Source organism: Perna viridis, chromosome 14 (assembly GCF_037379345.1).
Source record: "Perna viridis isolate PV_CMFRI_1.1 ecotype Kerala chromosome 14, ASM3737934v1, whole genome shotgun sequence".
NCBI lineage: Eukaryota > Metazoa > Mollusca > Bivalvia > Mytilida > Mytilidae > Perna > Perna viridis.
The window spans coordinates 5,104,508-5,176,596 of record NC_142458.1 but is presented as its reverse complement, the minus strand read 5'-3'; the positions used below and the strand labels follow the sequence as shown (position 1 = coordinate 5,176,596).

General features: G+C 32.2%; 1 protein-coding gene and 1 long non-coding RNA gene across 2 annotated transcripts; one reads left to right on the top strand and one right to left on the bottom strand.

Moving 5' to 3' along the window:
* The first annotated feature begins 35,622 nt into the window (after positions 1–35,622).
* On the top strand, positions 35,623–42,598 carry LOC148597871 (uncharacterized). Its single transcript, XR_015918647.1, has 3 exons — positions 35,623–35,748; positions 40,277–40,437; positions 42,531–42,598. It is a non-coding gene; the product is annotated as an uncharacterized LOC148597871 (long non-coding RNA).
* A 6,817-nt stretch (positions 42,599–49,415) lies between these two features.
* LOC148597870 (uncharacterized) lies at positions 49,416–63,784 on the bottom strand. Its single transcript, XM_088562127.1, has 4 exons — positions 63,503–63,784; positions 51,645–51,787; positions 50,182–50,201; positions 49,416–49,995 (listed from the first exon to the last, which is right to left on the bottom strand). The coding sequence occupies exons 1-4, from the start codon at positions 63,782–63,784 to the stop codon at positions 49,703–49,705; spliced, it is 738 nt and encodes a 245-aa protein (XP_088418253.1). The 3' UTR covers positions 49,416–49,702.
* Between the last annotated feature and the right edge of the window lie 8,305 nt (positions 63,785–72,089).

Below are 72,089 nucleotides of genomic sequence, written 5' to 3'. Positions count from 1 at the left end.
AATGTTTTTAAAATTGTACTCATTAATCAATGATAAGAACATTAAAAGCGAATTTCATCAATAATGGGCGTGATATCTCAAATATTTATCCAACTGACTATATTGCTGTCAAGGGCATTTAATCAAATTTAAGTGTTATTGAAAATGATACTATACATTGCAAACTTTAAAACTCCATTTTTGGCCTAGTTGTGGTCCAAGATTTTGAAACGACATTAGCAAATCCAGTCATTAAATTGACAAAAAATTATGGACTATCCCCTAAAGTACTGAGGCCTCAATCTAATAACAACCCAGAAACATCAAGGTCCAAATACATTGCCTAAATGTAAATACAGTCGATGGCAAACATAATAGTGTTTTGCTAGGGACTACCGTCATTTTTAAGTAGGTAAAACTGGATAAGAATAGCTATAAAAATGTAGCTCTCCGACACCCTCAGTCAAGATTCAGACAGTGACAGAATACACTACACTTACCATAAATAAACTGATTGAAGGTTTATGGAACAAAAAAGTAAATTTGGCAAACGAAGGTTATGTCTGTAATTTTACCTTTTTACTTAAAAAAATTATACACAGAACGATCAGCAGATCAATGAAATTTTAAACTAGACATGATGAAAATGAAAAAATAGGAACATAGAAAAGACAATGTTGGGTATATATTGTGTACTGCAACTGGCATTGCAGCAACATGTGGTTATTGATTTTTGATTGATCCTGTCTGAGTATATTATGACACTGATATCCTGCACGACATCCAAATATTAGATTGAATTTAGTGTCTATCCAGTACTACTTTTTCGTCCGACACAGGTCATAATTCAATAGTGATATTAGGCCATTTTAACCGTTCCAATGTCGTGTGAAGAATAAATATACATTTCAACTAAACATCACATTTTTATTTCATTCAGTGGATATGAAACAAAAATTCATAGATATATGATAATTTTTTATACCTAAGATGGTTGTACATGTGAAATTATTAGATTCAGAATTCGAATGCGTTAACTTACGAACGCAATGCCTGACCTTTATCACTGAGTGAATTTAAATAACATTAAACCATGTATGCATTATATAAGTTCAAAATTGACTACTTGCCTTCAGTCGTGAAAAATATGAAAGGTTGATTAAATGTTTATTCAGGACTAAAACTGCATTTATAAACCCATTGTCCGAAAGAGTAATCCAGGGAAACAAGATTATAGCGGTAATCAAGATCACGCAATCCAGACATGAAAAAAAGACATACGCAACCAAGAACACAAAGTCACTAAAATCATACACACAAAGCAACAAAGGCAAATGAGCAAATCCATTCAAAACTGTGAGCATGGACCAGGTGAACCGGTAGAATAAGCGTCGTCTGCTTTTCTATCTAGAAACATCCGCTGAGTTGCTCATAAAAAGTCAAGTCCAGGGTAGACGAAAGAGGAGAGGACAACTATGACACGTTGAACAAATCAGTTTTCATGGCGCAGATGGATACATCATTACGATCCACGAGTTCATGATGACGACCATAAAACTTCTGTAGTGATGATTTCAATCTTCAATCCGAAGTACAGTTTAAATTATGTAGTAACTTTAATAACTGTGCCTAACAAAATCACTGAAATGATTATTTCATTTTCCGCACAGACAAGAATTATTCTTGGCATAGAATGAGACTACTAAGAAAACCCAAGATAGTTTTTTTTAAGGTAGACGTCGCCTAATTAACATTCTGTATAAAGGACAGAAACCAATTTGTTTGTTTGCTTGTTTGTTTGTTTGTTTTGTTTTGTTTTGTTTTGTTTTGTTTTTGTTTCTGTTTTTGTTTTTGTTTTTTGTTTTTGTTTTTGTTTTTTTTTTTCAACAGATATGAAATGTACGATATCATTAACGTACATTTCATTTAAATCTCAAAACCTTGATTCTTTTCATCAAAATTAAAATTAAATTAAATTTATTCTATTTTAATGTTGCATTAATTTTTTTCGACATTTTAGCTATTCAACTTGTAATATATGCTAGACTTGATTATTTCGAAAGTGTTATCTTTTATCAATAAATAAAATAACAAAGGAACAGCAACCTCAATGGATTGATATGATGTGGTTGTACTCTGTGATAGCGTTTTAGTGCTGCGGACGGCTAAGGATTTTTCGAACTTTATTGGGCGTAGAGGGTATACGGCTACATCATATGTCAATGGAAAAAAATCAATGTACTTTTGGAATATCATTCTTTTCTAACTGAAAAGTGGTAAGGTTTTCCGCTATTTTTCATAAATAAGAGGAGGGGTCAAGAATCAATCGACCCCAATACACTTTGATAAGTGATTTTAGTAAAATCGTTCATTGTAGGTATCGGAAAACACGTAACATGTAAAGATCATATGTATAGAATTTGAAATATGTAAGAAAGAACTGTTTTCGACAAAAGTTTATATTTAATCACAGAGCAAAATTGCCCCTAAAGTTGTTGCATTTTTGTGCATTTTCAATAATTAAGAGATAAAAAGATTACGTAGAATATTACAATGTAATTACATACTGAATAACAAATAAAATAAAACACAACGTTCACGATTCGATCTGCGACATGGGCTTGCAAAATGAGTTTGAAGTTTTCACATATTTATTGTACTAAAATTGTATAACATGAAATCGTTTCCGGACAATTTGTCTAGTTTCCGGATTGTTTTATGAAAAGAGACTCATGTAAAGTATATAGTCTGCCCTACGTTTTGATGAAAAGAATCAAGGTTTTGAGATTTATTTTGTACATCAAAAAAACATATTTTTTGTTGTTGCATTTGTCTTTATATGCTTGGAGTTCAAATAAAACTTTAAAGATTTAACCACGAATCAGGGATTCTCAAACAAAAAAATGCAATCCAAGGTTCATGATAAGGCTGGATTTCGTAATAAATTTGACAATACATAAACTATGAACTTGGAATTTTGCATGGAAGCATGAGCAAACATGTACGTGAATGTTGTCGCAATATGTATATCGTATGATGTTTAACTGTGCGCAAGGTTGATGCTTGTACTGCAATATCCTCTAGAGTGACGGATCCACATTGTGAAAAGGAAGTGTGTGCTAGGAAATTATTTACCGTTTAGCGCATTTGTAGTAAGTGGGTTGTGCGTTGAATTGTGCTTTACTTCTGTTGTCATATTTTGACTTTGTAAATGTTGTTTTGAACATTTATGATGTCATAGTTTCAATTTTCGAGCAGCTTATCATGTTTGTCGGCTTCTTGCAAAGAATGAATAAGTGAGCTACTTTATAGGTCACTCTAATTCATTCTGATTTGTTATAATCTAAATATCAATAAGAATTAAACTGAATATGGGATTACAACTGTAAAAGCATATTCGCTACCCTAGGGTTACGGTCTTGCCCCCTCCCTTCACGCAATTAGAGGGCAGGGGCAGGACCGTAACCCTTGCCTAACGAAGATGCTGTAAAATCTGGGAATACGAAATAAGCCATTTATAACTTGGAACTGCAACACCTGTAATCATTAAAAATCACTCTAAAAAAGTTTGTATAAAAACAATTTTAATTGTTGTCATATAATTATGATAGGTACGTTGCTTGCGGAAAAAAGCAGAACAACATGTTTGATTGACCAATTAAAATTATTCGCTCGCCCCATTCCTATTGCCCTATTCATTTACCAAATTCCCAATGCCACATTCACCAGTGCTCCATTCCCATTGCCCCATCTCCCATTCTCCATTCAACATGCCTCATTGCCCCAGTCCACATTCCCTATTCCCCAACGCCCCATCCCCCATTTGTTTTTTATATATATATATATATATGTTACAGGGCCAATATGAAAAATGCCATACATTAATACTATATTAATGACTTTAAGTGCATAGAATTCTTATATATTGCACACAACACAGGAAAACATTTACTATGTAAAAGATATTTTTGTTGTTTTTCAGACAATGCAAATCTCCCACTTTCTCCAGATTCTGTTACTTGTCACAATAGTGTTGTTTACCGGGAGAACACGATGTGTACGCAAACGTTATAGTAGTGTTTTCGGTGGCAGTTTATTTGGTGGACGCTTGCACATCAGAAAGCTTATACAACCATCGAGGTAAATTTGTTGCATTGATATAATTGTTTTACTGCCACGAATCAAAACTAACCTTTTTCCGGGAGGAAATCTAAGTTTGTTTGTTTTTTTTTTTTTTTTGCAATCTTGATTGTTGGTATTCGAACTTAATTGGTTATTAACAAAAAAAAACACAAAAAACAAAACAAAAACAAAAACAAAACCAAAAAAAAAAACAAAAACAAAAGACAAAATACAAATAAAATTTATTGTTTATGGATTTGGCTGACAAACTTTTTTCTTATTGTATTCAATAATGAACGAAAAGTTTCAACTAATTCTAAGTTTGATGAATATTTTATTATATGATCGTATCTTTAGTGCATTGCTATGTGTAACATGACACCTTTAACAACTATATTATATGTTACTTTAAAAAAAGGATTATCAAATACTTAATATACAGATCGTGATTATCTTTTGTCTATTAATATTTTTTTTATTTTCTATTTATTTGTCTTTCTCTCTTCAGGGGATCAGCTTGTTGAATAGAGAAAGAAAACGTGAAGAAATGCCGATCCATCTGAATAAAGCAGACTTTTTATACTGATTTCAATTTATTGTTGCATAATATCTGAAGAAGAAAGAGGGTTTGGTGTTTTGCAAAACAAATTCCTTTCTTACAACACCCTAAGACGATACATCACACATATATAAGCATAAAAACATACAGTTTCTGTATGGTATAAACTTCCCACTTGTCCCTTACCCCATTGGCCCATCCAACATTCCCCGTTGCCCCATAACCCAATCCCAATTGCCCCTTGGCCTATCCTTAATTACACCATACTCCATTCCCCCATGACCTCATTGCTTATTGCTCCATCCCAATTTACTAACTTCCATTTTCCCCTTCCGGTATCGATTTTTTCCTGCTGTCCAATTTCTTTTCCCCATTCCGAAAAGAAAAAAGATAAAGTAATTGTTTTATTGAAAACATACAATGCTTTAGGATGCAGACTGATTTGTGCAGTATTGATTCTAGAATCTCGACGCCGGGTACGAAAATTACCGAAATCACGATATTTGCATTGTTTACATGTACATGTATTATCGCCACTCAGAGCTGCATGAGAAATAATCATGCAAAATATTCTGATAAAAGTATAGATATATGTATGAATTTTGAATGAATTGATTTCTAATTTCTAAAATGATTCATAAAAATCCATATACTTGTTTTATTATAAGTTTAAAATAAGGAAACACTAATCAGTCAGTCCCTATTCCACTAGATAACATATTTCTGTAATTTTGTTTTTCTGGGGGGGGGAGGATGTCTTACAAATGACATGTTTCTTTAGATTGTAAGGGTACCAACGGTTTTAATTTAAATAAAATTATTGTTTAAAATATCGAAAATGGCAATATTAGAGTTTACGACAAATGACATATTTCTACCAATTGCAACGGAATCGCCATTTTTTTTATTGTTTTAAATGGTTTTCAATCCTGTCGCAACATAACCCTGCTCCAGAAGCTTAAAAATGTCAATAAATAATTAACTGTGATACCTGTAATAATTAGAAAATTCTCTAAAACATGTTTTAAAAAACACTATTCCAGAACCCTAACTTTATGAGTTGTTATATGAAAACTTCATACTCAGGTGATGAAGGGACACCAAAGATGAAAGGAAAGTTGACAATTCTAAATAAAAAGTTATCACGTTTGTCGTAAAGATTGGTAAATATGTTTCCATTACCATCGATCTCTAAGTGTAATTAAATATATAAGGCAAATCACGACAAAGTGGTATGTTTCCTCAAAATCATAATAGATACAGAGGAAAAGGCTGTTCCAATTGCTAAATATATCTGACTGTAAACAGGTGGTAGACTAGCGGCGTTGCAAACTATGTTCATTCATATACCGCTTCAAATGAAAAAAAATATTTAAAGTGCAAGACCGATCAAATATAACACGATTGAAAATGGTGAATATGGCATAGAGACAACAACCCCACCGAGTTGAAAGAAGTCAAGTAAAGGCCACGCAACGTTGATCAACGCATTGGGTTGATTTAAGATTGGGAATAAGAACATATTGTTTTGACAAATATGTCAGCTATGCTGACATTTCTTGCAAACTAATGATTGCGTAAAAGAAAAGTTAACTGGCGAATGGTTAGTCGGTGGAATGTTTTTCATGATTTGTTGTGCCATTTTAACGACATTTCATATTTAAATTGATACAAAATTTATAAGACGCTAAAAATCTTTAACAACATGTGTGGACTAACATTTCTATTTATCCCAGATATCGACCAAATCAGTTTTTTAGAGCTAAATCCTTATTACATTTAGTGTATGGCAATAGTGTGACCTGACCACCCACTTTATTTCTATTGTTCAATGCGTATGTGCTTTAACAAGTGCTATGTCTCCATGCTTAACTGCATATATTTTGCTTTTTTTTGCGTACTTCGAATCGTGTGCGCCAAAGTGTTCTAAATGAGGTTTCTACAAATAGTAACGTAGTCAAAAAGACAACAATCCTACTAGGGTGAAAATTGTCAGGTTTAGGTCACACATGGACTTTCATTGTATGTCCAGGAAACCTTCACACCACCGAACATGCTGCAACAGGCCCCAAAACAACATTTTACACAGGTACACAAAAACTGGTTTGGACATTATTGCGGGAAAATTTATATTCAATTAAAACAGTTCAAATTCAGACCAAAAATAAAAGAGTCATTTAGTTCGAGTGTGGCCCCTTTTATCATTTAAAACTCGATAACTTTAAGAGATATCTGATATCTAATTGAGCAAATGCAGGCAAGGATTTTGATTGGGAATCCAATAATAAAACAAGAGATTCCAAGGAGCCTAAATCGCTCACCTTGTTACATTTTGGATTTCAAAAGAAATAATATTAACAAGGAGTTTTTCAACAATTTTGACTCTAGAATTCTTGAATATGACTTATCATACGGATTATTTCAGCAATTGAAAGATTTTTATTACCCATTATAGTTTTCAAGATATTGACTGAAAACTGTAAAAAAAATGTTCCATTGTTGAAACTTCTGTACTTTATATGGAGATATTTACAAAAATTTAGACAGGTGATGCTGTTTGTACGCATAGTAGAATGGTACATGTTTTATATCTTATACATTATTATCATATTCAGCGATGATCTATCCGATTCATTTTGCCTTCGTGTAAAATTTGGAACTTAACAGGTTAAGTTGGATCCATGTATTCATTCATATTGTCCATATACGTGTCCATTGTATTTTTGCATTTAAAAATATTCCTAATTATCGGAACGTTTTGCTTTGAAGGATTCATTACAGTAAATATCACAATAGCCAGTTATAATTAAGAAGAAATGTACTGTTATTGCTTTTGAATGATATAAACTTCCCACCATGCACCATCCCCATTCCCCTTTCTGATTGTTCAAATCATCATTCCCCACAGAAAAATCCCTATCCCCCATAGGATCTTCATTGCGTATATTTTTACATTATCAAATTAAATTTGAATTTTTGAAATTCTCAACATGTTAGCTGTTACTTTTAAAACTTGATTTGACATTTGTACATATCAATTATTTTTAAAAAACTAATTTCCTCAACCTCCCCACTGGCAATTCAAATCCCCTCATACACCATCCCCATTCACCCATTCGCAATTTTCAACTCCCCATATACTACAGAATGGGGAGCTTTTCCAATTCAAGTATGGTTCCCTTTTCAAAGAGGTATAAAATTAAAATGGGCCATCAGGGTATCGATTTTTAACTCATGTTTCACCGGAGCACATATATTATTCAAAATTATTGGTTGTCTGTGCTCATTCGAAACATTATTGATTTTTTTATGGACGAAAGGTCAGCGACGTCCTTTGTATGTACAATGTAAGACCGTAACTATGAAGGCTAAAATATTCTGACAGAAGTCGAAATTTGTCGATACCGAGGTAGACGACTGCGCAAGTGTGGATTCACTGGTTTGTCTTTTATCTAAATATTAATCAAAAACGTATAATCTATTGGCTGTGTTTAATTTATTTAACTTTCCCAGAACAAAATCTCTCAAATGAGACTTCGCCCATAGCAACAGGCGGCGAGAACCTTCGAAGTCAGTGTTGAACAGAGCTTATGCGGTACACCTTTTAGCGGTTTTGACAAGATCATAAAGGCATAATAAACACATTGGTATTTTTTCTAAATCTTGTTCAACATACAAGTTTATTCAAACAATACAGGAAAAATCATACTGAAAAAGGTGTGTTTCATTATCATATTAAACAAGCATAAAATTCTACAATAAATGGACATTGTTTACATTTACACAGGCAAATGTGCCACACACGAGAATCATATGGTTTGCATCAAATGATTATCATATAAATCGGGCACCATATGATAATCATATGTTTCTGTATACATTGCAAGAAGATAGAACACAATATTTTAAAGAGGAAATATGCCATTTTGTGAATGTGCATATCATTAGTCGTGGGCGGAACTGTTTACCTTATATGGAAAACGACGTTACTGAGAAGCTTGAGATATTATTTCTGTCAGAAGGTCGCACTAGCGAGAAGAAAAGTACGTAACAGAACGTAATGTTACGGCTTTCAATATACCAACGTATTGTGGTGGACATGATTTTATGAATTGAAAATAGTTAATGTATTTATATAAAGATTGTAATGACCTATAGGGAACCCTGATATTAGGTGTCTTGTAATAAGCTGTTTATTAGATGACATGTCAATCATAACATGTAATCCAGTACAGTAAAAGTATGGTATAGATGTATAACTATATTGTGTATAGTTATATATTTCAACCAAAGTAAATTGTCGAATACAAGCTGATACCTCCAACCATATATATATAAATGAATGTTACTCGAAGTGAAATTTATGTAAAAAGTATGTTTGTTTGTTTGTTTGTTGGGGTTTAACGTCCGAGCAGCAATATTTCAGATATATTCAGACGATGAACATGAAATTGATGATAAAATGAACATGAAATGATGATGAATTGAAAAAGGGATGGGACACAAGGACAATAGGGTCGACATATTTTGATTGCCACTGGAAATAGGGAGAGGTGGGTAGGGTCGGGCAATTCAGCCTCCTGTGGCGGAGCCCTATGGTTCCTACTCCGGGAGAATACCACAGTAGGGATCTCTAACGTGCGAGGAACGTGGCATCTTTCCCAACACGGTGCACCACTATGGTTTGCGGTCAAGTTTTCCGTATTATAGCCTGACAACCCCAGCATGTAACACGCCAGGGGTACCCCATTCCACCATCTGGGGCACACATCCTAATTGCTCTGTGGGCAAAGCGCCCTCGACCCCGGTTAGGGTTCTGAACACTATTAAGTCGCCTTTTACGACAAGCTTAGCGCTGCTGCAGGCCTATTCTTTTAACTCCCGGAACAAAGTATGAGGAGGAATGAAGCTTAAAGAGGTAATGTTAAAGAAGACACTTGTACATGTTTATAGACAACAGCACATTTATGTCTAATTCACTGCATGTACGTTCATAAACGTTCAGTTGGTTTAATAGTTACATACATGTATGTAAATGTAAAAGGGAACAGTAGTTACAGTAACTGTACAAACTATACATGTTACTAGTTAAGCATGCTATAAGCGCCCTACAAATGTGAAATATACAAGTCCTTAATACTAAATGAATGTTTCTAATTAACTAAAGATATGGTTCATATGTTCATACATACTCTGAAGATATCAAACTTAGTCTTGTTCTTTGTAATTTCATGTTCCCATATTTTCTGTTGACTCTTTCGCCCAGCCTTTGAAACCCTTTTTATTTGGGACTTCAGTGTGAGTCATGTTCTACGTTGATGACTATATAGTGTTCCATGGGAACTCTCTGTTTTATTGTTTCAATGAAATTTCATATACATCTTGGATTAAATAAATGGTTTGTTCTACATGTATGTGTTGCATGAGCATATACTAGCACACAAGTTTTTTGTTTGCAGTACATGATCATGTACAGTATACCATGTATACATGTAACTCTTAACAGAAATATTTTAACAAATATGTACATAAGAATGTGAATACATATGTAATTTCCGTAGATTAAAATTCAACTATTTAGAAAAGCATATCTTTTGGAGTTACATTTTTTCATGATTCCATGAAGTGGTGAGTAGCTGTTACACCTAGTACCCAACCATTATCATAACGTTGGATTATAAAAATATGTCGTTTTACGACAAAGCTCATCTATAACCACACAGACTGTATAAGCTTTTAGAGAGAAAAATTACATCAATACACCAGCTTAATGATTATCATATATTCACAGTTAGATTTTCCTACATATAATTTGAGGCATGTTAAGGTAACACAACCCTATCATTTTATCAATTTAGATTGAAAATCAGAATTGAATTGATAAAGCAGTCACCAGAATCTGAAGATATGTAAAGCATGTTAGCACATGAAATTATGTATTACACCGCTGCAAGAAAATAGCTCCATATATTAAAAAAAAATATCAAATTAGCATTTTTTACCCATATAAACAAAAAAAAAACCAAAAAAAAACTGTTAATCTGAGTAACACAGGGGCGGATTCAGGCGGGGGCGTGCGCCTCCCCCCTAAAGTTTGCAAAGCATGGATTGTCAAGGGTATATTTACGCGGTTTTAGATTGAAACTTTTAATTTCTCCCTAATTTTACCACAAAAAATATCTATATACGACCCATTCTAAAAGAATATTTCAGAAATTTTAACTCTGCCCACCCCCCCCCCCATTTAAAAACATGGATTCACCCCTGGAATAGCATATTGTTTGATTTAAATTAATAAGATTTCAATTAAAAGCACTTGATGTCTAACCTCTGATCAGTACTAGTTGTTCATTTCTTTTTACATGTCTTTACATGACTACACCAGTCGTTTACTTCCGTTATTCAAGGTGTCTACAAATGTTGGACGAATACAAAGCCTTTTGATGTTTGGCTAGGCAAATAATCCATATTAGATTGCAATAGTTCTAAAGGGAACAATGGTGACTAAAGAGTGATACTGTACAACAGTCGAATGAGCTTTCTTCACATTTCATGATGACGTTTTTCCAAATGTTGACAAAAAGAAGGGTGTGGTCCGACAAAATTCTACACAAGCGTATAAATAGTAATAGGTCGACCCAACACCCGAAGCCATCATAGTTTCTTAAATTTTAAAGCAGTGCTCAGCATTGATAAAGATTCGGAGAATTTCTTTGTGTTGAACCGTTATGATGAAATGGTTTGTTCCCTTTTATTTAGCCACGTAAGCCACAGACAACATTCTTATATCATACAGGGTCGGGTCCTGACACTTTGAAATGGAGGGGTGCCACCCGGGGTTCTCAGAAAAGGGGATGCAAAGATAGTACTTACCATTTTAACTCAATTTTATACATTGAACTTACAAAAAAACAAAACAAAACAAAAACAGGAGGGGTCGGCACGCCCTGCCCCCCATCTGCCACTGTCACACCCCTATATCCCTCAGAACGAAAAAAAAGAAGAAAAAAAAAACAAAAAAAAAACACGCCGGTTTAAACAAACTAAAAGCTGACAGTTAAGTTGATACGGATCTCAATTTTAACCAATTTTGAGGGCAGTTATCAATCCATGGCATTGGGACGCGGGAGACAAATAAGAATAAAACGAGTGGCTTGGTTATTTTAATAATGCAATTTTCCCACGAATCGTTGTAATTTGTAACTAATATTCTATTTCGTTTTTTGGCATCATTTTAAGACACGTTATGTTATTTCAAAACTAGATGCAACTTGGATTATATGTGATAATATAGCTGTAATATAGTGTAAAGGGACTTAAAATGCATAACTTGTGTTTTCTTCATCTGACCCTGTTGTTGTAATCATATTCTAAGACGTCGGGTTTGTTGTGCCAATTTGTAGCATTTGAGCTCTGTATTATGTATTATCAACTGAGAAATGACAGGTAAATATTATGTGATACATGTATCTAAGGCTAGGGTTGATTTCAAAAAATGCTGCTCAAGTTGGAATGCATTGCCAGATAATTCAGACCAGAACACAGGATTTTTCTTAGGGGTGGACCAAACCTAATCCGCCGGAGGTCTGGGGGACTTTGCTAGTCACAATTAAATCAAAGTGACAAGTTATATAGTACTCGTGCTTGTTTGTTTTCATAAGAGTGTGGCGCTCTCCTCTGTGTATGTACCTGCAGTCTCGACTTGTTCTTTGCGACACTGAATTTCAAATAGCAAAAGAAAAAAAACGACGGAGAGTTTCCTGTTCCTTGATCTTGAATGTACCATGTAAACACTCTCAAAATTGAATAAAACACAAACTTGTGCACTGCTTCGATGCCACGTGAACTTTTGCGTATTATTTAAAAAAAAAACTAAATTAGTGTCATTTATGCTGAGCATCATGGTGAAATTTAATTAATAGGTTTAATGTTAATGAATTAATACAACAAATTTGTGCTCTGATGCATTGATCACGGTTTCTTATGTATATCTTATCCATTTTTTATTGTAAAGTAAATTTTCAAACAAGCGACATAAATTGATTCAGTACATGAGTACTTTGATTTCAGTAAGAACTTAACTATTACCCATTTCTGCATTCGTGTTTTAATGAGTTTGTATTAAAAATTAGGTATTTAAAAAGTGAGCATTTATTTAAGAAATACGTTGGATATGATACTATGTCATATATCGTAGTTTTTCCATAACGAGATCCGGTATTAGAAACAGATCACCTGTGCGCTTGGCAAAATATGGAAGGGCGAATTTTTGCCACCTTGATGCATAAAAGCAAAAAGTCCTGGGTAATAAGCCCTACAGATTAACTCCTTCCTCATGTTTCACTAATCCTCGATCATATGGCAATTAAAAAAAACTGCTATGCCTATGGATATTAACCAAGTATAAAGTTTGCAGAGCGAATTAAGCAGCGGAAAAGTCAAAGTTTTCGATTTAAATGAATTTTATCAAAAATAAAATATTAAAACTTGATGATAATCGTAGGCATAGCAATTTTCACGCCGCATTTTTTAAGGTATTTGTTATACGGATCTGTTGGAATTATCACGCAGGACTTTTCTGTTTTATGTGAAGTTCGTCCATATTTCTTTAAGTGTCATTTTACTTGCTTACTTTCGATTTTAAATATAGAAACAATAAATAAAAGAATGTATATTGCTTGTTTTCTTATATAATAACTTTTACTGAAACATATTTATCATGTGGAAGAAATAAGAGATGTTTAAAGTGATCCGTAAATTCCATCATATTTTTTCCGGAAATTTCCCGAAAGTACCTTAACTACCATGTGTATAACAAACAATGGCAGAATCAACTAATCCATTATCAATACACTGATTGAATGTTTATAAAATGGAACAAATAGGTAAATTTGGTAAACGAAAGTTATGTCTGTAATTTTATCTTTCTACAAATTATATACATGGAAAAAGTATCAATAAAGCTTTAAACTTGACATTAAAAAGTAAAAAGAAAGACTGGAAAAAAAAACAACAACAATGTTGGATGTATAATTGGCATTGATGAATGGACGGTTGTTGATTGATTTGATCGATTCATTCTGAGCCATTGCTGTAATTGATATTCAGCACGAGGTCAAAGGTCAATAGTAATATTAGGCCAATTTACCATTCCAACAAAATATAAACATTAAAACTAAATATCACTGTATTACTCCATTCAGTAGATATTTAAAATTCACAATCAGAGATATATGATAAACATGTACATCTATGATAGTTGTACATGTGAAATCATACGATTCAGAATGTTAATTCGTCTATCTTCGAACGCAATGAACGCCCTTTATCAATAAGTGAACTCAAATTGCATTAAACCATGCATTAACAATGTAAGTTCAGAATTGACTAGTTGCCTTCAGTCTTGAGAAATATGAAAAATTGATGAAAAGTTTATTCAAAAATCAACCTGTTTCTCTGAAACTGTGACAAGTAGATGCCCTGACTAATGAATCTACTCTTACATGGAGATATTGCTCACCGCAAGAAGTGTACATTTATGTATTAATGATCCTGAATGCCTTGCGGTACAGAAATCATGACATTATTAATTTTCTTTGTAAGACTTTAACGGATTAGTTGCTAATATGTTCTATAAAGGTTCCTGTTAGAAGAAATATATTGAATTGCTAGCTGTAGAGATAACTAGTCATTAAAAGTATGTAAACGTATCACCATGGATTGAATACTTTCACCTTCAACGTAGACAGGTAAAAATAATGATTTTGTTTTCTGAATAGGCTCGAAGTGAAGTATTGTACACTATTAATGTATGTTGATTTTTCTTGCGGTTGATTAGTTTACATTACTTCGCCTATTTGTGACAAAAAAAAAACGTCACTTAAACAAGTTTTATTCAATAAACAATAATCAATACAACCGCCAAATCTGCATAACCGAAATGCACGATTTTTCGTTAGGTTCAACCCATTTCCAAGAACTAAATATATTATTACTATGAGATTTTGTGATTCGTTTTCTTGATATTGACTTTGTTTATGCAATCAATATTTCGTTTAATGTTAGTTTGAAAGATGATATGTAGAACTTTTTTGGTGACAAGTTGCCGTTCGGGTATTTCTAAATACATTGATCGTAGGAGGTCATCGATGATTATAAATGATTCATACAAAGCTATATATGTGAAGCCTTATCTTCATTTTAAAAACTGAATTTACAATCTATGGCGATATAGCTGAAAAACAGACTTAAAAACAAAGAAAAACAGATTACCAAACAAACAGAGAACATCATCTAATACAGATTATTATCCGTATTGACATTAAAGCATCAAACGATTGTTTATATTTTGGTCAATGAATTAGGGTCAACGTCAATATAGCTATCCGGTGACTCAAAGGTTAAATATTATACTTTCTAAATCAAAAGAAAGTAAACAAAACAAAACAAACTACTTATTTTTTTTAAATCGACTGAATTTATTACTTTACGTTAACATAATTGTGTTTTCTCTTCAAAAATAAAGCTTACATTTGACTGTTTGGAATTTCAATCCATCTTACAGGCTTTTGTTTGTAGTTTAAGGGATAAAATTTATTGAAATACAATTTTTTGATTACCTTGATGTGCCTACCTAACACAAAGTAAGATACACAAATTACCCGGTCTGTTGCTAAGTTGTCGTTCATATCGCACTATATAACAAAACTTTATTCTACCAAAATTATCCAGGGCAATTGATTGTCTTCATAGATTGGTTAATCAGTGTTAAACGCAGCGTATCATCTATTGCTTTCTCGTTTTTCAGGTTAATGGAAAAACGATGTAATTACAAAATTCACCTTTTCTTCTAACTATCAAATGAAACGTGTTCCCAGTTGAAACAGGATTAAATTTCTCGTAATTACACTCTTTGAAACGTTCGATAGCGATTTCAGCGTTTGTGCATCGTTTATCGTGCATTTTACTCACATTGTTTTGCGTTTAAAGGCACGATAGAAGCATATGTTTAAACGCACGCAAGGATCGTTCGATTATTTTTGTACATGCATTATTTCCAATATTCAACTGTTATGTTTTTTTTTTATTTTTTCCTATTATTATTATTATTATTTGTATTTTCATTAATTCTATTTTCTAGCGTGCGTTTAGGTATCGTGGATAACATATGCTCATATTAATGCTAATATCACCTGTTTTGTATATTATCGCACATTTTCTTAATTATTATTATTTTCAATCATTAACTATTGTAATATAAAACAAAGTCCTTTTTACAGCAAAGATGAAGTTAAAAATCGGTACATTGTACATCTTTGAAAAAAAAAATAGATGACATGGCAGAATAGTTAAAATTATGTTTTGCCATCTAAATTACGACTTTTTGTGAGATATAAGCGACGTTTTTAGAAAGCGGTTAACATAGCACAAGTATATCAATGAATGTAAATTGCTATTTGTTAAACTTTGATTCAAGTGCATCTCGACTGTGTGTGACAAAACAGTATTCCCCCCCCCCACATTTTAATGGTTAATCAAGGATAATTTACCGCAAATCAAAGTTCTTCGTTAAAAAAAGGATGATATTTAAGAGATTCCGCCAATTATCTATACTGCTCTCTGATTTCCCTTGAACACCATAAGTATATGCGAAACCACTGTTTTGTCTAAACCAATGTGTAATGAATGGTTTAAAAATCAAGTTATACTGATATGACAACTAGTTTACCAATAATGACACTAACAACAACCGGTTTATAAACACCGCGATTGAAGAGGGGGTGGGTGGGTTGACGCGCTGTAAAGAACGTAGATTTTACCGACCATTTTGATTGTAATGCCATGCCTTTACCAAGTTGCGACAATTTAATACCTGGATATATTTTGTCTGATTTATTTTTGACGTCTTGATAATTGATCGGATAATTGTTGACACCCTAAATGTAAGCGACATTGAAAATGACTGTTTCTAGAAAAGCAGAGGACGCTTACCATACTGGTGCACCTGGTCCATGCTCCCAGTTTTTAGTGGAGTCCGAGTTGCTCATTTACTTTTGTTACTTTGTATGTATGATTTTAGTTACTTTATGTTCTTTGTTGTATATGTCTGTTTTCCATGTCTGGTCTTTGTCCCTGGATTACATTCTTTTGATTACCGCTATAACCTTTGTTCCCTTGATTACTATTTCATAGTTAGACGGTTAGACATTGTTGAAGGTTGCAGTTTCGATCAGATATCAGAAAACCCGGTAATAAAGATGATAACGAATATCCCGTATAATACTGATGGGTCAACAGAATAACAATTCACACACATCAAACATTCCAAATACATGGCTTAAAAAGTCAACGAAGCTTTAAGCTAGACAAACAACTCAAATTGAAGCAACTGTACTCCATAACTATTTTTTTCAATCCAAATTTAACATAACAAAAAGAGAATATCTGCATCTGAATCGTCAAGTTGTAGATAAATCGGGAAATATATATCCTTGATAGGACACCAAATACATATTTTGGTAATGAAGTTAACTTCCAAACAGTGTTTGATACATTAACTATATTGCTAAATTCCCCATCAAATAAAGTTTCTTCCGTTCAAACAGGCTAAATGTAATAACATTTACAAAAGTGCAAAATTTATACGGGTGCACCTGGTCTATGCTCCCAGTTTTTAGTGGAGTCAGTGTTGCTGATTTAATTTTGTTAGTTTCAATGTATTATATTAGTAACTGTCCTTTGTTGTGTTTGTCTGTTTTCCATGTCTGGTCCTTGTCTCTTAATTGCATTCTTTTGATTGCCTTGATTACTCTTTCAATAAAGTAGATGACAAATTATGTCTTTTAGAATAAAAAAAATCATATCAACAATTAGCCATTAATTTAAAAACATTACGTCTTAGACTTTAAATCATCAAAACGCAGGGATGTGTTCTCCTTCAAATATGTCATAATGATTTATAAGATAAACAAAATTATTTCAGTCGAATATGCAAAATACATGTACACACATTGTAACGAGGAATACCTTCCAGTCACAAAATTCAAAAGTACCAGTTCCATAAATCGTCATAACCTTGTTAAAACTTCCCCTACCCCTCATGTCTTTTTTACCAATTAAGGTTTTCGCTTAAGACAGTAAATTTACACAGTTTACACAAGTTGCGAATTAAGTGAATCATACTGTTTCATTTGATTCATTTGTTTTAAATACAAAATGGAAAACATTATTTGTAAACGATATATGTTAATTTACATCATGTACATGTAATTTCAATTATCGACTCTCTAAGACCTAAACATTAATATTAGGAAAAAATATACAGTTACTATTTTTAGTGTTAAACGCTATCCTGATATATATTTATTCATAAGTCGGTGTTTTTTCCTGTAATTCTTGTACGAATGTATTACAATATATTTTTCTTGTACACTTTTATGACTGCCTGAAAATAATCAGATATTTCCATAAAACTTTGCCTGGTATTTTTTTCTTTTAAGTTCAATAGTCTACAGTTTGTGGATAAACTCATAACTTGTCTGCAACTAGGTAAATATTACAAAATAACGAATTGTGTCTTGAAATATAAAAAAAACAATATATATATATATATATATATATATATATTGTAGTGTATTAACATCTTTATCGGTCTCGTTGTACAATCCTTTAGACTTATATATGTACATATTACTCATCTATTAATGAAATGAAGTACATAAAATTCGTATGTACTGCATACAGAACACGGAGAAACATTTAATATCTCAGTGGTAATTTTTTATATATTCAAACGATGACGATTTCCCGATTTCTCTAGATTGTATTACTTCTTATAACTTATAATGTCATTGTTTATCGGCAGAACACGCTGTTCGCACAAACGTTATAGGAGCGTTTGGAAAGCTTTAAGCGTCATTAGAATCGGCGGGCGACTACATCTCAGAACCATTTTGAAACAATTGAGGTTAATATGTTGCATTGATAAAATTGTTTTTATGTCAGAAATCAAAACTAACTTGTACTAAAAGGAAATCAAAGTTCGTTTGTTGAAATCATGACTGTAGATATCCGAGCATAATTTCTGATTAACGAAACAAAACAACAACAAAAACAACAACAAAAACACAGAAAAACAAAACAGAAAACAAAAAAAAACAAAACAAACAAAAAACAAACAAACAAAATAACAAACATTGAAAAATAATTATGGAAAGCTTTCACTATCTGATGAGATACACGTTTTTTTATGTGTTGTCAGTTTTATATTACTTTCTGTGGTTTTATAATTACATGTGGTCATTTTGTAGTTACGTTATGTAGGGACATCTTTACATTATGTCGTTTTGTCTCTACGTTCTACTATTTCGTCTGTACGTTCAGTCTGTTCATCTTTACGTTCTGTCGTTTTGTAATTTCGTTAAGTCAACATGTATTTACGTTATGTGGATTTATCTGTACATGCAGTGGTTTTCTTTAAGGTTATGTCGATCTCTAAATACTTTATGTGCATCTTTCTTTTCTTTACGTGCAGTGATTTCTGTTTTACGTGACGTGGACATAGATGTCATGATGATGTGTCACTCCGGAACTTTTCGATCGTGTAAATCTCAAATCAAACCGTAAAAAGCCAAATAGACGTCACAACGCCGATTAAAAAAGTGCAGGACGAAATTAATTTGGGTAATTTATCCATTAACCTCATTGTACAAAATGAACGAGTAATCCATCGGAAAAAAATGCAAAGAAAATGCAATTGGCCATAGGCTACTTCTAATGCTTTGAACAAGCCACAGTAATTTGAATGTTTAGTGGTAAAGAGTGAAAAAATGAAGAAACAATTAATACATAATTACGATTTCACTTTTTTTTTCATCAGTTAAACATTAAATTACTGTGAACAAGCGCTCCTGTTTTATACCGGTTTTGAAAGGGAGTACAAGGAATTACGAAGAATCAACATGCAATAAAATTTCAACAGCCAAAACTACAAAGGAAAGTGAGTCAAGATCAACGCACTCAAACATCATACTCGGTTCAAACAATAATCAAACCAAAAGACAGAAGTGATGACAGGTGTTCCTGAATGGTTTACAAATAGTACGTCGGTTGAGATAAGCCTCGTTCACCACTCATCAACCAAAATATGATTTTCAGCTTCTCTTATACCTCCCATTTACGAATCATTTTGTTGCAAAAAAAGAAATAAAAAAGAAATAAAAAAAAAAATTAAAAAAAAACTCAAGCATTTTTGTATGTTTTGGCTACTTTTATACCTTGTTGAGGCAAAACATTTTTTTTTTCTGTTTTTTTTTCCTTCGAATTCCATCTTTTTTTTCTACACAACGAAGTAAATTTACATATGTTTAAATCAACACGTATCTTAATGCCTCAGCTTCACAAATGGACCAAGAATGTTGCGGTAACACTTGGGGTTTCGGAGTGAAATGAAAACAATTTACTCCTGCCCCACAGAAAAATCGATTAAAATTGACATATTTGTTAATGTCGAAACCCTTGGAGTATTTATTCTTCAGTAAAACAATTGGCTTATTTGGTATTTTCTGTTTAGTATTATCACAATTAATACTTCTGAGTTCTTTTGGTGAATTTTGGCGACTTTGGTGGTAAAAATTTATCAAAAATGCAAAAATGGGGTTTTCGATTTTTCCGTAAAAATACATATAAATTCAACTCTGCAAGTTACTGCTCAACTAAAACGTCTCAAAATTGGATTCATTCGATAGATGGTTTAATTTCTACACCAATAAACCACGAAAAACTGATTTTCAAGAAAGAATTTTCAGAAAAAAATAATTAAAAAAAATTACCCTTACCCCTGGAAACCTTGTCTCCGCATCAAACATCATTACCATTTACGGCATACTGTCAGTGTACAACTCTTAACTTAGGCATACATAGTTAAGATAATTATGTATTCAACATTCATGGCCGATTCAGGCGCTTATATTTTCCTTTTGTTGTGACAATTACTATAAAATAAAAAATCAGGAATTTACAGAATTTCAGATATTCTTCTATGTCACCCGTTATTATCACTTTCTTTCATAATACCGTAGTTTAAAAAGTTTAAACAAGTTTTTGAGTGATACAGTACATTAATATAGTGCCTCAGCTTCCAAATGGGCACAAGTCAATTTATGTTGAAAATGATCACATGACAAAAAATACCTAAACATGAACTTAAATGTTAATTTTTGACATATAAACGGTGTACAATAGATGTATTGGGTACTATTGTTTTAATTATCGATGTATTCAACATAACATATCTTCTCATTTAGGCGCAAATGTTATAGTTTCAATGTGACAATAATAAGAGTTTTTCATACAAAAAAGGAATTTTCCCAATTACACATTTTCTTTCATTCCATCTATAATTGGCAATATTTTTCCAGAATACCGTACTCAAAAACAACTTTTGTATATTCAAATACAATTACATTTTATTTTGTATATAGTGTCTTAGCTATTTAATGAGCCCGAGTAATAAATATTTGATCTTTATTAGGTGAAAAATTGCCACTCCTACCCATGATAAAAGTGCATTATCATGAAATGAAATGTTAATGTTTAGCATATAATCTTTATAAAAAAAATACAAATTGGATACTAGTGTTTTTATTGTCGATGTATTCAACATACCTGCTCATTTCAAGCGCGTATTAATTTCAGTTTCAATATGACAACAATGAGTTTTTTTCATAAAAAGTGGAATTTTCGGAATTGCATATTATCTTCCATTTCAACATTAGTCGGCATTTTTTTTCAACTATAATTCAAATAGGCTTTTTTATATTTAAACACCGATTAAGCATTTAGGCTTTCTAATGAGCCAAAAAATGCATACTTTAACGTATTCCAGGCCATTTATGTGAAGATATTGTACCCTATAACCACTAAAATTTCCGTGAAAATCCACAATGCATAAGTGGTAGGTTAGCATTGTTTAAATGGTGTTGGATACAAGTATGTCAATCATTCACCGTAGATGCTTCTTCGAAACCTGATATGTATAAAACAAAGAAAGTAAACAAAATGAAAAAATGTTAAATCTGTGATATTTTAAACAAAAAAATATTCAGTTTACGTGCGAAAAAGCGTGAAAATCTGTTTTCTTGAATTTAACTTTTTTTAATATTTTGTTGTCTTCGGGACAATTAAGGTATACTTGCTTGACAATATGATTGATACAAGATGATATCCATAATAAATGCCAGAAAGACATTGAGTACAGTTTGTCTATGCTATAAAAGAGAGTTTTCTTTCACACTGGGGCAGATTTTAGTGGGTAGAAGGTACCATTCTTTCGCCCAAATGGTCTGGAATACGTGTACAGTGCAACCTCTGTAAACCGGCCATCACGGGGACTGACGATGGTACCGGAGATTGACGTTGTTGCTCCGGAAACTGATTCCGGAAGTATACAACTATGATTAATATATGTCTGCAAAATACCCTCATTTCATTTTTAAAGCATGTTGACGGTTTGTGCAGTGCGTTGTATCTTTTCAAATGTTTTTTTTTGTAATACATGTATGTTTCATTGAATAAATATGTATATCCATGTTGTTGTTATTTTACAAGTTTATTTATAGAATACCATAAATACATCGATATCGGGGGTCACTGACCTTGAAATACCTGTATATCTGTGTCAGCGTTTAAATGTACAAAGCATGATAAGACCACGTGGATAAGACCTCTTCATTTCGTATGTGAATAAGTTTTCAAATCCATTCATGCGGATGACACCATATTTAATAAAACAAAATTAGATAAAAAGTGCATTGAAGCAAAACCACAGGTACAAAGTACGACCAAATACCAAATTACCATTTGCGAAAACATAAACTACAAACACAACTTAAATAAAACAAAGACGTTTAACCATATTTATTTATGACAAATTAAGCACCAAAATTGTATAATAAACATGTTCATGAGAAAAGGCATTGTCCAAAAAATAAGAATTTTACGATTTTGATGTCTCATTCTCTTGTCTATATCACGAATCCAATCTGTGAAAATTTTGCTATTCATCCAGGATTTTTTATTGTGACGCCACGTTACAGGTAATTTATGCACTTTAATGTTTTTGAAACATCTAGGTTTGGATGCTTTCCCAATAACTAACGGTTTCAATTTCTCCCAAGTGGCACTGCACGCAAACATAATTGTTAAACGTTCTTTGGAGTTTGTAACAGCTTTGGAGGACGTACCTTTAGCACTGAGTGTCTTATCTGGTAAAGCACGGTAATAAAGACCGGTTTCATCACAATTCAAAATGTCACAAGGCTCAAATTCCGAGCAAATTTCTGGAATTCGACTACGGTAGTCTTCAACAGTTTCTAAATCTACATCGGCGCATTCGCCACTAACTTTAAAAGCTTTGATAGAATGACGAGGTTTGAATTTCTCTAACCCATTTGAAGCTTTGAAATCTCGAATGTCTAATTGATCGGCAAATTCTAATGCTTTTTCTTGAATAATAAGCCCTGAGATCGGTATGGCCTTGTCACGAACTTGACGGAACCAGTCCCACATAAGATCATTCAAATTGTCATGCTTACTTTTAGTTGCAAATCTGAACTTCTGAAGATTGTCATTATTTTCAAAATTGCCGGGATATTCGGACTTGCGTTTCAGAATATCGGAAACTGTTGTTTTGCCTATGCCGAATTTCTCGCTTAAAGATTTCTGAGATGGTTTAGGATACTTTTCATACTCTTTTATCAAATTAATTGTGTCTTCAAGAGTATGTTCAATGCGGCGACGTTTAGCAGGCGGTTTAGACATTTTAACATGAAATGAATAATTTTAGCAGTAACTGAACTAGCAAGTGAAACGAAATATTTAGTTATGATTTTAATTTATTAACGCTCAAAATTTATAGCCAAATGAAATGAAACCATAAATTTAATTCAATTTACTCATAAGACAAAAGAATGCACCGCGGTCGGAAAAATTGTTTAAATCAAATGAAGTTTGTTTTTACCGTTTGATATTCATGGTTTAAAAACAAATAAAAAATATACATGTGGTAAACCACGTTGATCATTGTGTGTGCAAGCTAAATTGCCTTTAATCATTATCTTTACAAGCCGATTTGTTTTAATTATTATGTTTTGATGTTTGATAATTACATTTAATTACGATTTGCACCTGTACAACATGTTTACGTAACAAGGTAAATAGTCCGGCGGCAATGGTTTACATGTAAAATATGTTAATCATTAATCAATAATCAATACACAGAGTGACAGGTAACACGGTTCACCGATTTCTCAGGTAAACAGATTTTGTCGGCCGGTTTCAAGAGGTCAATACTGTATGAAAACATATGTTTCGTACCAGAATGTACGGCCGGAATTCGGAATTGAGAGGGGCCGGTATTCAGAGGACATTGTCTTGGCTCATTAGAAAGAGAAGATGCTACATAAATGTTTTTGAATATACAAAAGCTTGTATGTAGTAGGGTACTTGAAAAAAAAAATTACTCATTAGAGGTGAAATGGAAGAACATATGAAATTCCGATTTTTCCCATTTTATGAAAAAAAAACTCATTATTGTCACTTTGAAACTGACATAAAATGAGAAAATATGTTGAATAGATCGATATAAAAAAGCCCCAAATTTAGGGGGGATTCGACCCGCACGTCCGTCTTTGGATCCGCACCTCTTTTTGGCTCTTTATTTTTCTCTTAAAAATTGTCTTTATCGAAATGTATTGCCCTAATCACTAAATGTGTATTAATTATTAGCTGGAAATTATATATTATAAGGCGTGACATTGCACCCTATCGATCTTCATAAAGTTTTCAAGTCACGCCAAATTTAGTTCTCATATATATTTTAAATTTTTAGATGCGCCTGTAGAAAACATCACAAGTAAAAGTACAAGTAAACTACCAGAAAAATTTAGAGCTTCCACAAATATCATTAAGGTCTTTCCCATTTCGATAAGAATAGCTTTCTTGTATTTAGTTTATTATTATTAAGGACTTACTAATTCAAATGGGAAGAACTTCTTTTATTTCTTCCGATTATTATTAAGGGGAAACTCTTTGCGATTCATCCTGTGATATGTGATCAATTGTTGATCAAGTATATTCTGCCCAATAGTGGAAACACTAAATTCATTCAAAATCACATGCATCGTTACACACACACACACACACACACAAGATGCAAAAACAATGTCATTACTATTTGACAAACTTGAGGTTTCTCTGAACAAGCAATTTTGCTACTAAAAATAAAGTGATTCGGTTACTTCAATTTTATAGCCGTAAGTCATTAAACATTTATTTTTTAAACGATAATCTTAGATGATACATTATATGTTTAAAAATGTCAAGGTTTAAGGTCACTTTGAAATTTGACCGTGACCTTATTATAGTATAATCTTAAAAACGGCAACAGATAGAAACAAATAATCTGAACACATAAATATGAATTGTTATAATAAATCTTCTTGTGTTATGTGGAGTTTCGACGAATCGTTTTCAAGTTGTAACCCGAAAACTGGTATTTTTAGTTCTTTTTTGCTGCTTTTCGCTGATAATTCACGAATCGTTATAGATAGAGGACTACTTTGAAGTACAAATATTTTCAGAATAACTCTGTAGCAAAAACTCATTATTTGTCTCTATGCACACCCCAAATACAAAACTTAAAAACTTAAATATCTGTTCCTATTTCAGCTGTTATCCCCCGTTTTGTATTTTTTCAACGATGTATTAAAAAAAAACAGAGGTATAATAAAGTGGTAATCTTCGTTTGTGTGAGGGTCTTTTTTTTTGTTTTTTTTTTTTCTTTAGTTCGATCAGAATAGTGGTATCAAATATTTAGTATTAAATATATTTAACCTTAAACTTTTTTACACGAACATTACTTATCAAAAGATATTTGATTAAAATTCAGTTGAAAGATATATACAAACAGAGCTTTTTTTACAGCAAAAATTAAGTTTAAAATGGATGCATTGTACTTCTTTGAAAAATTATTACGACATCGAAGTATAGCTCTAAAATAATGTTTCATTATCTAAAATATGACTTTTGGCGAAATACAAACGACAAATCAATAAAGCAGTGAAATAGAGTACAAGTACATAAATATACGTTATTTATAACATGCAAACTTTGATTAATTGCACATCGTCTGTGCTTGACAAAACTATTTTAAAATTCAATCAAGGATACAACAAAAGAAACAACGTTCTTCTTTTAAAACAACATGATATTTTGAACATTCTGCCCACTGAATCGATTACTGTAAAGATCACCATTCTGATTTCCTTGAACGCCATAAGTATCTGCGTAACAGACCTCTGAAACAAAAGTATGAGGAAATGCATCCTTAAGAAGTCTTTTACCAAATTCTTTATCAAATATCTGTCGTTGGTTGAACATTTTCAGTTTCTCCTAAAACAATGAGAAATGATTGCTTTTTGTTAATTATTCTTTTCGCTGATATGACCACAAATTTACAAATTATGACACTGTAGCTTCCGAATAGTATTTAATCTACACCGATATATTCACATCTCAACGGAAGAGGGAGGTTTGATGCACTGAAAAACTTAGATTTAACACAACATTCCGTTTGAAATGCCTGTATCAAGTCATGACCATTGCTGTACCAGCAGTTCCGGTAGTTTCTTTTATCTATTTTGTCAGATTAATCGGATAACAAATTGGTAATTGTGTTTGCTACACGTAACAGTTAAGGGTAAATGATATGGGAAATGATAATGTGATAAAGTTAAACACGTCATTTTACCTTGTAGTTTCAGATTTTGATAAGAAATTAGAAAATCATGAAGATGAAATGCATAATAAGGATCATCTCGTATAATACTGAAGCGTCAATAGAATTGCAATTCATATACATCAAGATCCAAATAAATGGCATGAATGTAAAAACAAAAGATGATCTGCATTCATAATTAAGCGAACAGAATAAAGATGAATAACATAAAAAATGACGATAAATACAACAAGCAACCACTCAAAATACTAATTTACTACCAATATGACACCTCCCTATCCAAAAAATACGAGCAAAAAATCATTAACTTATTAAAATGTAGGCTAGTCTTGTTTTCCTAGCGACTCTCGAAAGCAATTTTGTAAAAAGTCAAACCAGAAGAAATTTTAGCTCCAACAATGTAGCTTCCTGACACACTCGGTCAAGACAGAGACACAACGATGTCTCGTCAGTAACAACAGGGCAACTCCATTTGAGATTCATATCTATAAAATGTTATTTAATTTAAAAATGTTCATGATTTAAATGAAATAGAACAAGGACAAGATAGTAGACTAGTGAAATGTGGATTATTAAAGAAATATTTTGACACATCTGACAACCACACTAGCGTTGAACAGCTGATCTTGAACGTGATAAAGTTAAATAATAAACAATGGCAGAACCAACCGCACCCATTAACAATGAACTGATTTAAAGATTATCAAAAAAGAACGAATAAGTAAGTTTGGTAAATGAAGGCTATGTTTGTAATTTTATCTTCCTACTTGAAAAAATCTATACATGAAAACAACGGCCAATGTAGCTTTCTACAAGACATTTGAAATAAAAAAAAGACCTAAAATAAAAGTTAGGTAAAGATTGTATTATACAACTGGGATTGAAGAAACTGTCTGTTATTAATTTTGTGATCGATCCAATTAGAAGAGTTTGTATTATAATAACCAAAATGAAGAAAACGTTGAATAAATGCCTTCCTGTTTTCAGAGGGTAATATTAACGCAAAGGTATTAAATTTGCTTTAAATTTTTCAGTCATAATTCAGATATTTTAGAATCGTAATGTAATACAATTTGAAAATGTAATTATTTCTATTCTGATCTATTCTGATATGACAAATAAGAGGCTCTAGAGCGCCTAAATCGCTCAACCAGTTTGATAGAATACATCTAATTTATTCTAAAAGCGGTAATATTTTTTCTTGGATGAAAATTCCAATTATATATTTTGTTCAAGATACATTAAGGAACAATCATACCCAATTCAATGTAATTTTGTATTGTAGTTTCTGAGTAGAATTGTTTTTTTAAGTCAAAATATAAAAAATACCAACAATAAAAAAAAATATATTTAAAATAATACACGTTCAGGAAAGGCACTGACTCCAACATGGGTCAACTTAATTTCTCAGTATTTTGATCACACAATGATCTCATCCTGAACACTTATACCCTAAGTCGGAATTTGTATTAACCTAACAGTTTTGGAGATTTATCTTAAAACTGCAGTCTGACCCTTTTGTTCTTTGTTACAATGTATTTTGTTTCATCTCATACGATGTTGACATATTTACAAAATGGAAAGCATTATTTGCAAACGATGCATTATAATTCAAATCATGTACATGCATATGTTATTCCAATTCCTGATACGCTATACCCTTGACTGTAAAATAAAACCGTTATATTTGTTCACTCATTTATAGTCAGTATATGTTGCTGTTATTCTTGTATGAATTTAATATAATATTATTTCATATCTGTTACGTTGTATACATTTTTCTGATCTTTAAAGAAATCTGATTATTTGATATAACTCGTGAATTCGACTGGTCGAACGTATGGGAAAGTAAACTATTTAAAAATTAAACAAAAATTTGTTGAACACATTTATAATGTAAATGGTTATATTTAATTAGAGATAAAGCGTTGAGTTTCTTTTTTCCACTTTGAACAGGATATATGAAAGAATTTTTCCAAATGTTATGAATATTCCACAACTTACTTGTGCTATATAATTGAACTGGGCGGTCTATATAGAGCAGAGCAACAAACAAAATGTGAGGTTCAGTGAATTATAAGACAACATGGCATTTTGTTTTGATACCGACTTTCTCCAACAAAATGTCATGTAAATATTTTATAGTATATATTCGAAGTACAACCATTTATTCAAAATATCAAACAAAAGTATGTATTAAAGTCGGACAATGTTATGGGATGACCAATGATCGTGAAGATTGGTTACCCGGTCCCGTTTCCTGTGCATATTGAGATATATTGACGTTTGAAAACCTTTGCATTTAATATAAAGATCCGATAAATGAACTTTTCAAAAAAAGGAGTCCTGCAAGTTACACCAAAAAAAAACTGCTGCTTACGATGCTGTAAACGTTTTAGGCACAAGGACATGTATGCTCCATAAAGTAATCAAAATCATATTAATTATTATATGACTTTTGTAAGCCTGAAATCGTAAATCAAAGTATTGGCTTGGGTGATGGTACAGGTATGAGATGATATTTTGCTTACAATAAAACATATAACTGAACAAGCAGTACAAAATGAACTAGGATTTAGATTGACAACATCATCATATGCATTTCTGTCATGATAATTCACATCTAAGCAACAGTGGTTATGAGTATTTTTTTTACAAATTTATTTTTGGATTTTTTTTTTAACACAAACCGTGGCTTACATCAAATTTCCCATTTGTGTTTGAGTTTAATTGAAGCGGAACCTTAAAATGGTACATTATAATAGTTAAATAGGCCGTCAAATGGGATATTGAATGATAACCCAATAAATTGAAGAAAGTTGGGGAGCAACTTAAAATAACCATAACTTTTGTGTATTTTTTCTGATCAAACTGAAATTTAATCTTGATCTTTTGATATAATTTAACTTCACCAGATTAAAAAAATGCCCTTGTATATCACCCAAAATGATCATCTGTAAAATCAACGAGGATTCGGCAGATGGTCGGGCACTCAATTATTTGTAGAGATTCATATCATACATCACCTCTTTGTGTGGCGGGTAAAAAAAACTCTTCCAAAATGAAATAAGGAAGATTCCTATACGAAGGGTTAGAACAAAGTCGATATCTGAATCGATCCGTTGTTAAGGCAAGAGCAATGAGATTGAAATAGCCTCTTCTTTTCGCAATAAATTTGCTCTGACAGCCCGTCGCATGCATAAAACAAGTTTTCCCAATATCTTGTCATAAAAAAAATAAATCTCTAGTCACCTGTAAAATTGTTAACGCAACCAGGTTTCTAAATGAGCTGTCCCGTACTAGCAAACATCGTGTTCTAAGTTACAGCCTTAGATTAGTGCTACGAGGAGGAATGACCCGGCCAGCAAAAGCTATATTTTTTACAAAGCCGAGCTGGCCGAGTGGTCTAGGGCGCTAGACTTTGTGCAGGCGGTGTTGTCATAGATGTCACAGCGGTACGAGTACATATATATATATATATAGAAGGGTTTATTTTTTTCAACTGGAAATACAATATTATACACGAATAATCTTTTATTTCCTTTTCAAATTATATAAGTTTGTTCTACATTACAGCTAAATACATTGTACCATCTGTTTTGTTAATTTAATTTCATTGATAAGAAATAACAAAGGAACTGTTACCTCAGTTGATTTATACGTAATGGGTCTGATCTTTGATATTGTTTGTTTAAGGATCAGTCATATAACACATCCTTAGCACAAGACCCTAGAAAAAATTTGGTATGTATAATCATTATAGAATGAGAATATGTATTATATATCAATATCTTTCATGAACCATTCTTACCATTTCGGCTTTAAATTAATCAGCATTCATCGTCTTATATCATGAGGCATTTACTGATAATGAGTAGTAGTTGCTAATTTTGACAGCATAACTTGCAAATAAGCATTTGAACAACACTATTATAATTTAACAGTGTTTCAAGGAGAACGATGGGTTATCATCTAAAACAGATTCATATAATTTTGACGATCACGATCCACTTAAAATGCTTAACACATAAGAAACGCATCCCTTGAGTGTTTCACTGTTGAGCTTCAACATGTTATTCGTATATCAATCTACAATGACGTAATCGACCCAATAATATGTTTTGTAAAATTATAAAATGACAAAATCCCTGACGATTTGGACATGCAATGCTACGGTTGTTACTTTATCTTCCTACTAAAAATCATCAATGCAAATGACAAAAAGAAGCTCAAGGCAGCTTGAAAAAGAAAACTAAGTGGCAAAACAAACTAAATTAAAACGTTCGATATATGTTACACAGCTGGCATTGAACCGAAAGACAATAATTCAAATTTTGGATTCCCTGAATGAAAACCAATACGTTTAAAAATGTAAGTGTTTTCAAGAATCAGGCTAAATGAAAAAGTGAAATTAAAATTGCATGCATTCCCCAACCCTACCTTCGATCTAATCACCCAATTTCTCACAAGGATGCTTTCTCTATTTGAAAAAAAAAAGATCTTCACTTGGTCTATGTATCTCAGAAATATTTCAATTGAATGCTAGAAAATTAGATAGATGGTATTTTAATTTTATTTTCTAACAAAGTACACATAAAACACACTTAAACATTCCCGTTAACAAAGATGAGATGCTGGGATCGGTATCAGAAAAGCCTCAACATGAACATAATTCAGTTTCGTGATGATTATTGGTGCCTATCGGGCGTCACTAAAACAAAAAACAACGTTTTGCGGACGGTATCGTTTAAAAATCTCTTTCCTGTCAATGATTAAGTTGCCGACTTATTAATAAGTCCCCGAACACGAAATGTTTATTGTTAATTGTTTATTGTTTGTGTACGTTTTTTTTACCGGTGGACTTGTCCGAACGTTTCTCAGAAACTAATGGAGGGAAAGAAATGAAATTTTAGCAGAAGTTGGGCCTCAGCCCCTGGATAGGCATGCCACAAAAAAAATTGAAAAGAGCAACGCTTTGGTAGAAAAGGAGGATAGGTCATAATATAGGACTTTGCGATATCTCGAAAATGTAGATGGCCAGGAACTTGAAATTTGGTGTGGTGGTAGATTTTCACCCGCTCTACAATATTATGCAAAATAATGGATCGATATTTTTTGTGAGCCTTAATAACAAAGAAAGCGAAAAATGTCGCCGTATTTTGGTGATTTTTCAGATGTTTCTTCTTTATGTAGGAAAGATGACTTGAGATATCTTCACCAAACTTAGTAGATATATAAAACGATGTAAATATGTTTTCATGCATATTTTTTATTACTCTTTATGGTCACCATTTTGAAATTGCTCCATCCAAACAAAGGTACCCCTTCCAAAATAGTGTAAATGTCATTTATTTGTGAATTTTATGAAACTTGGTATTTGATATTTGATATTTTAGAGTACATAATGATATCTCGTAAATCGGCTCTAGCCATCAACTTGAAAATTCCTGATGATCGCTATATTATACAAGAAAAGTGAATCGATATTTCATAGTTTGCCATGGTCACCAGAAAACCAAAAACGGATGAGTTTTGTGACTTTTCAGATGTTTTTTTTACTAATGTAGGAAAAATGGCCTGAGATATCTACACCAATATATAGAGATTCCTCATACTTTGTAAGAAATAATTCCAGATCATCTTCCAAATATACAGAGGAAGATGTTTACAAAATGCTGGAATTTTTAATCGACAGCATATTTGTCCAGTGTGGTGGATTTGATACATCGCATCTACCCAAAAGAACTTGAGATAAAGGATACTTTAGACAATGTGAAGTCAGCCTCATATCTTGACCTACACTTAGAAATCGATGGTAAAGGAAAACTATTGACCAAACTTTACGACAAAGGTGATGACTTTTCATGCAGAATTGTCAACTTTCCTTTCGTCTGTGGCAACATCCCTTCGGCTCCTGCGTATGGAGTGTTCATATCACAACTCATGCGTTATGCCAGAGCTTGCCGAAACTACTCAGACTTTTTGTATCGCGCTAGAAGTCTAACAAATAGGGTTATGTTGTTACAAGATTGAAGTCATCACTACAGAAGTTTTATGGTCGTCATCATGAACTGGTTGATCTTTATGATGTATCCATCAGCACCATGAAAACTGATTTATTCAACGGGTCATAGTTTACCTTCCCTTGTTTGTCTACCCCGCACTTGACCTTTTATGAGCAACTCGGCGGGTGTTTCTAGAAAAGCAGAGGACGCTTACCATACCGGTGCACCTGGTCCATGCTCCCAGTTTTTAGTGGAGTCCGAGTTGCTCATTTACTTTTGTTACTTTGTATGTATGATTTTAGTTACTTTATGTTCTTTGTTGTGTGTGTCTGTTTTCCATGTCTGGTCTTTGTCCCTGAATTACATTCTTTTGATTACCGCTATAACCTTGGTTCCCTTGATTACTCTACCAAACTAATGGATAAATAAAAAAACATCTGTGTGAATAAGTTTGATAATCTGGATTATTGTAGTTGGCTACCTTTTTAAATGGCCGCTATCCAAAATATGGTACCCTGTTGGAAAACTGTGTAAGTGACATCAGAAATTTGATAAAACTTGGTATTTAGGCTTAAAATTGTATGCTGATTTCAAAAGTGTGGGTTCTGTGATCATATGGGGAACGTGATGGGACTTATGTGTAACTTGCGTGCAAGCACAATTGAAAAATTGTTATAATTTTTATACCTCTTCTTTTGCACATAAAGATATCCAGGCAATTTGAATGATTCGTATCAAACTTGACTCAAAAATAAAGAAAATGGAGTCTGTATGCAACTTACGGAATTTCAAATGACCTGCCCATTTCAAAAAAGCCGCCAAAACAAAACTCGAAAAATTCTATAAAATTAATGGAACACTTTAATTGTATGAAAATAACTCAAACGGCTATTCTTGACCTGCTAACATCACAAGGGTAAAAATTATTTTAAAAAGCCCCTACTTTTTTTTTCAAAGTTGCTTCTAAAATCGGCATAATTTCAACATTGTTTGATTTCGATGAAAACTGATATATTGGGTAAATATGGTATTATTATTGCAAAAAGCGAAACAAGTTTTGTCAGAAAGCCGCCATTTTTTTCAAAATGGCCGCTGAAATTGGCATAATTCAAATATTGTTCGATTTCTATAAAAATTGATATCTAGAGTCAATATTGCATTTTAAATCAATAGTGTTTTCAAAATACGACTAAATCCGACCATTTTCCGGTTTTCGCGATATTTGTGTTTTGTATGTTTTCGTTATTATTATTTTAGTATAAGTTTGATTTTCCTGCCATAAAAAAATATTGAAGTTATCCGCGCGTTTACTCAAAATTGTCGCATTCGATTGAAATGAAAACTTTACAGAACGTTAGATCTACTCTTCGAAGGATGCAGAATCCCCCCCCACAAAAATTCAGTTGCCATTCCTTTTTGTCAAAATGGCCACCAGACTGAGCGTACCCAAATTTTTACGAAGATAACTTTGAAATCATATATTTCTGAAACTCTTGATCAGAATTTCAAGGAACTTGGTGTGCATATTTAGCTCCAGGAAAAAAAATAATTGTGAAAAAAAACCTGCGTCTAGACCGTCTTCCTCAAAATTAGCCAACGCGGAAAAACATTCAAAATTGCCGGATATTTATGCTGATCCGATTAATAATATGCAACTAAATTGACGATTTCAACAATGAGCTTTCGCCATTTTGAAATTGTGTCAATTATATTTCAAAATTGCCGTCAATGCGGTCGAAAATTCAAAGTTGTCTGAAATTTGGAAAAATAACCTGGTGTATATATGTATGCATTAAACTTAATCGTCCAAACAAAATTAGGAAAATCGATTACGTGCGTGTCGACCATTATTTCTAAAATGGTCGCCAAGGCGGTCGAAAATTCAAAAATGTCCCGTTAATAATATACAGTTCAATTGACAACATATATCTCTAAAATAGATAAAAAACAAAAAGCAGAAGGCGACTTCTACACGTTTCTGTCGACATCCATGAATAATAGGATAAAACACTTAAACCTTTTTCAAATGAAAAGATAGCACAGGAAAGTGGTTCTTTATTTTGTGACAAAAACATTAAATATCTGGAGATGCCATCTTTTATTAAACCACCCATAACAATTTACTTCATGTAATTCGTAAAACCTTATAACCAGAGTTTAAAGGTTGTGCTCACACTAATTAAGTAGTTCTATTGGAATACCAAATCTATTTTTGCACTTGATTTCATTATGGATTGGGTTAGTGTTTGGTCATTATCTTGTTACCCTTATTAGTTAAATGTTAGTGCTGTTAGAAATAACAATGTATATTTTAAAGTTAAACTGCCAATTAGACCTGGTTGTAGTTCTAGATTTTGACATTAAAAACCCGGTCATAAAGGTAACATACATGATCATGAATGTCCCGTATAATACTGAGGTGTCAATAGAATAACAATTCAGAAACATCATATCCAAATACATTGCTTTAATATTAAAACAGACGACAATCTGCGAACAGAATATAAATCAACTAAAGAAAAACAAAACAACTAAAAAAGACAACAACAACAAGCAAACACCAAAACTACATCACTACCAATGCTTCCACTCTTCCCCAACGTGCGCCTCAAAAAAGGGTATTTCCTGTTTTGCTAAGGACTTCGACACTTTTTAAGCAAGTGAATCGGATAAACTTAAAAAAAAGAAGAATGTATCCCACGACACACTCTGTAAAACACAGATATGTCTCATCAATAACAATGGAGCATCTCCATGCAAGATTAATATTCATGCAATCTAATTTAATCTAAAAAGGTTCATGATTTTAATGATATAAAACAATTACAATTTATTAAAGGTAGACCAGTGAAATTTGAATGATCGGAAACTACCTTAACACATATGACAGCATCACAAACGTCGAACAGCTGATCATGAAGAATTTGAGAAAGTAAAAAAAAACAATGGCAGAGCCATCAACACCCATTAAAAATCAACTGATGTAATGATAAAAAAATTTAACAAATAGTAAATTTGATAAACGAAGGCTATGTCTGTAATTTTATCTTCCTACTTAACAAAACATCTAAATATAGAAAAACAAGTCAATGAAGTTTTAAACTAGACATGAAAAGACTGACAAAGACAACAATAATTTTGGGTAAAGATTTTGGCATTGAAGCAACTGATGGTAATTCATTTTTTTTTTTTTTTTTTTTTATCGATGCAATTAGCAGAATTTATAGATAAATAGCCAAAATGACCAAAACGTTGAATACTTGACTTCCTGTATTTTTAATACAAAGGTAAGAAATTTCCTTGGTATTATTCTAAATCTTTTTTCATATGTTAAAGAATTTTAATTTCTTTTTTTTTCGAAACTGTTAAGACACCATAAGAAAAAATCATACCCATTTTTATTGAAATCTTGTAAAGTATTTCCTGAGTAGAATTGTTTTAAAAGTCAAAACATAAAAAAAGCAACAGAAATAAAAAAAAAATTGATAATGAAAATAATAAATTTTCAGAAAAGGCAATATCACATAGATATCCTAATCCTGAACACTTTTACCCTATGTCAGAATTGGGTTAAATCTAACGATTTATGTAAAAACTACTCTCTTACCCCTTTTGTCTTTGTTACAAAGTTTTTCATTGAAATCTTGTAAAGTATTTTCTGAGTAGAATTTTTTTTAAAGTCAAAACATAAAAATAGCAACAGAAATAAAAAAAAACTGATAATGAAAGTAATAAATTTTCAGAAAAGGCAATAACTTCAACAGTGGTCTACATATTTTCTCCATGATTTAATAACACATAGATATCATAATTCTGAACACTTTTACCCTATGTCAGAATTGGGTTAAATCTAACGATTTATGTAATAACCACTCTCTTACCCCTTTTGTCTTTGTTACAAAGTTTCATTTCATACGATGTTTACATATTCACAAAATGGAAGACGCTATTTGTAAACGATGCATTATGAAAGACATTATGTACAAGCATATGTTTTTTTTTCCAATTTCGGATACGCTAGAGCCATAACTTCGAAATTAAAGGTGAAATACCTCTACTATTTTGTACTATTTTGACTGTAAACAAATCTTTGTATTAGTTCTCTCAGATTAAGTCGACATATTTTACTGTTATTCTTGTACGAATTTGTATACTGCAATTTTTGCTATTTGCGCAAGTAAAACATATTGATTGTTTATTCATAAGGCTTTAATATGCAGATGTCATTTTAGAGAACAACTGCATTTCGACATTCTTGACGTATCGAGACGTAGACATAAAGGAACCAGTTTTAAATTAATAATAATATCATGACAAAAGAGGCGTTAGGCATATTGAGTTTCAGGACTTATGCAGTAACTGTATTTCTTTATGTATTGGATTTTACCTACACGATGCACTGTCTTTCACACAATGGGGTAATGTGCAGAATTTAGTCGCTTTATCAATAGGTCGAATTACGTTTCAATACGTTCTCGTAAATACTTGAAAACAGCTACCATGGTTACTGTTCTTGATTAAATGACTGTATGTGTTTTCTATTATACTAAGTGATGATTTTTGCAAATAATATCAGTAAAATATAAAGTAAAAGTAGTTGGAACCGAAACATACTAAATCATGCATACTAAAATAATTATTGTTGTTTTATTTGCATCAAATCAACCTATTGTAAACTTGAGTAATAAATACAGAAACTCCATTTTATCATTGTTTTACCACTTGCGGACCATCTATGCTGCATTATTTTACGATATTGATATAAATAGTCAGTCTGTGGTGAAAAAAATATAAACAAGAGTTTTCGTGATTTATTTCAATTCTAATAGGACAATACAGTACTTTTTTTTAATTTTTGAGACCTATTACAGCATCCTTAGACCCGCATATCTGGTGGTTCAACTTACGCTATATCAGGTGAAGTTATTGCTAGTGACACTTTCCTTTGTATTTTGTTATATTGAAGAAAAGGCGAATTAAGTAGAACGATGATAGATATGGCAATGGCAATAGTCGTTTGCATTTTAAGGTCACATTTTTCACACATGGACAGGTACAACGTTTCATTAATTGACGATTGCTATTGTTTGGTTTTCTAAAATATAACGCTTATTTTTTTTTATTATTAAATTTGAATTTGTTGTTCATTCACGCTACTGAAATGAATAAAAAAAAACTGATACGCATTGGCATGTGACGTGTGTTTGTTTATTTATTGACGTGGACAAGCCACGCCCAATAAGTCTCCTGCTGCTCATAAAGCAATAAAAAACATCGACCATAGTTGTGGTCTCAAAGCCTGTTGAGGACGTCATATTAGAATCTGCTATTTCACTTTTTCAATGATATATAGTTTTCAAAAAAAATATCCTTTTCAATAACTGAAACTATAAATACTACTTCATATATCTACATTCCAACAGTGTCAACCTTAACTCATTTCTGTGTTCAATTATATCTAACACAACTCGAACGGAATTGATTTAAAATTGTATTATCTTTACCAACTTGTGCCCGAAAGACTTGTTGTCTTAAAACAAATCATTCATTATATAGGAACACTTTGGCAGGAAATGTTCCCATACTTTTTTGTTCTTTTGTAACCAGGTTATTTGTTTTTTCATTGACCGGGATCAATTGCATTCAGGCCTAAAACGGTAGTCAATATCAAGAAATCTTTATAAAAAAAAATTCACAAAGGTGACGATAAGTTCCTATGACCTGGTAAATGAATGTGCATTCTTGGAAAACAATGCATTGGTAACAACTATATTAATGTGTCAATTATTTATGAAGTCACAACCCTCGAAATAATGGCCTCGATATATTGATATTTCACTGGAGTATGGTGTTATCTCCATTCTAATACACGAGCATTTCTTTTTTTTTGTCGCAATTTCGTACGAACGATGTGCATTTTTATAATACAGTAATTACTTTGAAGTAACATTAACACGATCATACATTTGAAAACAATGATTTAGCTTAGAAATATAGTTGTGCACACAACAAACGATCCCTTTGTGTCATTTTTGATATACTTATGGCGATAGGCAGTCAAACGTTGATAGGTAGAGACATGTGTAGTTATGTCAAAATGCGCTTGTTCTTTAAAATCATTTTAAACCACACCCACAGCTTGAATTTTTACGTGTACGACCGCCATTGATTGTGATTCCATACACAATGTGACTCACTTAGTAATAGCAGTCAAGCGTTGAAACAAGGACACAATAGGACAATGTTTTGAGTCTACAGCAAAATAATGTTGTTACTTATTGTCATTTGCTTACCACTATACGTACCTTTGTTGAAAAATGAATTAGTTATTTGTAAATAAGTAGCACAATCTGTCGCATTCCAATCAATCGTGAATAGATTAACATATTTACAACTGTCTGCGTCATCTATATAATTTCGCCCATACACGATGCACCACACAGAGAACACATTATATAGTTCGAATTGGTAATAACATTCACCGTTCATTAAAACATTTTTTTATTGCAATGAAAACACAATAATATTGTCTAGACTCCACGGAGCCACGCAGTTACCGGTTTGTTCGCCCCATCCTTTTAGTTCTTTTATGTGAAGTCACAAAACTATCATTGTCTGTTGTATAACAATGAAATTGTGGAGAAATTCAGTCATAATCATTCAGTATATGTTGCTGTAACTCTTGTATATACAATACCATTCATATTTGGTAGGTTATACATGTTTTTTTTTCTGATCTTTGAAGGGATCCTATCATTCAGTAAATCTTTTACTGTTTTGGTAATTTATTCTATTTAGGTCGACTAGGCGAATATTTGGGAAAGTAGAATATTTCAAAATTAAACAGTCTTGGTGAACACATTTATACTTTTTATTGTTGGATTTGATTTAAAATAAAGCTTTTTCTACTTTTTTAAGAGGATATATGAAAGAACCTGTTCAAATGTTACGAACTTTCCTTAAATAAAACTTGCATGTGTTAAATAATTAGATGGTCTATATAAATGAGATCATCAACATTTGTTTCTATTATTTGCAAACAGGTGAATATTACAAAATAACGTACATATATATAATGTACATATAGTTTATCAGAAAATATTAAATACATGAAGTACATTTAATTATAGGAAAACATGACATTTTGTTTTGATACTGACTGTCTCCAATAAAATATCATATATTTCTGTCATCGGTTTTAGGCGAAGTATTGACATTTGTTCAAAATAATACCAAAAATATTTATTAAACAGGTAGACATAGGGTAAGGAACATAACTCATGAAATCAGTGATATGTTTGTATCATATTCAATTTCACCAAAGCCTCCCAAGCTTTCGTTTGAACCAGAAAAAAATGAATGCAAGTTAATTAAATGCTTACACAAGATTGATGTAAAATGCTGAATACAAACCTTCCAATGATTTTAAAGAGTTGTGTCCCTTACTCTAGGTCTACCTCCTTAAATTCAGACTATCTTACCGGATGACCATTGATCGTGATGATTTGTAATACGGTCCTGTTAAAATATGGCTTGTGATTCTATTAACAAAACGATGATATAAGAGATGGTTGGAATACTACAATATCAATTCATTGATTTCGTTTGTGCTTTATTATCAAGGATTTTACTTTTTATTTTAAACTGACCGGATAATTTCTTGTATCAAGTCGGTTTGCAGATCCAAGCTTTATAGACATTTGCACATGAAACAAGTTTTGTACAAATTACCGATAATGGTGATATTATACAGAACACAGGAAAAAGTATACTTCAATCTGTATTATATCTAAATGTTATTTGTTTGTTCTTTAGACGATGAAGATTTCCCAATGTCTCCAGATTATGTTACTTTTTATAATGACATTGTTAACCGGTAAAACACATTGTGAACGCAAAGAGTTTCATGGTTTTCGAAGTGACTTTCGTGGTGGTATCCTTAGGGGCAGGGGATTGCACATCAGAAAACTCATGAGGTAAATCTAGGATGTTCCATATATATAATTTTAATTGGAAAATACTAATTCTAATATAACTAAGACGAAAGTTTAGTTCACTTATATTTATCCTGTCTGTGGGTTATCGGAAATAAATTTGATAGATAAAAAAGAACAAACAAACAAAACACAACAAAACAAAAAACAATAAACTTTAAAAAAAATAATAATATAGTGTCATGGACTAAACACATGATAAATGTTACAATATAATCTTTACAACAATATCTATCACATGTTCCTTTCCACAAAGGAATGATACAGTTACTGTATGGGATAAACCTCCCACTTATCCCATACACCTTTGCCCCATGCCCCATTGCCCCATTCACCATTGCTTCATCCACCATTGCATCGACTTATTTCCCGTTGTCAAATGTCTTTCCCCATTCCGTAAAGGGAAGTAAAGTTATGTTTTATCAAACACATATGTGCATTAGGATGCAAAAAGTTTTGTGCAATTAATATTGATTTTAGAATCTCGACGGCGAGTTCGAGAATTACCGAAATCACGCGATATTTAAGCATCATATGGGTGGTTGTGATACATTTATTTCAATCAAATTTCTGAAAAAAAACATATTTCTGCAGATTGTAAGGCCATAATAATTTTTAAATTCAAAAATGGTTAAAAATTATCGTTAAAAATATTATAAATGGCAATATTAGTATCTGGTTGGTGGTTGCGACACTCATATTGTAGTAAAAAATCTTCAAAATGACATATTTTTGCAAAGAGTTTGTTTGATAACACTTTAAATAAACCTATTACTCTAAAATTATTGCAAAAAGATATTAAAATTGTCTTTATCATTATTATGTTGATGGCTCTGAAAATGAGATATTTTTTAACAAATTAAAAGAGTGTAAACATTTAAAATATCCTTAATGGTCTTATATTATTGTTTGAATTGTTAAAATTATAATATATATATATATATATATATATCATGTGTGATGCTTTGACACATCAATTTCAGTCAATTTTCCCAAAAATGACATATTTCTGCAGATTGTATGGGTGCGAACAATTTTAATTTCAAAAATGGTCCAAAATTATTGTTAAAAATAATAAAAATGGCAATATTAGTATCCAGTTGGTGGTTGTGATATTCATATTTCAGTCAAAAATCTTCAAAAATGACATATTTTTGCAAAGTGTATGCGTGATAACACTTTAAATAAACCTATTAGTCTTGTATTATTGCAAAAAATACTAAAATTCATAAATAACTATTATGTTGATGGCTGTGATACATATATTTCAGATCTCATTCTTAAAAAGTAGATATTCTTTTGCAAATTAAAAGAATGTGAACACTTGAAATATCTTTAATACTCTTATATTATTGTTTGAAATGTCAAAATTGTATAACAAAAGTATCATGTGTGTGGTTTTGACGTATTTACTTCAGTTAACTTTCTCAAAAATGACATTTCTGCAGATTGTATGGGTGCGAACAATTTTATTGTCAATAATGGTCTAAAATTCTTGTATAAAATATTAAAAACGGCAATATTTTTTATCCTTTTCGAGGTTGGGACGAATGACAAATTTCTTCCAATTGAAAGGGAATCAACATTTTGTTTTTTTTTTTTGTACATGGTCTTGTTATTTTTTGCTCAATGTATTTAATTTTAAAAAAAAATGTCAAAGAATAATGAACTACGACACCTGTAATAATTAAAAATTTCTCTTAACAAGCTTGTTTAAAAATGTTTTTAGTGCTGTCATAGAATTATGATACGTACGTTGATTGCGGGAAAAAAGGAGAACAATTAGTTTAATTGACCAATTAAAATTATTCCCTCGCCTCATTCCCATTGCCCTATTCATTTACCCCATTCCCAATGCCGCATTACCCATTGCCGCATTTCCCATTGTCCCATCCCCATTCCCCATTCCCCATTGCCCTATTGCCCCATTCCCCATGCCCCATTGCCCCATACCCTACAAAATGGGAAGTTTATCCCATACATGTACTGCATGTTATCGTTATTCTATTATTTTTTTCTGAAATGTTTGGTTTTTTTTTTGGTTTTTTTTTGTTCATTTGTATTTCTTTTTTCAGGAGATAATCTGGTTGGAGGAAAGAAATCGGATGGAACATTGTTCAATCTAAATAAACCATAATTTGTATACTGTATTCATTTTATCACTGCATAATACCTTATACAGAAAGTGGTTAGAGTGTTTGAAATAAATACATACATAAAATACTCTTAAATAATACTACAACTATCAAACATGTATAAGTTATCGACCCATAATAGACCCTTTCCAGTTATCTGGCAACATAAGCTAAATTATTGATTGTTTAGGGTTCCTTGCATTTTTGGTTTTTGCTTGGTTAATTAACATTGCCAAAAATAATCTCAGTCATGCTCACCGGGTCTTGAATTGTTGTTTATCAACGTTAATTGCGCCTCAACCTAAACTTTTGGAATAGGACAACACATAGCCTCTAAAAACAGGAATCTTAATGTTCCAAAATACAACAGGGCTATTATTGATATTTTATAAAGAAAATAATGAGTTTCAAAAAAAAAAAAATCGTGTTGTGATCACAATTTGTAAAATATTGCTTACAGCACCCTTTAGCTCTTACATAATATGTACAGAAAAAAAGTGGTATCAAAGTTCAAATTTGATGATGAAATTATTAACAATTTATGTCAGTGCACTTCGTGACATCCAAAATAAGTTTTTAAGTTTTAAGGATTAAATACAGCCGCAATGTTTGATTAAATATTACCAATGGTAGAAAAATAGATGTTGTTTTACAGATAGTAATTTTGGATTTGATTTATGTCAATTTAATTTTCGTCAATTGTATGAATCTCTAATGCAGTTCTAACAACAGCAATGGATTTAAATTATTTAATCATTTAACAACTAAATCAACATCAGAGATACTAAATAGCACATAGAAGTGAAGAAGTAGTATTGTGGTAAATCAATAACTATTTCCCGTATTAAAAAAATTGCATTCTTAAGTTGTGTTATGCTAATAAAAGATTATGTGTACTATTTATTCTCTTGGTTTCGATCTTTGTAATTTATTATTATTATTATTATTATTATTATTATTACTATTATTACGTTTTGTTTTGTTTTGTTTAAAATATATAATCACTCCAGGATAATAAAGTGTGGTATATAAGATCCGGATCAAATCGGTTTAAAACGTCTTTATTCCAATTAAATAAACAGTTTCAGCAAAAACAAAGTGTTATGTGTTCCCGATCTTTCCCAGAGATATATGCTTGACTAAAGGGATTGTTCGTTTCTCATGTATAATGAGACATGTTGAGGGTTTTGAAATTTTGCATTTGATATACAGATCCAATAACAAACTTTTGTAAAACAAGGAGTTTTGCCAGATGCAAAAAAAATCTGCTCCTTATGCAAGCTGTAACCGATTCTGACACTACCTCAGTTTGGATGCTTTTTCACGGACACCTAAGCTTACACCAAATTCTGCATATTTTTTTTTATTTCAATTGAAACATAACCGTAAAAATATGTTACAAATAATTAAATAGGCTGTCCAATGGGACATTAAATGATTACCAGATAAGTTGAAAAAAGTGGGGGAGCAACATAAAATAAAACTGAAATTTAAACTTGATGTTTATGTTTTGATATAATATAACTATACCAGATTTGACAATTGTCCTTGTATATCTCTCAAAATGATCATCTGTAAAACCATCGACCATCGAGTGTTTGCCAGAAGGACGGAGACGCAATTTGTGTAGATTAGCATTATTTATCGCCTCTTAGTGTGCTGGGTATAAAAACTATTCCAAAATGAAATAGGGATGATTCATATCCGAAGGGTTAGAACATAGTCGATATCTTAATCCATCCCATCTTATGGTAAGAGCAACAAAATTAAAATAACCTCTTCTTTTCGCAATGAATTTGCTCCGATAGGCCGACACACAAATACAAGTCATTCTAGTATCTAGTCATTTATATAGGCTCTTTGTGAAACATCCAGGTTTACCAACCGAAATCTGCAATATTTTTATGCACATTTAATTTACGACAGCTTACACTGTTGAGAGGTAAATCGCTGGTCACCTGTAAAATTATTAACGCATCCAGGTTTCTCAACAATATGTAATAACTTTTGTCGCAGTTAGAATAACGGCAAATGTGAACGGTTCAGTAGCGTTCTATTGAGTTAATAATACGAAAAATATTCCACTTTTAATAACTGATATAACTATAAAAAAACAAAGACGTACTAAGCATTTTGTTTGTCATTTTTTAATTATATTTTACAATATTGGAAATATTTATAAAATTATGTAAATTGGAAATTTTATTTTAACTGCAAGAGGAATGACACTTAAAATGCTGCTTTTTAAATAAAATAGAAAATTCGATATTTTGCTCTACATGTTAGATATTAGTGTTTAGATTCAGAATTCGTTTTGTTCATCCCCGTGTCTTTGTTGTCTTTGTGATATATACACCATACCCATTCTGGTTATGATCTTTTCAATTTGTGTAATTTTAATACTTCAAAAGTCGGTCTGTCATTTTGGACAGCTAACATTTCAAATAAACCAAGACCTACTGTGGACGACACTTTTGGTTTTCATAGTTGGGTCTAAAAATATTGCTTGATGTTTGCATGATACAGATTATAAGATGGTCTTATGTAAAACAAAAAAAATCGTTTTTTTTCTGACCAGGTAACGAAGTAAGGCATACAAACATGATACAATATTTTTCAAAGGACACATCGTATGTTCTTACAATTAATAATTTCATACATGTATCAACGTGATTTTATTGTTTTACATCGTTATTAGTTACATTCGTTTAGAGTCTGAAAAAGTTCCAGCGATGTTAGATCTGTCAAATTTGCGAAGGAAATTCTTGTTTTGTTTCCCCTCAGAGGGACTCGAACTTATACCGTTGTGACATTTATGGCACCACGGCTAGCATAAAGTCCACCGCAGGCTAGGTTATATAAAAATATAGCTTTTGCTGGCCGGGTCATTCCTCTTCGTAGGACTAATTTAGGGTAATTTGATTACTAAATTGTAACTTAGTATAAAATGTATGGTGGTACGGGACAGTTCATCTAGGTTTATCATATAGGATAGAGAATCAAATTAATGATGCATTTGACAACAAATCAATATTATACGAACATCTCAGAATGTGACGACTCTATTCGCTACACTGCTCCATAGAATCAAATAGGGAGATAAGGTAAATTTATTGAATGGTCTGAAAAATTCCCAACAATTTTAGAACTGCTAAATTTGCGATGCAAATTTTTGGTCGTTCCTTCCACCGCAGAACTCAAACTGCATGATGCTCGTAATTACAGGTTTTGCCCATCTGATAATGTGCAAACCATGAATTTAATACATGGAGAATGCTATAGGTGGGAGAATTGAAAAGAATTAATTTCTGTCGAAATCGAAATAAGTTTTCAAAATTGTGAAAACTGATGTTTATATGCTATCTCTGAAATAATGACAAATAAAACTTTCTCAGCCAAGGTATGTTTAAATCCAATTCACACAAACACATATTTCATAAGATACCAGATATTAGATAGTGTACTTCACAAAACAATTCAAGTTCGCATATAAACAAGCAGAATGCGAATATTTGGGAATTTAATTCATCAACAACTGAACAATGTGCAAGCTACCGGTATTTAAACAACATCAAATTAAGACATTTCACAATAAATGAAATAGTGATCAAAGAATAATTAAGGGACCAATGTTATAGCGGTAATCACAAAAATGTAATCCAGGGACAAAGACCAAACATGGAAAACAGACATACACAACAAAGAACATAAAGTAACTAAAATCATACATACAAAGTAACAAAAGCAAATGAGCAACTCAATCTCCACTAAAAACTGGGAGCATGGACCAGGTGCACCGGTATGATAAGCGTCCTCTGCTTTTCTAGAAACACCCGCCGAGTTGCTCATAAAAAGTCAAGTGCGGGGTAGACAAACGAGGGAAGGAAAACTATGACCTGTTGAATAAATCAGTATTCATGGTACAGAGGGATGCACCATAACGAGTTCATGATGACGACCATAGAACTTCTGTAGTGACAACTTCTGTAGTGACAACTTCAATCTTGTAGCAACATAACCTTGTTCCAGATGCCTATTTGTTAGAGTTTTAGTGCGATACAAAAAGTCTGTGTAGTTTAGGCAAGCTCTTGCATAACGCATGAGTTGTGATATGAACACTCCATACGCAGGTGCCGAAGGGATGTTGCCACAGATGAAAGGAAATTTGAAAAGTCTGAATGAAAAGTTATCTTGTTTGTCAGAAAGTTTGGTAAATAGTTTTCCTTTACCATCGATTTCTAAGTGTAGGTCAAGATATGAGGCTGACCTCACAGTATCTGTAGTACCCTTTATCTCAAGTCCTTTTGGGTAGATGCGATGTATCAAATCCCCGAAATTAGGATTGTTTAAAGATAATACGTCATCGATATAGCGGAAACTGAGATTGAAGGATCTAGCCAAACGATGTTCTTTCTTTCTGGTCAGATCAGCTATAAAGTCAGCCTCATAACAGTGAAGGAATAAGTCAGTAAGTAAGGGAGCACAATTTGTTCCCATTGGAATGCCGACCTTTTGTTTAAAAGACACAGCCACCACATTGGACAAATATGCTGTCGATTAAAAATTCCAGCATTTTGTAAACATCTTCCTCTGTATATTTGGAAGATGATTTGCAATTATTTCTTACAAAATATGAGGAAACTCTACCAAGAACTATATATTTATATCTAGGTGTACCATCTTTTTTGGAAAAAACAACGATGTATAATGTTTTTAAGTCGGGATTTTAACTGAGTATGGGGAATAGAAGTATACAGTGTTGAAAAATCATAGGTTTTACTGATAAACACTATTATATTCAGATAATAGTCTTGAATTGATTGTCGCCAAAAGATCTTTTGAATATTTCAGGATCCACATTTAATTAATACCACTAAAGGAGTAACAAGTGTTGTGGTAAGACTGCAGACCCTCTTTGGCAGTTGTGAGTATAGAAGTTAAGTTTTGAAATAGGTTTGGTGGTACATTTTGCAGATCCAGCTATGAAATGTTGTTTGTATGGATTCTGGTGGAGTTTATGAATTCAGTACATAGACGGTAAATCACAATCATCGTCCTTTGTAGAGAGACCAAAAGAGGATAGCACATATTTATGGTTTTCCACAATCTCTTCCTTGGAGAGAGTGGTAGCAGTATAGGTCTTATCACTGCTTTTATTTTTTACGCCTACCGCTGATGATAAACATTGGGTGTAGAACGTTTTGCAGACAAAAAAAAAGTTGTTTTTGGCTTTATCTGCTGTTACGACAACATATGTGTCATGTATAGTAGACAATGTTGTTGCTACATCGGGGTTTTTGAAAACTGATGTAGCCTTGGCACTCATTGACCTGCTTAAAACTTTCATTCGTTTCAAAATTAAAGACCTCACGGCCTTTAACCACTCTGACAGAGAATCAATGTCTTCTTGTTCTCGTTTTATTCATTTTCTTGCAAAGTCCTCGACGGCATCCATAAGAAGGTAAAACATAAGAAGTTATAATTCCAATTTATGGAGCGTGGTTCATGGTACTTGGGACCTCAAGAAAGGATATTACGCAGAGATTCGTTTTCGATAATTGTTAAATCTTCCGTAACGACGTGACCAAAAGGACTATATTTGAATGGAGAGATTTTGCAAGAACAGTCAGGTGGTTTAGCCTTGAAGTCCTCAAAATTGAGGTTCTGCAATAGCCTTTTATAATTGAAAATTTCGGATGCAATGGGTGAAGTATAGGAATATGAAATAATTGGTATGGATTTATCTTTGAAATATCGGGGAATTTTGTTGGTAACGTTTTTTGTACTGGAGGATGTTAGCCAAATTAATTGCATCTCTACCTTTGACGAACGGTAGTGAAGAAATGATCGTTTTTCTTCATCTTGACTTTTCACACAAACTGGTTTAAAGAGTCTGTGGAAATCAATATCCAAAATGATGGCAACAAGTCTGTATAATGATGAGGTGGGGTCAGAACCAGGATTGTCAAGACTTGACTGACCGGAAAGTGATCGCTGATCGATGACCGATATGCAATTTTCGTTGCACGAATCGGTTCAGGTACTGTACGTGTTCTGCATTTAGTTTTGTAAAATAGATTTGAGAATCAGTACGTAATATAGAAATACAAGAGGCATAAATTCAGTAAACTCAGTTTACGATCTCAAGCAATGATTGTGAACCATACATTTTTTATAGATGTGGTATGTAAGTTGCGGAGAAAATTTAAAAAAAGAATGCTTATAAATAAACAAAAGTTTAAGACCAAAACCAAATCGGTGTTGAATACTCTACATAATGAGTCTTTCTAAGTTATGTTTGCATGCACCTAGTGACTATTAATTGACAAGTAACTTTCGATAGCATGTACACTACTAAACCATTAAAGTCTGAATGGGGTACATTTTGTTTTAATTTGTGCTAACTCTGTCTTAACTTCTCTTAATATGTCTGCAAAATAATTTTATTGTCTCGACTAGGTCTCATCACGTCCAATAAAGTCTCAACAAGTCTCCACTGTGTCTCGACTTGTCTTGACAATCATTACAAGTCTCCACTTATCTCAATAATTTTTTGTGTGTCTTGATTGATTGTTTTGATATTAATGTAAATAGCACAAAATCGAAAGTTTTTTTAACAGTTTAGGACTGAAAAAAAGTCCAGAGTTAAGAAAAAAATACGATAAAACTAGGGTACCTCTTTTTATGCATGAATTGCCTTTTGCGTGAATTTTATGGAGACTGTTACTTTATTATTCAGGTTATAGGGAAACACATTCATACTATGATATGGAAAACTGCAAATTGATAATAGGAAAATTCGGATGGAAGAATATGAAAAGAAAGTCAAATAAAAAATAGTTTAATTGGAAACCTGATGTTTCACCGCTGCCTATGAAATAACAAACATCAGAAAAAAATATCTAAATAAAATTTATTCCGCCTAATCTAAATAAATGCATGCACACAAACATTTTCAGTAGATTCTATATACTCTTAAGAAATCAGCAATATTGTACTTGAGAAATTGAATAAGTAACAACTGAAAAATGTGGAAGCTCATAGTGACCCAATAGATGATATTATAATTAACATGAGAATATATAATTAAAACAATGTCTTTAAATTGTCCTTCACTCTCTGCATGATAGACTGTTGCAGTTCCATGGTCTGTCCGAAATTGAAACAAAATTGTGTTTATATGCACACTGTCTGTGTATATAGTCCTTAGACAGGAACCATGACACTAAATTAATACTGTTCTTTTTAAGGTATGTAACATCTACTTTGGTTTGCCACACTTTTTCAACCTTGGCGTAGTCACAGGTATCTTTTGAACGTGCGATACAAACTGTATCACCAACAGAGAACAGCAACGTGACACTAGTGTACCATTTTTGTGTGTCCACCGCCTCTGCTTGAAACACTTGATTTTAAGCTGACATGGCTTGAAGTGGCTGTAATCTTTAAATCACCCGTGCTTACATTATCTGCAGAGTCTGTGTTTTCCTCCTGGTGTTGAGCAATTCTATTCTAGGTTGCTTGTTGCTTTGTACTGGAAATGTGAGGGAGAGTTTAACTGCAGCTGACTGGCATTTCTTTGCATTTATACCATGTTCTGCAGCTAGTTTCCTGCAATAAAAATGAAGAGTTAGTACAATAAAAGAAATGGAAAAGGTTTGAATTCAGTGAGCACAGTAATCCATGGCTTGTAACAAATATAAACTTTTGATATGGCCCCAGCTGTTTCTAAAAGTGTGTAGGTATTGTTTGTACGATCTTATGACATCAAAATTGCACAAAGGTGGTCTTTTTTCTATGGCTTTTTTTATGTTCATTTATTCTCACCAAACAAAAAAAGGCATTTTGTGCATGAAGAACATAATTTCTTGTGTGTATTGGCAATGATGTTGCAGTTTAGCTCATATCTGATGACAAATGAAGCAATTTTTAGCCCTTTAAACTTGTTAAGCTAGGAATAAAAGTTACATGTAACTACTTAAATTATATTCCGATGTATAAAAATTGTACCACTATAAAGCACCTCTGGACAGCCTTCAGCTCTACCTCTGGCTGAACAGAAGCATTTTCAGATGGTACATTTTCCCTACATCTGAGTAGGTAACTGATATTTTCTCAACCTTAGGTTATGTGCCCTAAAATCTATAGCTGTCATTATTGGTTACTGAGAAAAATAAACCAAATAAGTTTGATAGTGAATTAACATAAATAGGTATAGAAGAACAGCATTGACAAAATATGCTGAATTACCCATAAAAGTGGGTGTACTAAGTTACGTTTTCATGCAATGAGTAACCACTCATTGATGTTTCAACCACATGTATATCTACGTACATTAATCATATTACATCAATTATTTATAATATTTTTTTTACAAATATTACACCAATGATAAGTCTATGCATGAAATCATGTACTTTTTTTCAAAACCGTGGTTTTTAATGTCTTCTTTGCAACTGAACTCTTGCTTTAGCTTATGGGCACAAAATGCTTTGAAAAAGCTACCTCCGAACAAAAGCCACTGACATTTTTATGCAGTTGACACATTAGCCAATCAAACGGTTACCGAAAGCATCCAACATTCTGTCGCTTATGACATGGCATAATCTTGTATGAATCATTTAAGATCACACATTCTTGCTTTTACTGGACGTTTGACCAATAATAGTGATAAATGTCTCATAAGTCACCAAAACAGACCGAATTTAACTGGACATTGACATTGATTTGACAGACAATTTAAATCTGGAATTTAGCCTTACAAAGCTAAAACTTATACAGAGATCCATTTTTTGTGAAACTTTATCTATCTATTTATCCATTAGCATTAATCAAAATTACTCCGCCACTCAGATACAAATACCTGTCAGATAAATGGCTAAGTAGTTCTGATTGTAACTATATTTGGAGTAATTGCCTTTTTGCACGCTTACAGCAGCTCGAAATAAAATCGAATACGGATAGCTTATAAGTCTCGTTTGCACTTCTGTGGTTCATCTAATAGTACATTTATACAAAATTAGCTTTTTATGTTGTATTAATTAAGATATTTACCTTGCAGTATCATAACTTCTGGCATTGTACATTTTCTTTGTAAGTCTTTTACGGACTTGGCTTGTGGTGGATGGAGTATTAGGTAGGTCAGAAATATACTCAATGATGCTCGAAACTGCATTTTCAAAGCCATGGTCTGAGGAAGAGTGATAGTGATCAAGGGAACCAAGGTTATAGCGGTAATCAAAAGAATGTAATCCAGGGACAAAGACCAGACATGGAAAACAGACATACACAACAAAGAACAGAAAGTAACTGAAATCATACATACAAAGTAACAAAAGCATATGAGCAACTCGGACTCCACTAAAAAGTGGGAGCATGGACCAGGTGCACCGATAGGGTAAGCGTCTTCTGCTTTTCTAGAAACATCCGCCGAGTTACTCATAAAAAGTCAAGTCCGGGGTAGACAAACGAGGAAAGGAAAACTATGACCGTTGAATAAATCAGTTTTCATGGTGCAGATGGATACACCATAACGATCCACGAGTTTATGATGACGACCATAAAACTTCTGTAGCGATGACTTCAATTTTGTAGCAACATAACCCTGTTCCAGAAGCCTATTTGTTAGAGTTCTAGCGCGATACAAAAAGTCTGCGTAGTTTCTGCAAGCTCTGGCATAACGTATGAGTTGTGATATGAACACTCCATACGCAGGTGCCGAAGGAATGTTGTTACAGATTAAAGGAAAGTTGACAATTCTGAATGAAAACTCATCACGTTTGTCGTAAAGTATGGTCAATAGGTTTCCTTTGCCATCGATTTCTAAGTGTAGGTCAAGATATGAGGCTGACTTCACAGTGTCTGTAGTATCCTTTATCTCAAGTTTTTTTGGGTAGATGCGATGTATCAAATCCCCAAAATTAGGATTGTTTAAAGATAATACGTCATCTATATAGCGGAAACTGATGCCCTACTAACATGACTCATGCCAATTAAATGCAAAAGAAATGTATCATTTTGTATGTAATTTCTTACAGGAACTATTGAACCAAGAGTGTTGAACCCATTCCCAGACCATATTTAATTGACATTTTATAAAACAATTTGCTAATAGCACAGACCTTTACAAAATGCACATCTCTATTTTTGTTATTAATCTTTAACTTATTGATTTCTTATTTATAGTATGGGAATTATGCAGGTGTTGTTATTGAGGTTGACACAAACATAAGTTTTACACAAACAGACTACTATGTCAAACCTAGCAAACATTTGTATTGCGGAGGGTATTACAAGTGTAAAAACCGTTGAGATCAAGTCACCTTTTGTTTCAATATTAAACAAAATTACTTTGAGTTGAGCCGTTTCATATTACATACATGGGTTCCTAAAGCTTTGTCAGCAAGACTTGCAATCTCTTGGTGAACTGAACAAAGAACAGAAAAAAATAAGCCTTAACATCATGAAGTTAGTTTATCTGTGTACAGACTCAAAATTTCAAATGGTTACAGCACCCATCCCCCATACACAAAATAAATATCAAATACTTTAGCGTGTTTCCAAAGATTAAGGTGAACATTCTGCACTTAGCCAGGTTAAACCTGCAGTACTGGTGTTAACATTCTTATTTCCAAAAATATGGTTATTTACATGCTCAGTATCATTTTTCATTCTTTTTCCTTACTTACAAAGTCTCTAGCAAAACGGGACGTGCCTTCCCTATTTATAATGCAATACCCTTTTGGTTTTGTTTGTATATTTTTGTTTTGGATTCGGGGGTGGGGAGGGGGAGGTAGTGCCGTATTGGCAGTGATTACTTGCGGACTTTATTTTTATTTTTTGATAAGTTATTTTACTTTATTTTTATTTTTTGATAAGTTATTTTACTTTATTATGTTCGCCTTACTATCAACGCACATTATTTTCTTTTCTTGCTTTTTATTTAATTTAAGCCATTACTATACATTTTTTTTCTGATTTTTGTCTTTCAATCTTGCTGAAATGTGTCCAAATATGCATAAAAGGTGATATAAGCATACATCTGAACCTATGTAATGCTGCACAAATTAATATAGCATCTTTGATCAACGGTACTAGTGAAGATCCCAAGTCTATCTGACCAACCGATCTCGGTTTAATTTTATGTCGCAAAATGGCTTAAAACAAATTTCCAATTATTCGTAACTAAACGAAACTCGCCCTGCTGAATTAGACGCATTACCAACCCGAACATCGTTCAAAGGCATAGATGATTATTTTTTAGTGGAGTCTGAGTTGCCCATTTGCTTTTTGTTCCTTTTTATGTATGATTATTGTTTTCCATGCCTCGCCTTTGTCCCTGGATTGCATTCTTTTGATTACCGCTAAAACCTTGGTTCCCTTGATTATTCTTATAAACATATAATTTTTAAAATTTATTTTTTTTTGGAAAAACGTCATATTTTGAAAGATTGTGTACTTTAATATTTATGAGAAAGTATTGGATAAAGCACGTTTTCATGAAGCACGGGACAATTTCGCCCTTTCAATGACCATGTGCTAAATCCACAATGCCGCATGGAGTAATGGCACTTTTTAAAAATATCCAATGGCAAGGCGATCTTTCCACATCACTTGAGACTTGAGATGTATTGAAAATATATGTATGTCTAAAGTAAACATTTCAGCAAAACGATTAGAAATGAGTTATTATGGTATTGTAATTTTTCCTGCATGTACAACAAACACACAATTATAATTTGAAGTACGACAAAGCTGGGTCTCCCTTGAAGCAGATGAATGTTCAGTTGCATTTTAAAACTATTCTATGATTTGTTATTTGATTTAAATCAAAAGTACGTTCAATTAAAGCACGCTAATCTCCTAATGAATACTAATACTTAAGAGCAACATGAATTTGTGAGTATACTATCTGAATATTCAAATCCATGCAGATTATTGAGTTTAACCACAACAAGTGTAAGGTAATGCATTCAGGCGCAAATCATTGGACGGGCGCTCCGGGCGAACGCCCCATTCTCCTAAAGTTTGGAAACATGATTTTGTTTGCATGACATCTTGCTTTGTCACGAATTGTTCCGCCAAATTTATTTTGCCTTGCTTCGCTTGCCATTTAACTGAATCTTGAAATCCCAAACACAAAAAACAAAACAAAACACAAACACAAACAAAACAAACAAAAACAAACAAAAAAAACAAAAAAACAAAACAACGAATAATCCAGAAGAGTTCGACTCATTCATTTGTTGTATTCTTGTTCATATTTGATAAAGTAATTTATGCTCATCACTGCTGAATATTGAACTTTTGGTTCTTTTTTCAGTGTTGCTGTTGTTTTTTATATTTAATTTAAATATAAATCATCGGCCATTTCGCTCATTATACAAATACAGATCATATATATACTTTGCGCACTAAATATAACAGCTTCATGAACTCATGGATCGTTATGGTGTATCGATCAGCACCATGAAAACTGATTTATTCAAGGGGTCATTGTTTTCCTTTCCTCGTTTGTCTACCCTGGACTTGACTTTTTATGAGCAACTCGGCGGGTGTTTCTAGAAAAGCAGAGGACGCTTACCCTACCGGTGCACCTGGTCCATGCCCCCACTTTTTAGTGGAGTCCGAGTTGCTCATTTACTTTTATACTTTATATGTATAATTTTATTTACTTTATGTTCTTTGTTGTGTATGTCTGTTTTCCATGTCTGGTCTTTTTCCCTGGAATATATTCTTTTGATTACCGCTTTAACCTTGGTTCCCTTGATAACTCTTTCAATTATTTTCCCCTTGGTGACACCAAAAAAAGAGATATTAGTAGAAAATATGATTTTCGGAAGTGCAGCGGGTAAAAAAATGAGAATTTCGAACACGAACCTACCAGTTTTCAGCAAAATAAAACACATATTTATTGCAGTTGAGGGTGCTCAGACTTTGTCTCGGGCGATCTTCGTCCTTCTAGTAATGGTATTATCAATTCAGTTATTCGTCAAATCTACTCTGCATAGGTATACATGTCTACAAAAAAACACGAAATACCCTTGTCAAAAGCACCAGTTCTAAATGTTAGGAAATTGCACACACATCTTGAGTGGGAATGACTGTAACATGCTTATATACATGAATTTATAGACAAATTACAGAAAACGAAATATGAGTAACATATATTATATATATATTCTGTAAATTGTAAAAGTTCAGTTCAACGAGAGTCAATGAATTTAATCATCAGTGGCTGACTATTTATTCATTAACGATATTTTATATATGGTTGTCTACATTGCCTTATAACGTTTTAAATGGAATGTAGACTTTGCAAATATTTTGTTAAGAATTAACCTTTCACATTCTAAAAATTCAAAGTAAATTAAGATTATTCTTATACTATGGTTGTATAATAAATTAAAGAAATATTATAAAAATGTATAAGAAAAATAAATAATGCTAAGAATTTAATGGCGACAATGAACAATTAAAAGATTCTTCCCCTCCCGTATTCCCAGCGATACATTTTTCTTCATAACCAAACGAACGGTACGCATATTATAGCCCGATTTTCAGTTAAATACATAAAAGATCCAGTTTGATAAAGCATAACATTTATTTTGATTTTAGTTTGAATAAAATCGAAAACGGGTAAACCTAAGTTTAATAATTATTTCTAATGTAATTGTAGACATTTCACATAACAAAATAGACGATCTGTATCGTTACGTCCGATCTCTCGTCAATTAAGTGGAATTGTCTAACAATGGAAACCACAAAACTAACCTCCAACCCTTTTTCAAAAACACAACAATCAGGCATCCAATATATCACCCGTACTTCCATTCAGATTTGAAATATTTGTTGCCATGTTCAATTGGTACGTGATCCTATATTGTTTTTTTTTTATCTTGTAGTTACCAGATGAAGTGATTGTCTCTTCTCAATAAATCTTATGCAAAAATGCTAGAAAACAGAAGGAACAGTAGTTGGCCTTTTGGTCTACTGATAGCTATAAAGACACTGTCCTTAATTCATTGATCAAATTATGAATGAGCATCTGATTTTTAAATGTTTGTACCGAAATTACTCTATATTAGATAGAGTTTTTTGCTTTGTTTAATAATTTGTTTCCCTTTGTTTTCAAGTCTATTTTTAAGCACAATTGACATAAATTGTACACAATATATTTTTAAAATGAAGATACTGCTATATTCATAGCTTAATCAGAACCATTTTCATGTTTTGTTTCCTCAGATTAAGATATTAAGCCCATGATCTTTTACGCTGAAGCAGCAAACTGTCACTAAATATGCTCTATATATCATCTTTCAAACTAACATTGAACCGAATATTTCTTACAACAACAAACTAATATAAGGATTACAACACATAATACGAATTTCCTTACTTCTTAAAAATAAATGGAACAAAACAAAACAAAACAAAACAAAAAAACAAAAACAAAAAAATAGATTACATTCTTTTGATTTCTGCTAGAATCTCGGTTCCCTTGATTGCTCTTTTAATCATTGACTGTAGAATAATACTAGCTTACATAACGTTACCGTTACACTTAGGCGATGATATTTAAACAAATCAATCATAAAAACACTCGACATGCATTTTAAGTGTACATTACTACACATTCTAAATAATGTTTAAAACGCAAAATACACTATTTTTACTTACCTACATTGACGGTGAAACTATTAAATACATGGCAATTTGTTTACATAATTTTAATAACTAGTTAAGTAGCATTCCACATAAGAATCATGCAAAATGTGATATATGGTTGGAAAACCAACATATTTTTATTTTTGATATATTGTTTAAAATGCTTTAGTAAACAGAAATATGCATTTGTTTTTTTTATATAACCCGTGCTCATAGGAGATAACAATTACATAGAATGCACTGCGGATTTCTAAATCAGTTAGATAACTCTGTAAATGACACTCAAATACAACAGAATCTATTGGATTTTCATTGTTGATTATCTCCTAAGAGCAGACAGATTTGAATGAATAATTACACACTTCATAATATACACCCATAAAACAGCTTAATTACAAAACTAAAAATAAGTAGCCTTTTTTTGGGTGTATCACATTTTTCAGATTTTGCATGATTGTTACAAAGTGTGCTACTTAATTATTTAACTACCTTTCGATATAATCTTTCCGTTCTAACATGAACCTGTGAAGAACGTATCAGCAACCAATGCTGTCAAATTTAAGAACAACAAACCAAGTTAATAATACATGATAAGTGATCAAAGATAAAAACAGATATAAATGATTCATTTAAAGCCAAAATAACAAGAATTCCTCTTGAAAGATATTAATCAAAAATACAAATTATATCGTTCTTAAATAATCTTATTTTTTCAATTCGTACCGAAATTCACTGTTTTTACTTGCCTTATCTGAAGACATAATCCATGACGATATGTTTACATATTTTAATAGCTAGTTACCTGGTTAACCATATTTTGATAACATCTATTCTTCTAACATGAACCAGTATAGAACTTATCAGCAACCAATGCTGTCACTGAACAACGACAAACGAAATTAACATACAAAATAAGTGACCATAAATGTAAACATATAGGAATGATTCATTTAAAGCCAAAAGGTTGAGACTGGATCTGGAAAAAAATATTAACATAATCTACAAACTCCATCATCATTAATTAATCTTATTCTTTAATGCGTATAAATACCAAAACTTGCTCCCATTTGTCACGGTCTTGTCCGTAGGTTGCGTTATCATTTTTCCTAAACAAAACGGTATCACAGATCACAAGCCCACTCAGAAATCCACTGAAGTTAAAGTCCTTAGGTATTTTAATTACTGATAAAATAAGCCTAGCAGATATTATACAACGCACTGCTATAATGTCTTAAAAAACTAATGTTATTTTAGAAGAAAACAATAATTTAAACATCTAAACTATTTTGATACCTGATGAAAAACATTCCTGTCCTTACGAAATTTCACTTAAGTGACGACTACCGTCATTAAACCTTACGGTGGCTTTTGAATAGATTCATTCTATGACAAAACATAATTCGAGTCTGTGATAAAAATGGTATAATTATTTCAGAAAATTCTTCTTTTAGGCACAGTAATTGAAGATACTATGGAACAAGAATTAAAACTGTACCTCAGACAATAAATTAGGGAAATAAATTTTCAAGCATAATTTCGGGATCTCTGACTTCTATCACAGTAAACTATCATAGAAAATTAAAAAAAAAATATTTTTTTTTATATTCACTGAATTGATGTTTAGTTGAAATATATATATATATATATATATATATATATATATATATATATATATTTTCATGACATTGGAATAGTGTAATTGGCCTAATATCACTGTTGAATTCTGACTTGTGTCAGACGTAAAAAAGTAGAACAAGACAGACAATAAATTCAACCCAATACGTGAGTGTCGTGCAAGAATATCAGTTACATTAATAACTCAAAATGGATCAATTAAAAAATGAAAAACCGTCTGTTGCTTCAATACCAGTCGTATAAAACAATCTACACCATCTGTGTTGTTGACGTTCATGTCGACTCTTACTTTTTCATACCTAGTTTAAAGCTTCATTGATTTTTTTTCCATGTATATTATGTTTTTTAAGTAGGAAGACGAAATTACAGACATGGCTTTCTTTTATCGAAGTTACTTATTTGTTCCATAAACCGTCAATACATTTATTGATTATGTGTGTAGTTGATTCTTCAATTACTTATCATATACTTTATCACGTTCAATGTCAGTTGTTCAACAATAAAGGATTGTCAGATGTGTTGACGTAGTTCCTATCGTCTAAAAATCATTGGTCTATTTTCGATAATTTCATTTCTATAATGTTGTTGATAAGACCTCTATGTCTCCAACTTGACAGCGTATTATAACTAGAGCCTTATCGAATTCTACTTTCAAAGTAAGGGGAGTCTCTAATAAAACATTATATGTCAATCCGTTTATCGAATTTAGTAACGTTTTAGGGGGTGGTGGGAGGTGGGTTGCCTGGCACATTGCCAATGCTTTGGTATTTTGATTGTTTAATTTTATCATGTTCGAGATAAGTTTTTCCACGATAAAAGATTGTCATATGTGTTTACGTAGTTTTCGATGGTCTAAAAATCGTGGTCTATATTAAATATACTTTTTTATACTGTTGCTAATGTTTTAGTATTATGAGTGTGAGTGATTGCTAATTGATTTTATGTCTTATTTTACCTTATTGTATTCGTTGTATTATAAATGTAACGTCATTTATTTATTCACTCTAAGGCCTTTTGGTGGATCTTGATGTATCTGAAATGTTATTCGATTGATGCCTTAGTATAGAGTCGATATTTCTTATCATGTATGTTATCTTTATAAATTGGTTTTTCAATGTTTTATTTAAATATTAAAATACAACTCGTCCTAGTCGAGTTTTGTACTTTGAAATATACATTATCATTTTCTAAAAAAACGTTTATATAACTGAATTATCTTTACAGCAATATAGCCAGAAGATCAGTGTCCCTTGTATACCAAAATATCGAACGTTGTCATTGGGCTTCCTAGGTAAGTTTGCGTACATTTCAAGCTTTCTTGAGCTTCACTTTTGTCCTTTCTAAAGTACGATTTGAGGCTTCCTTGATTTGCTTTCTTTTATGCTTTACAGAATAAAATTGTGTAGAGAAAGTTACAGGCACATCATTGTATGTTTATATTTATTTCTAGTCTCACCATCATTCATTTCATCTTCAAATCTAGCATCCAACTCTTTTCACAAGCGCTAATCACAATCAGGCACCCAAAATATTATCCATATTTCTATTTATGATTCGACAGATCCATAGTCACTTTCAATTGGTACGAGATTCTATAATGATATGGCATATAGCTAACAACTTTATGTCATTGTTACTCCTCAATAAATATTACGCAATTAAAACTTGAAAGCAGGATGCAACATATCTGGCTCAGGGGTCTCCCGGTAAGTCTCAAAACATATACCTTAATAATGACCAAATATGAAGTTTATCAATGTCTTTACACAGAGTTATCTATTTCTATTTTTTTTAATTTTGTTATTTGTCTGTTTTGCTTATTTTCTTTTATTGCTTTTAAGTATAGTTTTTTTAGTTGCCTTGATATATCGTATACATTATATGTATTTTACAGCTACAGATATACAGCTTATAAACATGCATGATAAACATATGAAACTGAGCATCGAATATTTACAATCAAAATATAATTACATTCAAAATAATACATCTTACTGTTTAATATCGCCCCTTCTAACAATGAAAGAGGTACATCTTTAAACGTTCTGATAAAATGATCCAAAATACTCATACATGAATTAACATATTTCATCTCCATTCACTTTTGTTTACTTGAAACACAAAACGGAAATATTTTTGAAAGCAATAACACTCCACAAATGATACTAAATTCCGGAGTGATTATGAAAAATCTGTTACAGTATTCTTTTCCCTTCATTTGTAATCAGTAGGTCAATTTGTACAACTCGGACTCCACTAAAAAGTGGGAGCATAGACCAGGTGCACCGTAGGATAAGCGTCCTAAGCTTTTCTAGAAACACCCGCCGAGTTGCTCATAAAAAGTCAAGTCCGGGGTAGACAAACGAGGAAAGGAAAACCATGACCCGTTGAACAAATCAGCCCTCATGGTGCTGACGGACACACCATAACGATCCACGATTTCATGATGACAACCATAAAACTTATGTAGTGATGTATTCAATCTTGAAGCTACATAACCCTGTTCTAGAAGTTATCCCAGAAAGTCAATCTTGCCCCCTGGTGACCTAGAGACAACACATACCAATATCTTATATCTGGGGAATGTTCAAACCAAATTAACTCGTCATTCACGAATTCTAAATGAAGTCTTCGTTCGGCATGTAAATGATCAGCAATATAAACCATAACTCCGCCCCCAAAATAATTTCTGCCTTGGCGAAATATTTCGCGATGATAACTAAGAATTATAAGTTCACTACTAGCGATTGTTTCAAGTAGATGGGTTACCGTTATACCAACTACTGAAGCATCATCTTAACGTATTTGGATGGAATCAAGTTTATTTCGTACACTTCTCGCATTCAGATGGAAAATGTTCATTTCATCTATATTTTCAGTTAGACCAGGATTCTCTTCCACATCATCATTAAACAAAATGTATTTCATGAGAAACAGGGTGTAAAAAACGTTCTGATAAAATGATCCAAAAATGTTTTTATATAAAAATAAAGGTACAGTTCTTGCATATTTTCCAGCTGAAGAATAAGACACTATATACTAAGGAAAGAAAACAATTCGGCATCTGAAGAAAGACTTTTCTAGATATTGGCCTTACTATGAAATAAAAAATACACATCGTCATCCTGTAGGACGCTAAATCGTTATCCATTATAATAATATTTTACGTTCAAAATGCCCTAAACAGGGTGGCGGTACGTTCAACATTTTTGATATCATGTTCAGTACCAATAATAACATATGCGTAGAACATATGATTTGACGAGCAAGCACAAAAAAGATAGGTAAATGTACAATACAATACACAAAATAGGGTGATTGTATGATTATCATGTTAAAAAAAGAAACGTAGATCAGTGGAACTGGAATTGATGACTATCTGATCAATTAAAACTATTCTTTATAGATAGATCAGCCTTTATAACTCAAAATAAATTTATTTCAAAGTATAATTAGGAGCATTCAAGTGTTTTCTCATATGCTCAATAAGGCGGGTAATTGACCTCAATTAATACTTATAAACCGATAGGTTGTTCTCAGTAAGACACCTTAAAAATTAGTGTATTCAAGAATAGCCGCAATAGGAATACACTATAAAAAGTGTTTCCGATATTGAGCTATTGGGATAAAGAGGATTTTAGCAATCAAGGTAAGTACTCTTCACATTTTACAATTTTAGATTAATACTGTTCAAAGTTCAAATATAAGAACAACAACACAAAAAATAGGCTACCACGTGTTCTTATGTCATTTATTTTTTTTTTTACTTTTGGATCTGTGTCTGTTACGTTGCTTTTTGTGTTATTGCCTGGTGGAAATAACTGAAGCAAACGTGAAATGTTATAATCATCTGTTATCATTCTCGGTGTTGTTTTTTTGCTGTTGATACCGAGAGCCAATACACGACCGTCATAAGACCAACATGTCTCAATTAGGTTTAGTAACGAAGCTTGTTTAGTTAATCCACGAGCCGTTGTCGTATAGCCGTCAGGTTTTCAGTTCTGAATAACTTATCTGGGTCGTCTTTTAGTTTCTTTTTTAACACTGAAGACGGTATTTCTTTGACGATAATAAATAAATCGTGCTGCCACACTAACTTTGTTGTTACGCACTTTTCCGATGGGATGTGTTCAACCTAAATCATTCATCATAATAGGCACCTCCGGCTTTTCATTACAGATATCTATAACAAGTTTGTCAGTATCCATGTCCCTTAGCTTTTGTGGGTCAGGACAGGGTATATTATGGAATCTCAGACTAGTACGTCTACTATACTGTTCTTGTTCGTTTAGTCGCCAGTCAATATCAGTTACTTGATGGTGTAATTATTTGATCTCATGTTGAAGTTCATTAAAGGTTTCGTTCTGACCAATTATTATTCTTTCATTCATTTTTAATTGGGCTTCATGTTCTATAACTTTCTTAACATGATATATGTTTTTTTGTTTGGTTCTATGATCGTAGCCCGTTCTTTGACAGTTTTTTTGCAATGGTTCTACAACATTTCTTATTAGTGAATTGTACTTTTCATCCAGGATTTTAATAACGGAATCACACATTTTCGGAAATAGTTTTCCAATAAATTCATCATCTTTAAATATGGTGCCTACTAGTTTATGGATGTCACATTTTGTGGGCAGTTCAGATTGAGGTTGGGGTTGATGAATCTTGCTGCTATCATCATGATCAACTTCGATGTTTTCTTCTTCAGCAGTTAATTCTAATGAGTAGCTACCCAATCGTTGTTTTGTTTGCCTCTCTGTTGGTTTTACATTACCGGGTAAATCATCGGGACTAATAGGGTAATCACGTTTTAAAGGTTGTGATTTGTTCTCAGAAGTATCAATAGGAGTATCAACAGGAGTTTCAATGTTTATATTTGTGTCCGCCATATTTGCATGTACATGAAAATTGGTTGCCTACATTTATCACAGCTCATACAATATGCCAGAGCTTGCCGAAACTACGCAGACTTTTTGTATCGCGCTAGAACTCTAACAAATAGGCTTCTAGAACAGTGTTATGTTGCTACAAGATTGAAGTCATCACTACAGAAGTTTTATGGTCGTCGTGAAGAACTCGTGCATCGTTATGGTGTATCCGTCAGCACCATGAAAACTGATTTATTCAACGATTTATTCATAGTTTTCCTTTCCTTGTTTGTCTTTCCCGGACTTGACTTTTTATGAGAAAATCGGCGGGTGTTTCTAGAAAAGCAGAGGACGCTTAACCTACCGGTGCACCTGGTCCAAGCTCCTAGGTTTTAGGCGCGTCCGAGTTTCTCATTTGCTATTGTTACTTTGTATGTATGATTTCAGTTACTTTATGTTCTTTGTTGTGTATGTTTGTTTTCCACGTCTGGTCTTTGTCCCTGGATTACATTCTTTTGATTACCGCTATAACCTTGGTTCCCTTGATTACTCTTACATAAGAAGGTCTTTCTATTTAATTCTGATTTGCAATGGTTTAGGTCATCTATAGAATACCATCGCAGCTGATTTTAACTGCTAGAATCACATATTTGAGTTCAATTTCTAGTTTTAATGTTCTAACAATTTACAAACGATATATTTTTTATCGGTCACGCAGTAAGCTTTCCTTCAACCAACAGTACACGCAAATGTTTGACAGTAGATAATCAGTTCACGACAAGCATAACGAATACCGAGTACCTATTCTTTTCCTGTGAAGAAAAATTTGAATGATGAGAATATAATTTTTTGGCGAATCACACAATGAAATTTATATATACACAAATTATTTTTTAGGAATGTTATCAGTTATGACTATCTAATTTTCCGTGTTGTGTTTCTCTGAGTGTATGATTGCTGAAAATATGTAAGTACTACCGTGATGCTCTTTCATTGTTACTCAACATGGTAACTGACTTATTAATTTCGTTATATTACAATTCTTCATTCAAAACACAGGTGATTCATTCATTTCAAAAATCAAAATATTTTTTTCTAAAACAGTCACAAGCCACGTAGCCAGTCTTAATTTTCTGTCGATTGTCACACTATAGAAATTATAATTATTGAACACTTAATTGTAATAGCCCGATTTATCATATTTGATATTGTTTATAAAAAGTGTAAGCTGGTGCAAACCAGATTATTGAGATAACCTATTTAAATATTAGGAACCATCCTTGTCATCATCTCTTTTTGTCGGATGATATTCCAATTGGTTCCTAATTAAAAGGTTATTTTTGCGTGAGTTTATTTTTTATCACAGAATATGGACAAAACGATCTTAATGACGTTAAAGTACCAAAACACGAAAACACGTTCCAAAAATATCCTGGTTCGATTAAAAGAATCAATCAGAAAGCTTAGTACAAATCAATGGATTGTATCCAAATGAGCCATAGTTGATAACCATATGACGTTCGATTCATATAACAACCATATACAATGTAGTAATCATATTCATTAATTATTTTCATAAAATTTTATCTTGGTTATATATTATATGCTTATGATTGTGAAAAAAACATGTAATTATCATACAATAAGTTTGCAATGGTCATATGAGAACTTAGACATTATAATAATCATATCTTGCAAACTATGCGATTTTCATGTGTAGCACCCCCGGGTAGGTTTATCAAACCCCATTCAATTATTGTGTGTCAAAGTCAAGAACATTTATAGGCCAGTTTGTTTTTACTCAGCTGGTGTGTGTGTGTTTTTTTTTTTTTTTTTTTTTTTTTTTTTTTTTTCTGTATATGTATTATTCTGCAATTGTAAGAGTCTGTGTTGTAAATGATTTTGTTCTTAAATGTTCAAAACAAGAAAATGTTTAAAGTAATTTAGTCACAAATAAAATGTACAAACAGATGCATTTTTTACTTCAATGCATATTTTAATTTAACAATTATCCATTATTTCAATAAAATTGAGAATTGAAATCACAATCTATTTTTAAAAAAGTGATCAAATGTTTTTTATACCAAATAGAAAGTGCAAATTTCGGCGAATCGCTCAATTTATATATTTTGAAATGATTAAAACAACCAAAAGCTCCTATCAGAAGGTAAAGTTTTCCAGGGTTTAAATAATCATTAAATATGATAACAGATTTCTGAATGTTTATTCACGTAAACCGTATCATAATTTAGTTTGATTTATTGGTCTTGTAAAATACTTGCGCATGCGTGTGGTTGATTTGTGTTTGGTTTATAAATTCCATAGCATATTAAATTAATTGAATAGATATTGTCTCATCTACAATGTAAACGCTTTATTCAAATGTTAACGTCAGACACTGCAGGGAGCTTAATCATCTCAATTAAACCCGAACAGTGCTTCTAAAATTGACTGCTTGGATACGCAGGTTTCTGATAATGTTTTATGTACATATAAAAATATTGGATGGTATAAATTTCCCACTTATACCACATACCATCCACCATTCCCCATTGTTCCATTTCCGTTTCCCATTAGTAATTCTCCATTCCCCGTAGGAAAAAAAATCCCCATCCCCCATATGATTCCCATTGCGTCTTTCTTATCAAATATTTTCATTATCAAATTAAATTTCATATATTTAAATTATTCAACATTTAAGCTGTCACTTTGATTATGTTTAATGTATTTCTTCATATCAATACATATTTCAGAACTAATTTCCCCATTCAAAATCGCATTTCCAATCACCCTCCCCCTCCCCAATCCCTATACCTCATTCCCTCCCCATCTTCGATATATCATAGAATAGGAAACTTTCCCAACAGAAGTACTTTATCGGAAAACGTTTCCAAATATTTTTTAGTGATGTACAGGTAAATTGATGTAAGATCGACTTGACTAAACCTAATAAAATAACATTTCATTAAATTTATACAATATAATTTTGTCGTTTTCTCCCATTCAATTTTATAAGAACCTTGAACTTGACTTTGTTAAGAGCAACTCGTCGGGTGATTCTGGAAAAACAGAGATTATTTACCCTTCCAATGCACCTGGTCCATGCTTCCAGCTGACATCAAATAATTGGTGTCTCTTCACGAGCCAAAGTATTACATAGTTACTATGTCATAATGTATTGCATTTGAAGTAAACAATCTCATGTCTTCGTTGAGTATATATTTGCAAACAACGACAAAGAAAATCTCTACAAGGAGAAGTCGATTCTCATATCTATTTTCATATATAACTTTTGGGTTTATTTAGGCAGATTCATAACTTTGTGTGAATACATTGATAATGTTTCGTTACTGATCAATTTGATATCACTTATCACAGTATCAAAATATCTTCTATTCGGTCTCACGGTAACTTCCTGTTGGCTCAATAATTACGAAAATGAAATGTCTTATTAAAACTTCTGGTAATTGGTCGTATGTTTATTCTCCGGATATATTCCCGTTACCTTACAAGTTACCAATGTCATACCTTTGCAAACACTGGTTTAGGTAAGAATTCAAGGACAAATTCAACAGATTCATGCATGCCATTTCAAAATATATGATATTTGATTTCGGCAGAACATAAGCCTTTCTTCAACCAGTTATACACGCATATAATAAGTCGAACAAACACTTATCACTATTTTTTTCCGTTAAAATAATATATGTCTTTAGAATGATAATGTATGAGAAAACCGTTTTTAAGCGAATCACGTAATGGAATCTATATCTAATAAAAAAGAAGATAATTTAGGGAATGATATTAGTTATTACCATCGGCAATTCGGTGCAGTGTTTCTCTGCGCCTATGTTTTCTGCAAATATGTAAGTACCGCTGTTATGTTTTGAAATGTTACCTGCATTTACTATTTCTTCTTTTATTTCGTTTAACCCGTATTACTTATTCTTGAACAGACTGCCATTTATGTACCATTCTTAATCAAAAACAGACATAAGGTGATTCGTTTATTTCAACCCACATATTTGCTTTTATTTCTTATTAAAATGTCACAAGCCACATAACCACTGAAAATCACAATTTACAGATAACTGTTATAAAGATTCAACATGAAATTATCACTATGCCAGTTTTATCATTTTTGATTTGCTTTATTAAAAAATGATATACTGGTGCCAACCAGGTTATTAAGTATAACCTATCTAATAATAAAAAAGAAACTATCCTTGTAATGAAATCTCTTACGGGTGATTTTACAGATATTGATAATTAATTCGTACTCACAACGTTAAGTTCATTTAGATTTTTTTAATCGTGGAGTGTTGACCACACGACGTGAACGACGTCACAGTTCTAAGCCAGGTTATATCAAAAGAAAAATCATGGAAACAAAAAAAAAGGAAACTGAGAGAAAGCTAACAGACATACGCCACAGAGGTCATAACATGATAAAAATAATACATACAAAGTCAGAAATGTAAATGAACAACACTGGCTTAACTAAAAACTGGAAGCATGGACCAGGTGCATCGGGAGGGTAAGCCTTCCCTGCTTTTCTATTACACAATGCTCATATTATATTCATTTCTTAAAGACAATGCAGTTCTCAGGTATCGCACCTCTAGTTGTGTATGTCTAAACCCACGCAACTACCATTTGTCATATTTAAGAACAGTTACTTGCCAGTTTGTTATCCAGGTGTTGCACTTTTAACATGAAACGTACACAGTTTGTTTACGCCAATGTCAATCTATTGCTTTATATGTGGTTGTTGTTGAAGTGAACTCTGAAATTGGTTAAAGACAGAACTCTAGCTGTTTTGAAAAAAGGCATAAGAAGATTCCAAAGGAGCGTTTGTTGGGTGTTTTTTTTTTTTTTTTTTTTTTTGGTATTAACCGTGCAAAACAAGAAAAGGTTCAAAGCATTTTGTCACAATCACGAACAAATTCAATGTTCACTTCAACGCTTATTTTGCATATTTTATCCATTATTTTAGTATAGTTTGGAGGAAAACAATATTTAAAAATGTTACTTGTTACAATTGAAATAACAATCTATTTTAAAATAAGCGATAGAATTACTTTATTACCAAATAGAAAGTGAAATTTTTGGCGAATCACTCAGTAGATTTATTTTTAAATTATTTAAACCACCAAAAATTCTTCTGAAAGTAAAGTTTACCGGTGGTTAAACAGCAATTTCTTCTGACAACATATTTCTAACTCTTAATTAACGGAAGCGGTATTATAATTTAGCTTAACTCGGTAGCAAGATTTATTTGTATCGTAATATATACTTCTGTATATGTGTTCATATGTTTATTTATTCTATTTTAATTTTTTTTCTGCTTTTAGTTTATGCAGCACATTAAATGCAATTTATTGTTTCATTTGTGATGTAGTAGCTTTATTACAGTCAATGACAGTAAAACGTCAAGGCAGTAATTGCATTATTGGCATATCTTTACTAAGAATTAGTTTTTTTTTTCATGTGCTACCTATGACCTCTAAAATCTGAAATCAACGCATCATATTATCAAATCGCAATATATGTGTTATGACTAATCTATATATCGTAAATCGAATTAGTTTTTCGCTTGTGTCTAAGCTTCGACATTTTCGCGAAAACTGAATTTGTTGCAACAAAATTATATCAACAATTACGATGTATATGCACAATAAAATAATACTTAATTACCTACGAGAAATTTCATCGTAATTCCGCGTTGTTTGTTGCTATGTGCCTACTGTTTACAAGATACTGATCATTGTATTTTTTTAATTTCCATGTTTTCAAAAGTGTAATTCTAACGAATTTGAGAATAAATGATTATTTAGTGGGAAAGATAACTTTCAGAAGAATTTTTATACAAAATAAAGGTGGAAATGTTTGGCTTTTGTCAAAATACCAACAACCAAAAATGGTCTTAGAAACAAAATCACGGCCGATTTAACAATGTTAACATTGTGATCTGGATTTAAAATCTAATCAGATTTGCAAAAATCATATCTTACAGAGAAGCCGTTTTGTGATATGAATAAGCAAATTATTTAACATATTGTATATATCGGTAGATGTCAATAAAATTGTACACCAATTTTCATTTTAAATTTGAACGATATATCATGTATGCGGCGCCAAATATGATACATATTGTTTTTTATTTTTTAGTATATCGAATTGAACAATGACAACGAAAAAAGGGAACGATTGGAACAGCTTGCTCTATTTTCATTGTTTTGCTGAAGATAGAAGCTGGCATCTATGGCAACACTGTCTGCACTAAGTCCAGCGCCCTAGACTACTCGGTCAGCTAGCTATATAAAAATAAAGCTTTCGCTGGCCGGATCATTCCTCTTCGAAGGATTAATCTAGGGTTGTAACTAAGTAAACGATGTATGGTAGTACAGGACGGTTCATTTAGGTGTTATTATGTAGTATAGAGGATCAAATTACTGATGCATGTCACAATAAATCAACGTTATACAAACGTTTCAGAATGTGACGACTTTATCATAACTAAAATTTAAACTGAATCTAAACTAATATTAACAATTTAATTGCAAAATATTTCTTCATCTTTTAAAAGCATAAAAAATCATACTGCTAACATTTTATGAATTCAAATGGATGATTTTTTTTTAAGTGAACACGATTGCAGTTTAATGTTGAGTGTTACCTTAGACAACGGTGAAAAATAAGATTAGAAAAAATATTTTTGCACGTCGTTGGAAATTTGCACAAAAAAGATTTAATCGAACCTACCCTCCGTTAGGGTATAACAGACAGGGGATGCATAAAGCCAGCATTCCTTTTTATGTTTAATTTTTTGTCGCCGAGTTCCCTCCTCGGGATTTTTTTGTACTATACAGTTTAAGTCGTTTTTGGTTGAACTTACTTACTTTACTTAAGAAACCGAAACTTTCTCCAATCACATAGTTTACTTGTACTTAAAAGTAATTTTTTCTTACTTTATGTTTTTTGATTGTTAATAAGGAAGCATTGTTTTCATGTTATAATTTAGTCACAAACCTGGTAAATACTAAAGGCAAATCGAAAAGGCAAAATAGGATTTTTTAATAAATTACAGATAACAAAGGTCGATTCTAGGGGTATGACTTGCATCAAACTGAACTAAGCATCACAAATCACATAAAACAAGCTTCCTTAAATTACCACAGATTTAACTTTCACCTTAAAGCATGGATAATGTCTTGAAAATAGAAGATACTGGTCATCCCCCTAGGATGCCGCCTTGGAGCCCCCGGGTTGCTTGTTTTGAATATGGTTCTGGCTGTTTATTTTTTTGTACGTCATACTGCAATGCATTTAGATGATTACAATAATAAGTAAAATCAACTATCCCATAATAATTATGACTTAATTATATTTTTTTAACTTTGGCTAAAAAAATATTCCCTCCGATCATTTGATAAAATAATAGTTTACACTATCTGTGGAGAGAGTAATCAAGGGAACCAAAAACCTACAGGAATTCAACAGAATGTAATCCAGGGACAAAGACCAGATATGGAAACCAGACACATTAACCAAAGAACATAAACAAACCAAAATACAGTACCTGAACCGATCCGTGCAACAAAAATTGCGATCGGTCATCGATCACCGATCAGTTTCCGGTCAGTCATCGATCCGTCAAAGCGATCCATCATACCGTATCACTGTATTTTATGGGTTGTTTGTTTTCTTTGTCAATTTTACACAAATTAACATAATGTAATAGATTTTAACATCAATTTATACTTTTATTTTACATTTCTTTTATCTCAAGCAGATCTTACGTCATTTTACATAACAAAACTGCGATCAGATCGGTAAAAGGTCATCGGTCATCGAAAAGAATGAAAGACAATAGTCATGTAGTTATATTTACTGTCATGTTACGCAAAAGTGACAAAGCAACCAACAATATATTTGTATATCGAGGAAAGAGTACAAACGTTATTTTCATAAAAAAAAACTTTTTGGGGGAATATGCTTATCAGATACATGTAGTTATCAGTAAATCATTAATCATTACACTATTTACCGCGGAAGATTTTTTTTTTCAATTACTGTAGAAATTACTTTTATTCGAGGTACCATTTTTTGTTGTTAAGGGGAAAATTAGTCGATACTTTAATACATGGATTTAATACTTTACCATACAAACGAAGTTGATTTTTTGTTTGCTTTGATTGAAGAGTGATGATGCAGATTATGAAAAACGGTATACAAAGTAAAGTGTTTATTATGGTGAAAAAAAAACAAACAAAGACAAAGCAAAAAACAACAACAATAAAAAATGCAAAACAAAACAACCCAA

Excerpts from the sequence above, each read along its gene's own strand:
- LOC148597870 (XM_088562127.1), bottom strand. The coding sequence starts at position 63,784 with ATGGCGGACACAAATATAAACATTGAAACTCCTGTTGATACTCCTATT. Across the intron at positions 51,788-63,502 it reads AATGTGACATCCATAAACTA|TCCTCAGACCATGGCTTTGA; the intron begins GTAGGCACCATA and ends CACTATCACTCT. Across the intron at positions 49,996-50,181 it reads GAAACTAGCTGCAGAACATG|TGTTTCAAGCAGAGGCGGTG; the intron begins GTATAAATGCAA and ends CTTAAAATCAAG.